The sequence below is a fragment of the Salvia hispanica genome, chromosome 1 (assembly GCF_029641045.1).
Source record: "Salvia hispanica isolate PSC_SH4W2 chromosome 1, Shi_PSC_v1, whole genome shotgun sequence".
NCBI classification, from domain to species: domain Eukaryota; kingdom Viridiplantae; phylum Streptophyta; class Magnoliopsida; order Lamiales; family Lamiaceae; genus Salvia; species Salvia hispanica.
Window position 1 is genome coordinate 14,388,535 of NC_142692.1, and position 56,000 is coordinate 14,444,534.

The 56,000-nt window shown below is 37.6% G+C and overlaps 3 protein-coding genes and 1 pseudogene across 7 annotated transcripts; 2 read left to right on the top strand and 2 right to left on the bottom strand.

Annotated features, from left to right (window-relative positions):
* The first annotated feature begins 6,445 nt into the window (after positions 1-6,445).
* Positions 6,446-12,419, top strand: LOC125224527 (pumilio homolog 1-like). Of its 3 annotated transcripts, none has more exons than XM_048127940.2 (10): positions 6,446-6,576; positions 6,976-7,151; positions 7,504-8,753; positions 8,843-8,984; positions 9,110-9,217; positions 10,487-10,699; positions 10,777-10,887; positions 11,145-11,339; positions 11,572-11,746; positions 11,984-12,419. In XM_048127940.2, the coding sequence occupies exons 2-10, from the start codon at positions 7,029-7,031 to the stop codon at positions 12,019-12,021; spliced, it is 2,355 nt and encodes a 784-aa protein (XP_047983897.1). In that variant the 5' UTR covers positions 6,446-6,576; positions 6,976-7,028; the 3' UTR covers positions 12,022-12,419. The 3 variants fall into 3 exon arrangements, with proteins under 3 accessions (XP_047983897.1, XP_088918732.1, XP_047983896.1); XM_089062606.1 differs by lacking the exon at positions 6,446-6,576 and adding an exon at positions 6,625-6,826; XM_048127939.2 differs by lacking the exon at positions 6,446-6,576 and having other exon boundaries at positions 6,625-7,151.
* Positions 12,420-14,770: 2,351 nt separating this feature from the next.
* LOC125224528 (ribulose bisphosphate carboxylase/oxygenase activase 2, chloroplastic-like) lies at positions 14,771-16,479 on the bottom strand. Its single transcript, XM_048127941.2, has 3 exons — positions 16,322-16,479; positions 15,820-16,230; positions 14,771-15,732 (listed from the first exon to the last, which is right to left on the bottom strand). The coding sequence occupies exons 1-3, from the start codon at positions 16,364-16,366 to the stop codon at positions 14,893-14,895; spliced, it is 1,296 nt and encodes a 431-aa protein (XP_047983898.1). The 5' UTR covers positions 16,367-16,479; the 3' UTR covers positions 14,771-14,892.
* A 3,107-nt stretch (positions 16,480-19,586) lies between these two features.
* LOC125222892 (uncharacterized) lies at positions 19,587-24,337 on the bottom strand. Of its 3 annotated transcripts, none has more exons than XM_048125761.2 (8): positions 24,166-24,335; positions 22,385-23,959; positions 21,639-22,072; positions 21,389-21,550; positions 21,111-21,186; positions 20,562-20,717; positions 20,330-20,435; positions 19,587-19,936 (listed from the first exon to the last, which is right to left on the bottom strand). In XM_048125761.2, exons 2-8 carry the CDS (start codon positions 23,945-23,947, stop codon positions 19,854-19,856), a joined length of 2,580 nt encoding a protein of 859 aa, XP_047981718.1. In that variant the 5' UTR covers positions 23,948-23,959; positions 24,166-24,335; the 3' UTR covers positions 19,587-19,853. The 3 variants fall into 3 exon arrangements, with proteins under 3 accessions (XP_047981718.1, XP_088919239.1, XP_088919240.1); XM_089063113.1 differs by having other exon boundaries at positions 20,289-20,435; positions 24,166-24,334; XM_089063114.1 differs by lacking the exon at positions 19,587-19,936 and having other exon boundaries at positions 20,318-20,435; positions 20,525-20,717; positions 24,166-24,337.
* A 6,855-nt stretch (positions 24,338-31,192) lies between these two features.
* On the top strand, positions 31,193-35,297 carry LOC148933308 (uncharacterized; annotated as a pseudogene).
* The last annotated feature ends 20,703 nt before the right edge of the window (positions 35,298-56,000 follow it).

Here is a 56,000-nt window from a genome sequence, read left to right on the forward strand (position 1 = left end):
GAATAAAGTTGTTGACATTTGATGTGTAGTTGACATGAATTGTATATGTAGTTGAAACAAAAAAATTAAAAAAATAAAAAATGAAAAAAAAATTAAAAAAAAATTAAAAAAAATTTTAAAAAATAAAAAAAATAAAAAAATAAAAAATAAAAAATAAATAAATAAAATTTAATAAAATTACAATTATGCCCCTCCGTTGACATATCACAAATATTCTGGATGAGTGGCTGAGATTGCATCTCAATTCTCAATTAGGTTGATAAATCTCAACCTAACAAGACCATATATATATATATATATAGAGATGTGATCATATCATAACCCCCAAATCAGATAATAACTCTATAACCAAATCTAGACCACACATATTTGATAATCTTGTGGTTGAGATTAAAACTTAGATTTACTTCATAAAAAAGGCGCAGAGGGGTAAAAATGTAATTTCCTCATTTAATTTCTGAATTTTACTCTAAACGCGCGATCCACGCTTTCATTCTGTTTGAACTCAATTCTCTCACCTTCATCTTCATCTTCATCTTCACAATTAACAGATCGATTCTCTCATCTTCATCTTCCATATTTCTCGCCTATTTTATTTCAACATCTCCAGATTTTCTTCGATTTGTTCATTATTCCGTAGTCTCCAGATTTTGTTTCCATATTTCTCGCATAATTGTGATCGGGAAGATGTTTTGAATTTTGCGTTCTTATTTTCATTGATTACCTCTTCAATTGCTGTGAAAATTTGCTTCAATGGAATCTGTAGCAAATAACGAAGGTAACAATCATTATTGATTGTGTTCATATTCATGTATTGAATTTGATTTTAGATTAATATTAGTTGTCGATTGGTTTATGTTTCTGATGTACTGAAATTCTTATTTGATTATATTATGTATTGTCGATTATGTGTTAAAATGATACTTTTGGCTTATAAATATTAGGTTTACTGCATAACATGATAGTTTTGTCGGATAAAATGATACTATGATAAAATGATACTTTGGGCTGATAAAATGATAGTCATAGCTGATAAAATGATACTTTTCAGACGTGTCATAATAGTCCTAGGTGATAAAATGATACTTTTGGATGATAAAATGATAGTCATAGCTGATAAAATAATACTTTTGGCTGATAAAATGATAGTTATATCTGATAAAATGATACTTTTGGCTGATAAAATGATAGTCATAGCTGATAAAATGATACTTTTGGCTGATAAAATGATACTTTTCAGGCGTGTCATAGCTGATAAAATGATAGTCATAGGTGATAAAATGATACTTTTGGCTGATAAAATGATAGTCATAGCTGATAAAATGATAGTCATTGTAGTTGAAAAAATGATACTTCTTACTAATAAAATGATACTTTTGGCTGATAACATGATACTTTTTGGCTGATAAAATGAGCAACCTTGGAACAGAGTTTCTACAACGGTTTACATCTACAAGGAAACTTCTATGACAAGCTATCTTTGAAGAGGGCTTCCAAAATAATTTCAATTGAACAATACAGAAGAGTTCTCTTCACATTGCACAGACCTACAAATGAAAAGTCTAATCTAGTTCAAATTGAACCACAAACAATGGCAAAATAATGTTTAAAGCCTACATAAGTAAATGTCTACCAACAGAATCTATGCTGAAGTATGGTAATTAAAACAAGCGCTGAGTTTCAGTTAGAGATCCTATTATGCTCGCGCTTGGCTTCACCATCTACGCACTTCATGCCTGTTGGGCGACATCTTCCTGGGCGCCATTAACAGCAGGCGCTGGCTGTTCACTGTCAGCGACAACAGCTTCTGTTTTCTTCCGCTTTGTGGCGGACATCTTTCTCGTTTGAGCCGCAGGACTCTTCGAAGGCTGCGGAAGCAATAAGCACCAAAATATTCAGGAAGCAGAAAAATCTAGAAAGAAGAATTCAACATCACGAATGTTCTTACCTAATAAACAAAAGATTTCAGTGTGTTAAACAGTTTATGTAATTATATAAAGTCAAAGTATCATTTTATCCCATGAAACTATCATTTTATCTTCTGAAACTATCATTTTATCAAGGGCAATTATCATTTTATCTTCTGAAACTATCATTTTCTAAATTTCAATGAGTTAAAAAAAGCAGAGAGGGCATAACTTGTCACTTAAGTAGAACAAAACACTATTCACAAAGTATCATTTTATCATTTTCAGAAACTATCATTTTATGCACCCAAAGTATCATTTTATCAAGCAAAAGCACAATTTCTACATTTAAACAGATCATCCAAACACATAGCAACACACACACACACACAAAAACACAAAGACACACACAACAACACACACAAACACAGCAGCAGTAGCCTCAGGACACACATACACACAAACATAAAGTATCATTTTATCCCATGAAACTATCATTTTATAATCTGAAACTATCATTTTATCCCATGAAACTATCATTTTATCTTCTGAAACTATCATTTTATCAAGGGCAATTATCATTTTATCAACTATCATTTTATAATCTGAAACTATCATTTTATCCCATGAAACTATCATTTTATCTTCTGAAACTATCATTTTATCAAGGGCAATTATCATTTTATCAACTATCATTTTATAATCTGAAACTATTATTTTATCCCATGAAACTATCATTTTATCTTCTGAAACTATCATTTTATCAAGGGCAATTATCATTTTATCAACTATCATTTTATAATCTGAAACTATCATTTTATCCCATGAAACCATCATTTTATCAAGGGCAATTATCATTTTATCTTCTGAAACTATCATTTTCTAAATTTCAATGAGTTCAAAAAAGCAGAGATGGCATAACTTGTCACTTAAGTAGAACAAAACACTATTCACAAAGTATCATTTTATTATTTTCAGAAACTATCATTTTATGCACCAAAAGTATCATTTTATCAAGCAAAAACACAATTTCTACATTTAAACAGATCATCCAAACACATAGCAACACACACACAGCAAAACATACATAAACAAAGCAAAACACACACACAAACACAGAAAAACACACACCAGCAGCATATACAGCAAAATGTAAATCTAAATATATAGATTGTTCTCAATATTGTTATGCATGAACGATATTGTCCAAATATAAGAAATATCTACACTAAAAAACTACAGAATCTAAAATAAATCGAGAAAATCTCCAGCAAAATGATAAATCGAGCAAAATCAAAAGTGAAATAAGTAATAAACTTCATCCAACCTTTCTTCGATGATGCTTGAGCGTTTTCCTTCGACATATTCCAGAATCGGATGATTTTTCTTTCGATTCGAAGGCTTTGAAACGCGATTCAGAGGGTTTGATTGTGAGAGAAATTGAATGCAGGGTTTGAGTGTGAGAGAAATTGAATGGAGCGTTTGAGTCTAGTTTCCTTCTTTCCCACCAAATTTTAGAACGAAATGACAATTTTGCCCTTAATATATCCGAAAATGATAGTTTTATTTGATAAAATGATAGTTTTGTTAGATTAAATCTAGACCACATATTTTAAAAATGTGTGGTGGAGATTTAGTTATAGGGTTATCACACAAATTGGGGTTATCATTATAATGCACCCCAATTTTAAAAACCGAACTAGAGACCAAATCTGGGCCATTAGATCTAGTTTTTTTGATGAGATGTGCTGTTGTGAAAAAATTTTCGGCTTCATTACAAGCCCATTTTACTTCATTATATAGGTTTATTACTTCATTTTGTACGTAATACCTTGAAACTACAACATGTTTTTACTTGCTTCCAATAGGTTTTGAAATGATTCAACATATGCTTCATTCAAATTCATTGACGTGGGTTTTTGCTTGATTAACATTTAAAAATGCAATTTATTCAAGTGAGTTTATTACTTCATTCAGAAACGTTATTACTTCATTGGATAAGATTTTTACTTCATTCCTGTAGGACTTCAAATGCTTCTACACATACTTCATTCCAATAATTTATTACATTATTCCATGTGTTTATTAAACCATATTAGCGCCATGGCGTTGGTGATAGATATTGTAGAGAGAAAGAACGACACGCGACGGCGAAACCACATTTACGTACTAGAATGAAGTAAAAACCTACTGGAATGAAGTAAAAACCTACTAGAATGAAGTAATATATTCTGGAATGAAGTTAAATCTTCGTAACATGTTAGTATGATTTATTTACCTTCAGATGAATTAAAATAGGCTCGTGATGAAGGCGAAAATAATTTATAAATTTCTGTATCTTATCTATAAAAAAGTAGATCTAAAAGCCCTAATTTGGTATGGTTCGGTGGTTCGATCTTTAAGAGTGGATTTGTGGATAATGGGACTCTATATAGATATATATAAATGTCAACAGAATTATGTGTTGACATTTATAATACACTGAGTTGATAAATTAACAATTTAAAAAAGTTAGCAATTAATCACATATCTATTAAATATTGATATAAATTCCTATGTATACAAGGAGTATTTCACTAAAGTTTATCCAAAACAAAAAATTTTGATATTTCAAGAAAAGTAAGTGCATAAACCTCTTTGCGTGCAATTATTTTAAGAAAAGCGCATGATCCAAAAGATAAATTTTATCAATTGGATCTTGTTTAATACTAACAGTTAAAGCTAGAGACTTTTTCCTTGCAATTTTATTGTATCTTCTTGAAGAACAATATAATATCTGAATGAGATGCTTTTCTCTCTATTTCATAACTGATTGTTAACGTTGCTATAAAAAACTAATCGTTTAAGGAGACAAGAACTGAGATACATTTTTAACGCTCGATTTTTTTTTTAAACTAATTTTAATTTAGAACACAAAAGAAAGTGTCTCCAGGTTGAAGATAAATTGTTTATTCTTTTGTTTTTTTCTAGGACGTTTTATTTGTATCTCCTAATTTTAATTGAGACTATAACAATAAAGACACTTGACATACAAATTAAAATTATTAATAGCATTAAAAAATGTTCTTAGTCTTTTTTCTTTTTTTTTGGTGAGTACAGTCAAGAATCCGATCAATTAATGACTATTTGATTTTGATGAACTAACGTAGAAAAACGAATCGAATGATCTTCCAAAATTGAGAGATTAATTTAGAAGATCATACTACCATGTTATAATAAGTGTACCAAATTATTGGGTAGATACGATTTTCCCTAATTATATCTTAACACGGTTAGTTTAACTTTGTTTAAAGCAAATTATGAAACTGACACGTGACATTAATACATCCTTATGTAATAGCAGTAGAGGATGAAAAGTGGATACATAAAAGACTATATAATAGAGTATCCAATTCGGCAAGTTCGGCTTATTAATTATTTGATAGTTATTTTAATTCAATTAATTATCTAAATCTACATTGATTAATTAGTATTATCACAGTGTGATACTGTACCAAACAATTTGATTATGTCATAAATATTATACTATATACCTTGTACAAGCAACATTCATGAATACTAGTATTATAGTTTAATTCACATTACCACACATTTATCTTTCATAGTCATTTGATTTGACTTAATATGCACCATAAAAATGTTAAATAATGTCATTAATTCTACAAGTTAAATGACTATCAAAACTCAATTTATACTCTTATTACATAAAAATGATAAGTAATGTTAGGCAAGTTCAATGTTAAAATGAATGATGACAATCTTAATCACGAAACGTGGATATAGTAATCCATATTTGAACACTTATAATTCTTTCACTTGTTAACTTATTTTAGAATTTTAGAAATTTTTGTATTCCTATGTGGATAGTTTATGATAGAACATGGATAAAATGTGTTAAGTAGAATGTGAGATTAGTGAAATAGAAATATTAACATTTTTTATTATTATATTGTTATTTAAATAAAAAATGAAACTTTATATCTCAAAGGAGGGGAATATTATTTAAAAGAGGTCATGCCCTATGGTAGCCATTGCATATCATCCGTATAATATTACTTCCTCCATCCCCGATTAAGAGTCACACTTTTCCATTTCAATTCGTCCTCAATTAAGAGTCACACTTTTCCATTTCAATTCGTCCCCAATTAAGAGTCACACTTTATTTTTACTATAAATAATAAGTAGGTCTTACATTCTACTAACTCAATTCACTCACTCACATTTTATTATAAAACCAATATAAATAATGGTCTTACATTCCACTAACTTTTTCAACCAACTTTTTTTAAAATCCGTGATTAAAGTGTGACTTATATTCGGAGACGGAGAGAGTATAATAGCAATATACATATAAAAGTGTTGAAATAATTGACATTTTTAATATTGTGCACTTCACTTACATACAAAAATTGTACACCTAATATCACAATAAATAAGTGTAATTTCTAAAAGTGGAACTAGAAAGTTCGAAGCTGAGATATTTTCTCGAAAAGGAGTGTATCTTCTTTTTATAGTAAATCAGTAAACCTACCTACCTATATCAATATCAGTGATTTGAAACCCTCGGAAGATTTACCGCAACAAATTACCGCGCAAATTTAGTTCAACCGCAGAAAGAGAGAGAGAGAAAGTAACTTTTACTTTTGATCTTGGCTCAATCCAACGGCTGGTATTGTTTTTGATTCATGCTTATCACTCCATCGCTTCATCCTTTTCTCACCATCCTCCCCTCTCTCTGTAAAAACCCCTATAAATCTCACTCCGATTCTTCCTTACCACTCCGCATAATTTAACATTAATTCCAAGCAAGGACTGTTGATGGAAACAACAGGATTAGTCTATGCTTTGTTATTCTGAAAATGTGCAACTAAAAGTGTATTTATGAGATTTAATAGTTTAATTAAAGTTTATCTGAGATGGTATATGATTGGCGGAATTTGCGTTAATTAATTGAAGAATCTTTTTTTTTTTGTCGTTATTTTCTGTAAATTTTATGCATACGTAGTGCATCCTGAGATGATACCGGAATCGGACGATGATTATAATGAGGAGCTCGTACATGATCCAGCTTACAGGTCTTATTATTACCAGAATGGTGGTGGAGGTGAGTCCCTCTTTGCTATGCAGCCGGGGTTTGGTGGTTTAGAAGAGGAGAAGGTACTGCAGGGGGAATGGGGTGCTCATGGAATCATTGGATATCCAGGCTTGGGTGTGGGGAATAAGCAGAAGAGGATTGCAAATATGGTTAGTTTCTTTGAAGCAGCATTGTCATCGGTGTTGAAATTTTGGGCATTCAAATTTTATTTTTTTGCATCCTTAATTGTTCTTGTTTACTTCAAGTCGAGAGCTGCATTGTGGGATTTAGGTTTTGTGGCTTGATAAGGTTCAGTGGTAAGTTGTGTCTAGGGGTATCTTGGCCTCACATTTTATTTCTTTTTTTTCTGATTGCTTTTCGGTGTATGTAATTTTTGAAAATTGGAACCGCCTCCTTTTTGTTATTGTAATTTCGTCGCTGTTGACACAATTCCTTGCAACAACTTCATTTGCCGTAGATCTTGCAACTGTCTGTTAACTTGTGACGTTTAACTCTGTGCAGGATGGCGTAGGATATCCAACAACTGTTTCTAGACGTCCCTCTCTCGTGGCCAGCCAATCTAATGGAGAATCTGAATCCTCTGAGACACATGTGGTTTTCCATCACGAGTCAGCATCATTGAATGCATTGCATTCTGGCACAAGTATGCAAAGCACATCTCAAAGTTATGCCTCTGCTATGGGTTCTTCACCAAGAAATCTTACTCCTGACCTCGTCAGATCTCCTAGTCCTCGCATTTCTGCTCTAAGCGGTGATAGAATGAGCTCACTGGACCAGAGATATGTAAACATTCATGACTTATATAATGAAATTTCACCTGAGGTGGTGCCATCTGCAGACATCATCACTTCTTTGTCAGGCTTGAGCCTATCATCAGGCACCATGGGGGATGTGAGGAAATATCAAAAACCTCAGATGCAGGATAGAGTTGATGTCCACTCACAAAGGGATGATGTTCCCTTCAAACAATATCCTTATTCAAATGGCATCTTGAAAGAAACATCTATGCCTACTTTGAATTGTCTAGGAAGTTCAGCATCCCACTATCTCAACACTGCTAGTCTAAATTTCTCCTCATCAAACTTTGGTTTAGGTGGATACCCTGCGTCACCGTTAGTCATGGGCAATCAAGTTGGTGACTCAAGAGCTTTAAGCGGCGGCTTACCATTTGAATCAGATTTATTTGTTGCAGCAGCTGAAGAGAACTATGCTAGACTTGGAAATCAAAGCACATTGGACGCTTTTCCAATGGCACATACAGATCCATCATATCTCGATTATCTAATAGCAAATGGGTATTCTTCTGTAGCTCTTGATAATCAACGAATGCATGTGGAATCTCTAGCAAATCCACCAGTAGATTTTCTTGGGAATCGAAATGCTTACTTTGAAGCTTCGCTTAGGAGGTCACAGTATGGATCGGGTTTTGGGAAATCAAGTACTATGAACAATGGTTTCCATGGAAATTATGCATTTGGTCTTGGCATTCCTCATCGTGGAAATCATATTAGGTCTCCAATGTTTCCAAACTGCCCCATTGCATCTGGTGGCTCTGACAGGAACGTGGAACAGATTATGTGTTTCCCATCCACTTTAAGAAGCATGGCTCACAGTTTTGGGGGACCATGGCCTTCTGGACCTGGCTGTAATTTGGAGGAAAGCTTTGCAGCTTCATTGTTGGATGAGTTTAAGGGAAACAAAACCAGGTGTCTTGACCTTGCAGAGATTGCAGGTCATGTTGTTGAGTTCAGGTACACTTATTTATCTAGTTTTAAATGTTTGTTACTGTACCAGTTGAAGTTGGTAATTTACAAGTTCATCACAAAGATTTCCTGGACAGTGCGGACCAGTTTGGAAGTCGTTTTATTCAACAGAAACTTGAAACTGCCAGCGCACTAGAGAAGAACATGATTTTCCTTGAAATTATGCCTCAAGCTCTTCCCCTGATGACAGATGTGTTTGGTAACTATGTAATTCAGAAGGTAGTGATCCATGTACTATGTTTTTTTTTTCTTTCAACTTCTCTCATTCTTAGATCTCACTATTTTCGTTGTAAGAACTATTTTAATAGCACATATTTTGCCTTCTTTCCTTCCTATGGTTTCAGTTTTTGGAACATGGAAGTGCTTCGCAGATTAGGCAACTGGCTGAGCAACTAATTGGGCATGTTCTGACCCTTAGTCTCCAAATGTATGGTTGTCGCGTCATACAGAAGGTAATTTAACCCATTGACTAAATGTCTGATGACTAAATCATCTGAAACTGTTGTTGTCTGGATTTATTTCACTCTCTTTTGGAGCTAAATAGATTTTTCCAGCACCTGTGACCTTAAATCTATATGTCTTGGCGCTTCTAAATCAAGATATACATCTTCCAATCAAATAGCAGTTGGCTAATCTTTCAGTTATGCCAGTAGACTACTAAGCAAGCACAATTCACCTTGTTGTTCTGAGACTTATGTATTTAACCCATTGACTAAATGTCTGATGACTAAATCATCTGAAACTGTTGTTGTCTGGATTTATTTCACTCTCTTTTGGAGCTAACTAGATTTTTCCAGCACCTGTGACCTTAAATCTATATGTCTTGGCACTTCTAAATCAAGATATACATCTTCCAATCAAATAGCAGTTGGCTAATCTTTCAGTTATGCCAGTAGACTACTAAGCAAGCACAATTCACCTTGTTGTTCTGAGACTTATGCATGTTTCTAGAACTAAGCTCTAACTATAGCAATGAGTTCATATGGTCGATTTATTCACATTTCCCGATAACCATTTTGCTATTTCTTGATGTTTACTTGGCTTTTTTAGACTTGGAAACAAGTTATGAATGAGATGGAATCTTGTATTTCCTGCTGATTTTCTTAGTTATATTTTGTTATAATCCTTAGTTATTATTTATTTGTTGTTGATTGGTTTAAAGAGTATTTAGTCATTAGTCTTCTTGGTTTAGATTTACTGTGAAATTGCTGTAAAGAATAAGAGTCTTCATGCAATTGTTATAAATAGGTCTTCATTAGAAGAGCTATGTGTGTGTGTTTGGGGAAATTATAATAGGACAATAATTTATCGCATGACAGTAGTTTAGCTAGCCGTAGGCCTCTTCGGAGGAATTTACCTTTTTTAATTACATTGCTGTTCATTCATGTTATTTCCATTGTATTTTTCTGTCTTCCTGTTCTTCCCTCTTTTCTGTTTAATTAATTAATTAAGTTACCTGAGTAGATATATAACAAAATGGTTGTATAAACAATTGTAAAAGAATCCCTACTTCTGAACAGCCAGATGCTGTGAATTTCTATACCAGGTGGTTCCTCCCTTCAAAGCTAATGCAGACACTGTTTAATTTTCAAAAGTGATGGTATTACAGGGGGAAATTTATTACCATCAAGTACAGAACATTCTTGACCATATAAAAGATGAGGCTGTAAAGCATGCTTAGCTGTCAATGTTTACAAATTGTTTTCTTCTGAATTCTTCAGGCACTGGAGGTCATTGAACTTGACCAGAAGAAAGAGATGGTTGCAGAGCTTGACGGGCATGTATTGCACTGTGTGCGCGATCAGAATGGGAATCATGTCATACAAAAATGTATTGAGTGTGTACCTGAAAATTCCATTGAGTTCATTGTCACTACATTTTATGATCAAGTTGTTACATTGTCTACTCATCCGTATGGTTGTCGAGTAATACAGGTTAGTCATTTTTCTTCCATCTCCTGCAAGTTAAAGTAAGGCCACCTATGATTCTAAAGCTTTGTTTTCTGAAACAGAGAGTCATGGAGCATTGTGATAGTCCCAAAACTCAGGCTGTAGTGATGGAAGAGATTATGAATTCTGTTTGTATGTTAGCTCAGGATCAATATGGAAATTATGTCATTCAGGTTCGTTACAAATTCTTGAGCATCGTGTATGTATGTCAATATGCTTTTTTTTACTAGAGGCCGGGGGCATAGTATTTTCTCCTGGCTTTGTCACTTTGGGTCCATTGCTCACTCTAGCTATAGTTTTGGTAATATAATTTGTAATCGGTAATAGGTCGATATGTTAAATTTTTCCTTTACTTTTTTATATAGGTTGGTGTAGTTCTTTTCCATGTATGTGTTACCATTAGTCGCTAACTCTGCCTCTGTCATGATAGCATGTACTTGGACATGGAAAGCCGTCTGAGAGATCTGCTATTATTCACCAATTAACTGGGAAGATCGTAGAGATGAGCCAGCAGAAGTTTGCTTCCAATGTAATAGAGAAATGCTTATCTTGTGGAACACATGAAGAACGTCAGGCCCTGGTACATGAGATGCTTGGCAGCACTGATGAAAATGAGCCTCTCCAAGTTAGTAGATTCATATGTTAAATTCAGAATTTTTAACAATTTTCTGATTTCATTTTTCTCCTTCAATATCGCTATAAAGTTCACATTTAACCCCTTTGTTGTATCTAATCTACATGTTTAGTTTTATTATTCAATGTATCTCAGTTATGCGAGTTTAAATGGTTTTGGTTTTGTACCAATCTTACAAACACACGATACTTTCAATTTTCTTGACTTTCTATTTCTGTGCCAGGTAATGATGAAAGATCAGTTTGCAAACTACGTTGTTCAGAAAGTGCTGGAGACGTGTGACGACCAGCAACTTGAACTCCTACTTAACCGAATTAAAGTTCATTTAAATGCTCTTAAGAAATATACGTACGGGAAGCATATTGTTGCACGTGTAGAGAAACTTGTGGCTACCGGAGGTATTTGTTTTTGCTCTGGGTACCATTATTTCTCATTTATTTTATTCGATCTGATAATATCCTCATTTGCCTGTTAGGTTAAACAGTTTTATACAGTCTATGTGAGATGCACTATTTGTTATGATTGCAAGCCCACTTTTTTACTATTTTCGCTCCCTGTGTGTATAGAAAGTATTTAATGATGCTTGGTGATGTATGTATCATCATTGATTAACAAAGATCCTGAATCTCTTGCAGAGAGGAGGATCAACGCCCTGTCTTCATATGCTGCTTAAGTGGAATGAGGAAACTTTGTACAGACTGACGGAAGTGTTTGAAATAAATAATGTTGTTTGTACTTCTGCAATTGTACATTCTTAGTTATCAGAATGTACTTAGAGTCAGGAGGCTTAGATGGTAATCTTGCTAGGTTACCTTCCGATGATATAGGTTTTTGGTGCTAGTTGAGGGTGTAAAGACGAGGGGGTAACTGAATGTGTTGTGATCGTGACTGTACAAATGTTGCCTTATGCAGAGTTGTAGTAGTAATAACTTAGGAGAGCCCCGTTTTTCTATATGTATGGATTCACAATGCTTTGTTTTGATTAGAAACTTTGTTCAAAATGTGTTTTTGTACTCAGCTTTCAATTCCATACTAATTTTAATAGAAAATTGTTGTCTGGATTTAATTTTACCTTACATGGAAGTAGTGCCATATCATTCTTCTTCTGTTGACTTGTAGCTCAATGCGGATATTCTTTCCCTTCTGTCTTGTCTTGATATATTGCTTTATTGCTATTTGGTTTTATCATTGTAAGCATTCTAGGCACCTACAGGGCTACATGGATTGAGCATATTATGTGAAATGTTGCAAGGATCTCAACACTTGTAGGTTTCCCAAGTTACTGGTTAGCTCATTGAAGGAGCCTCTAAGAAGAATACGTTAACTGGTCAGCTCTTCAGCTTCAGGTATTTATTTAGGCTGATTTTTCTTCCCTTTTTTTTATCACCATTCTTTGTCTAATGTATTCAGCATATTTAAGTCTGTTCCTGTATATTCTGGGTTGAAGCTCATTGTCCAGCTCTGTCTGAAGTAGATTCCAGATCAACATCCATCTCCTGGAATCACAGATGGCGCGGAAGATGTTCTCGTTTTCTCCTTATTGGTAACAGCTCTGTGCTCTTATATCTCTTATTGCTCCGTGCCTAGTGAACCAAGAAAATCTAGTAATTAACAAGAATCTAACCTAAAAAAAATACGATTTCACTTGATTATGCACTATTTATGTACCTCCATAGCATCTATCACCAACCTTAACTGCTACTCCCTCTCTCCCATTCAAGACGACCACTTTGTTGAATGAAGGGGGGAATTCAGGTGGAGTTGTAATCAAGTAGAGAGAAGAGAGAAATTGTATTCCAAATACGGAAAGAGGATATCTTAGTTGTGACTAACTAAAAAGGGAAGGTTGATATTTCGAAAGAGAAAGAGGAGTATATTGTTTCGAATCAGGCTTCACAGGCATCCATAGTACGCCCCCATGTTTAATTTGCACAAGTGAAGGTGTTCTGTTAGAGTCTGAATTTTCCCTGAATCAATTCAAAGTACTAAATCAGGGCTCGAACAACTCGACAGCAATTCATTCTTACTGTTTGCTTCATATCTCTGTATATCTGTTTAGGAACTCATTTACATGCCCATCAACAACGATATATGGAGATACGGAAGTGTGAAGATCTCATCAGTCACCTTCTTGAAATGTCATGTGGATGGATGTCGCTCTAGTCGAGCTTTTCTGGCATAACATAATTCTTCCTCTATCTTCTGACGGTAGGTCATAAAACTCTGCCAAAGCTCTTATTCTGGCATAATCGGCAGGTTTTCCTGGACCTAACTTTCTTCGCCCATTTTCATCTCATCCAACGAGCAACGAAAAATCAATTTGCTGGCATACGTCTTCTTGCTCATAAGTGGTCAGATGTAGTGTTCAAAATAATCAGGGTCAAGCGGTTTAGGCCTGGAACTGGAATCGTAGTCAACGAACTTTGGTTCTGAACTGTGTCATGCAACTTGCCGGGCTTGTTTGGTTGATCACTTCCCGTCCCCGGAATTTCCAGGCCGAACCGGCTGCTCAAGCTTAATTTTTTTCCTATGCTAAATGTATTTGTACATCGCCACTAAAATGCATGAGATGATTGCAAGTAAATAATAAATGTTGTGTACTGGACTTGCATGGATTTATTTCCAGCTTGTTTTGTCAACATTGAAACAGTGAAAGATTATACTTACCGTTGTAAAATTAAAGGTTCGATAGCTTCATCATATGTTGAGGTATTTTATTAAACAGCCCAGGACAAGTTTTTTTCTTCGATTTTCCAACAAAAATGCATGGTTTACACAAGCAAAATTTTTAACTCAAATTTCATCTATAATACCTACATTCTCAAATACTAACACAATCAACTCTCCAATCTCCATCCTTTTCTCATATCACACACACTCTTCTTCATCTTGTCTCTCAACTCCGTATTAACAAGATATACTCTCTGTTTACTCCAATTTTTCTCAAATTGTGTCCTAAACTCTGCTCAATTTGTGCGAGTTATTATTGTCTCGAGCATACCACAGATGCGGACATCCGGTTGTTGAGTTGCTCTTTTCTGTTGAACTTGCCATGAGGACCGTTGGTCATTTCAACAACATAGCTGAGTGTATGAGAATCCACCTGAAATAAGAATTAAACCAACAGTCCCAATTTGTGGTCTACGATGCAGAAGTCTATAGTTCCTTAACACACTGATTGGTTGACATTTGCAATGGTGAAGGTTGAGGCTCACTTGTGCCTAAAAATGAAGGATGATATCTCATTGTAAAATTGATTTTCTAACATTGTTGGTTCATTTCTCTTTTTGGTCGGATTCTCAACCGATCAACGTGTAAACATGAGAACAACAAGAGCCAATAGCACCATGAGACATTACAAGGTGTGTATAACTACTCCTTCCGTCCCTCATTAATTGACACCGTTTGAGCGTTAAGAGATGTAGAGGCAAGAAGCAAAGTATATATTACTATTAGATTTACAAAAAGTAGAATAACAGAAAATGCAAAGTTGGAAGATAGGGAATTTGTATAATTAAAGAGTGATGGATGGTGTATTAATTCTCTAGAAAGCACCCCTGTCGATAGCATCCTTGTTGGCATCTCCAAGAGCAGCATCCTTCAAATATTTGTCAGCCAACTGCACTCTCTTCACATTGTCCTGCTCTGCCACCAGCATGTTTCCATACTGTAGCAGCTTCTCCAGCGTCATCTTCGGCTGCTCGAACACCGGGGGCCCGTCCCTCGAGTTCACCAGCTTCAGCCCGATGTTCTCGACTCCCACCCCGGTCACCCACTCGCGCACAAGGTCATCATACACCCGCGCCCTCAGAGCCCCGAAGAAATCGATGGACTGCCCGGGGAACGTGTCCACGAGCTTGGTGATGGCCTCATCGGAGACTCCATCGGTACGGAAGATACCCTTGCACACCCCAATACGGTCATCGCGGGTGGGCGCCCAGTAGAACTTCTCCATACGCCCGTCACGGATGAGGGGCGCGTACAGGGTGGAGAAGTCGTTTCCGGTGACAATGATGGGGACACGGGCGTTCTCCTGCTTGTTGTACATCCCCGGGAGCTGCACGTTGGTCGGGTTATCCGCGATGTTCATGAGCGTGGCATTCACCATCTGGTTGTTGACGGTGTACTGGGTGGTGCCACCCATCCGCCCTGCTCCCGCGTCCAGATCATTGATGAAGAGACAGCACATCTTCCCCTTCTTTATGATGTCCGCCGCCTCCCTGTACCTCTGCCTGATCAGCTTCGCGGGCTCTCCTGCGTTCCCACTCTCCAACTCTCCCGCGCTCATCATGATCGGGTTGATCCCCATCTTCCGGAACACCAGCTCGCACTGGAAGGATTTCCCCTGCCCCTTCCCTCCCCATACACCCAAAATCAACGGAATCTGCATGCGCATACATTTTTTTTTATTATTATAAGGCCTTTTAAGGGGTGGGCAGATAATAAGTCAACTCTAAGTCAACCAGCATACCTTAATGTTGGGGAGTGTCATGAAGTTCTTAGACAAATGGACGACCAATTTGTCCATGAATGCTGGGGCGATGTATAACCCGTCCAGCTTGTTGTCCAGGTTGTACTCACGGAGGCCCTGGCTCAGGTACTCGTACGAGCTGAGGACGGGGTCGTGGGTCCCCATCCCGCTCGGGGCTTGGAAAAGGGGGTCCACCATGCCCTTACCCCTCGTGATGTCCTGCTGATCGTCGGACACGTCCTCGATCAGCCCCTTCCACCTGTCTCCATCCGTCTGCTTCACCTCCGCCACCACTTTGAAGCTCCCCTTCCCGCTGCCGCTAGATTTCACGACACTCGCCTTCTTCAGGCTCGACCCCAGGAACGAGGACGTTGGCACCGCGCCTCCTCCGTTGGATCCATTGAAGTTCAACTGCAACATAAATTTTCACATTGCATTATATACACTGAATTAATATAGTTAAGGCTAATTATGTCTATATGATCAAGAGATGAAGGTAAACCGGGACGCGGTTGACGGCTCCGATGGTCGACACGGCGGCGGCCATTTTAGATGCAGAGGGTGATTTAGTGGCTGTACAAGTACAACAGTTGAGGTAGGAGAGGGTTATTATAGCAAGGGGAGTTTGAAGAGAATACAACTTGAGAATTGAGATTGGCCTATCATTACCATTCAGCCACACAATTAGGATTGCTTACATGACACGTGGCAGCTGGGTATTGAGTGGGGTTGGAATTGGAAATTGAGTTTGAGGTCAATATTTTTGGTTAACTCTACTCCACTTACATTAGGTCATCGTTTAGTTACAATGCAACCCTTTGTGGAATTATAGCCTAAAGAATTATCATGTTATTATATATGGTTTACAATTCTGAAAAGTATATTTGTTTGTCTGCCTGTGAATTGTGATGGTTCTGCTGCATTATTTGTTGGGGGATTTATCTTCTTATATTTTTGGTTTGTGTGTGAAATACCTAAGAAAATAATGTCTAGGATGCCTCAATTCAATACATATATTGATATTTTGTGATGGATAGAGACGCTGGAGAATTACAACCTTACATGTCTCTCTTTGGAGTTGGAGTTTTTGTTCTTGAATAGGGATTAGGCTTATCAGAATTGGACTGTTTCTATTAAACTATTTTGGTATACATCATTTTTATTTTCTTGAGAAGATAAAGATGAGCTGAGCTCAGGTCAACATCTGAGAGAACTACAAAGTAATAGTAGTATGTATTTCAGCAAAATATTAATGCGGATAAATGAATGCTTGAGAACAATTGTTACAAATTTTCATGGTTCTGACCTTGCATGTTAAAGTATTGTTTCAATTATTATAGTAGTAGTAGTAGTAGTAGTATTTTTCAACACTTAACCCAATGAGTACGCCTGTGTGCTGATTTCATTGTGATAGTATATATATATAGCACAAGAAGGATTGAGTACATAATCATTTCGGGGCATCTCCGGCCCTTGTTACAGTGGTCTTGCATAACAAATTGGTTAGGAAATTCCACCCAACATGGTGATAGATTTTGTCAAAAATAAAACTAAATTAAGAATTAAAACTATGGAAGAAAAAAGAAAAAGAATGTGAAGGTGGGAAGAGTGAATTGTCGAATGAGAGACTTTATGGAAATAAATTACTTCTTTCGTCCATAAAAAATAGACAAAGTTATAAACGGCACGGGTTGTAAATATGGATTGTGGGGTGAATGATGTGTAGGGTTACTATTGGTTTAAAACTTTCCATTTTTAGACTTAGTCTAATTTTGGTGGATGACCTAAAATGGTAAAACTTGTTTATTTTTTGTGGACGGAATATTTTTTAACTTAAAAAAAATTCAAGTATAGTACTCCCTCCGTCCCGAAATTCCCAAAATCCAATACGCGATACCCGACCCGAATTTGATTTCGGGTACCCAGATACCCGATTCGGGTATCCAGTCAAGAAAAATCGGGTATCCAGTCCCGATTGTAATTTTGATTTTTTTTTATATTTTTTTGAAAATTAACTACAAAGTTTTACAATTTATTTAATAATTATTTAATTCAAATGAATTCAATACAAAGTTGAAGTAGTATTGAAGAGAAAATAACTACAAACTTTTAGACATACAAAATTCTTGTAGTAGTTCGAATTTAAGAGAAAAATAACTACAAACTTTGAGAAATACAAAATTCCTAAATTATAATAGTAACATATAAACATCTTTCATCCATCCATAACAAGAAATTAAATTACATTAAAAAATTAAATTACATATTGATATCTTTCATCCATCCACATGTAATTAAGAAATTAAATTACATTTTTCATCATTCATCCATCCACAATAAAAAATTAAATTAAATTACATATTTCATCCATCCACAATAAGAAATTTGACATATTAACATCTTTCATCCATCCACATGTAATTAAAAAATTATTTACATTTAATTATACTAATAACATAATTTATTAATTTTTTTAAAAAAATCGGATAATTCGGGATATACCCGATTGGGTATCGGGTTACCCGACCCGATACTCGATCATCCAAAATTCTCACTACCCAATCCCGATCTGATACCCAAAAAATCAGGTTTCGGATATCCAAATATCCGACATTTTCAGGTTTGGATATCAGGTATCAAATACCCAGTATCCATTCTGACAGGCCTACATAAGAATATGCACTTTTGGTTAAACACAGGTTTTAATGCACAATTGATAAAGTAAGAGATAAGTAAAAAGAAAAAATAATTAAAGTATAGTTAGTGGAGAACGGATCCTACTTGAGAAAAGTTTTTATTTTAATTTAGAAAGTGCATATTTTTGTGTGATGGACTAAAAAAGAAATAGTGTATATTCTCATGGGACGGAGGAAGTATCATGTTGTACCCTGCGATTGGCTCACAAAATCACATCTTTATTGGCCATGTGTTAAACACATTGCATTGTCGCGTGAGCACAATGGCACTGTCGATGCTCTAATATTCATTGTAATGTTATACACTCTCCTTTCCTCATAGTTGAAGCTACTTTTTGACACAGCGTTTAAGAAATGAATATTTAGTGTGTTAAGTAGATAGATAAAAAATAAAGAGAGAGAGAAAAGTTGAGAGAATAGAGTAGAAAGTGCATAAAGTAAAGAGAATAAAGTAAGAGGGAGAAAAATGTTTATTATTGTTATTTATGGAAATTACTCAACTACGAGGAAACTTCCCAAAATAGAAAAATGACTCAACTATGAGGAAACGGAGGGCGTATATAAGTAATCGGTATTTGTTTATTTATTTGTTGGGTAGAAATTTGAAATTAATATAGCAATATTATAATTATTTTTCTTACAAATAATTATATTACATTAAAAAAATATCATGAAAAGATCAAAATGACATGTTTGGATTATCAAGAGTGGAACAATAGAACCCATGTGGTGCCTGCGGTCTCACATCGCAGTGAGGTGGAGTAAGTTGAAAGTGGTCGGGGATTATTTAGTCAACAGAGGATCTATAAAATCACATAATTTGGTTTTTTTACTATGTTTTTAGGTTAGTTGCACTAATTGCCAGTTAATATCAAGATATCCGTAGTTCACTAGATTGTACAGCCACTCGCAGCAGTACCATATTTGTTTTTGCTTTATGGTACCAAAAAAAGGAACTAAGTATCTTTGTATTTTCCTTCGGCAACTAAGTCATGTTACATATAAATTAATGTTGGGTCTCTCTATATCTTTAATTCTCACTATACAAGAAATTGTGGGGTGCAAGTGAGAGATCAAATGACAGATGAGCAAGATTGAACTGGCAAATCCTTTGAAATAAAAATAACAATCAAATATGCGATCTGATTTGGTAAAGGAAGTAAACCTACGTGGATTTCAAACTATCTTGTGATAATCTTTTATGGAATGAAAGATAATCACAAGTTACCACGTACAAATAAACAACGATAAAGGCCTCGACTGTACGTATAATCAGCAGCAGGTTTCAGGCTGTCCCACAAAATGTTACCAATGACTGCTGCATATTAACTGAAACAATCATTTTCCATTGCAGGCGGACATGTCTGGAAAAGCCCAGAATGACAAGATGAAACGCTTATGCAGACAATAATGGATGGATCCTGGAACAAGCAATGAGATCATCAAGGCGAGGCTACTTGAACAAGCAGATCATTAAACTGCAATCATTGTTGACCAAGTAGGCTACATACAAATGTTAACGGAAATGTATCTTCCTCGGGGTCCAAGTTTCATTTTGTAGTTTCTAGATTTGGTCAAGATTCATGAGTTCAAAACCAACATCTGATTCTAACTTGTTATAAACCTAAACTGGAGGTTTTCAGATTCAGTTTAACAACACTCCTGATACAAAAATATTGGTATGATCCAGGATTATATAATCAAATCAGCTCCAAAATGGAAGTTGTGCCACCATTTATGCACAAGATACAAAAGGCAAGAGAGCACTGATACCATATTAATTCAAAGAGAGGCAGATGGGTATCGCAGTGGACCTAGAAGGAAATCCGGAAATTCAATATGTTTAAATACTGGAGTCATCTTCAATCCAATAAGTTTCACTTGTGGATTTGAGTGCCCATCAACAAAAACATCTGTAACCTGAAAAACAATCACCATTTTCTAATCAATGGATATATAGCAGTTGCAACTCAACATCCTGAGTAAACAGCATAGCATAACTAAAGTACCCTATCAATCTTAATGCTTCTTATTTTGAAACCAGACCTGTGTGCAGCCAAACAATTTCAACACTTCTAGCAATAAGCATGAATCAACAATCAATCCCAGTGCTTCATTGGTTAAATTGCGACACCAGGATAGATCCAAACTACGTAAGTTTTTGCAATTTCTTGCAAGAGATAGAGCAGTAAGCCTTGAAACCTGAAATAAACCACACAGCTGTTTACAAAAAAACATGTATGAATGCCAATCAAAATCATACAGACAGCGGAGCCAACTAAATGAAGCACTACTTTCTTCTGGTCAATGTATTCTTTAACCTTTCTCATTCTCCTTCTCCAATAGGATTTGTATACAAGGCAATAAAACTAAATAAACTTGTCCATGCTTCTGGTATAACAGATATAATAACAGCTACTGAGAATGATTTTTAGGGTGTAGTTACCGGAATGCATTATTTGAGATTGCATTTCGTTACTGGAATGATTTTTAGGGTGTATAACAGATATAATAACAGCTAAATAAACATATATTTGAGATTGTATTTCGTTACCGGAATGATTTTTAGGGTGTAGTTAACCAAACAAATCTTACCTGTATAACATTATTAAGTGACAAGCACTTGAGAAATGCCCCATTAACATCAAGATATGCAGCAATAGCCTCATCACTGTCCAAACATAGAATAGGAGATCTCAGCAATCAGTTTCCAATTCCAACATTTGGTAAGGTAATATCAATAAACAAGCCAAGTGACTTAATGGTGCACTTAAAACCAAGGCACAGACTTTAGAATAGGCCGAGATCAAGCTCTGATACAATAATGTACTCTATAGCCAAACATAATGCAGCTAAAGTGAATAATTTGATACCTGAATGAGTTGCGACATAATTTTAGCATCTGAATTGCCTGGCAACCATTTGCAAGATGACCTATGGAAATATCCGTCAATTTGTCCAAGTTTGTGAGGTCTATTGCTTGTAAGTTAGCACATTTATCACCAATGACTTGCAAAGAAGAATCGGTCAACTCCCTGTAAAAAGTTCACACCATTAATAAAATTTTGAACACTTAAAAGAAGCCTGAAAATATATACATCAATATTATTGGAAGACACCAACTTGCAATCTGCTAAAACAAGCTCCTTCATTCTGGAACCGTGTGTGGAGACAAATTCACTAACAAAATCATCAGAAACTGTTAGAATTCCAGCTACAGATAGAACCTCCAGATTCTCTAGCATTTGCAGAGCTGGGAGAATGAGCATAGCATCTATCCCATGAGAATTATCAATGTATAATTCCCTTAAAACTAATCTCAGTGAGCTGGCCAGAGAACAGATTCCTTCAGAGGTAAGCAGGGGGCACTGACCGATATCAACAGATTTGAGAGAAGGAGCAGCTGAGGCAAGCATATTAAGTCCAGCATCTGAGAGACGATATGCACCTTTCAAGGATATCGCTGTCAAATCAGGAAGACTATTTGGTAAACGAGCCAGGGTAGACTGTAGGACGTAGTCAGGCATACAGGCTCCACCTTGATCAAATTGTAACACCTATTAGATACAGACAGATAACATCAGGTCCTTCAGATGCAAAGTGCATGTAGCCGAAGCTGACTAAGTACATACAGCCCTGTCATGGGGTATCATAATTAGGTGAACAGGAGGTTACATCTTAAAAGCATTACGTCAATGTGGCAAAAACAGTAAATAAAATCATTCAGAAGCAGACAGCTACCTCTTCATATTAATTCACCAGCATGACAAGAAGAGGCATAATACAACTCAAGAGAAAAAACTGTGTCCAAGGTAATGTCAGTTTTATGGGCATGGAAATGCAAAATGTTCATTAGATTAAAATCGCACCGTTAACTTGCTGGTGTTGCAACCCCCAAATATCTTGACAAATTGCTCCTCAGATAACCATGAACAATCTCTCATGCGGATCTCTGTTGGAGTATCATGCACAAGCAATTCAAGAAAATGACCATCCATGCTTCGCTTATCACAAAGAAACCAACAGATCTTGTGCCTCAGTGCATCTGGGACAAAGTCAAGAGAAGTGATAGCATCAGCATTACTGGAAAGAATTGACAAGCATATGTCTTGCAACGAAGGAACATGCTTCTGGTGTCTACAAGACTCATGGTTCTTGGGGATCCACTTCAGTTTAGCCATTTCACTCACATCAGTAGAACCCCCAAGCTTCCCCCCATTCCTATTAGTTTCACGATCCTTAATAATTTTCATGGCAGTAGAAAAAGGACCAGGCCAATCTTCTATTCTATTACTGGTTTCAGGAGGTGCGACATCAGTTCCAGAAGCATCATGAGCACGGTCACCAAATTCATCTCGGGCAGAAAAATGAGCGAATCTAGACGCATTTCTCCTGGCAAAATTTCTGAAACGTGCCCTATGTGCACTTCTTGTATCAATTTCACTCAAATTAGTCCCTCTAACCTGAACTTCATCTGGCAGTACCTCATTGGGTGTTAATTGGTCATCACCTGAGCCACTACTTCCGTTCACATTCTCTATGCTAAGTTTCACTGTCTCAATGCCACTAGAGGGAGATGCCTCAGAGTCCAATTTCATTTTCCCTTTTCCTTCTTTGCTCAGTCTCCCTCTAGTAGTTATATCAGATTTAGCCTCTGATATACTCTTCACAGGTACATCATCACTACAATTTGTACCACTTTTTTTACTACGCTGAATTCCTTGCAATGAATCACCACCAATGCGAATGGCATTTATTTCTCTCTGTGGAACTCTCTTCCCTGACCTCAAGCTCAAGAAACCATTCTCCAGATTATCCTTTCCAGATGATTCAGACCCTAAAGCTTTCGTCTCCATGCTTGATTTCTTCTTGCATTGGCCAATATCCCGAGTTTCCCTCACAGAATAATTAATATCGCAACCAAATTCTAACCTGGCAGCACTCAAACCATCCTCAATCTTCACACTATCTTCTAACAACTCCATGAAATCTCCACCGTCCGAATCCTTTGAAACTTCCGAAACTATATTTGCATCAGTATTCCCATCGGAACCCCCAGCCCCCAATTTCATATCAGAACCACGTCTCTTCAGATTCCTTGTATCAACACAAGCTAGAGAAGCCCCTTCGACTTTCTTCCTCTTCCCACTCCCAACTCCAACACTCTCCCCTCCCTTTTTCGCCAACCGAGCACTGACTCTTCGCACATTTCCACTTTCAGAAACCATAACCAAGCCGGCACCATCGACAAACCCTATCTCCGGACCCAAAACATCTTCCTTCGGAGTGCACACATCCTTCAATGACGGATTCACGAATTCAGATGGTTTTGGCGGCGTCACAGGTTCAGCAACAACATTTCTCGGAGCCGATGCCTGCGAAAGCTCCGATTTCGCAGTAGACGAAATATCCCTAGACCTCAACACCGTCATTTCGACGCAGCCCTATCGAATCAAGTAAGACGAAGCAAATAAGTTGCGCATACCACGGTGCAGAAGAAAATCGACACAACAAAAAAACGCAACGAATAAACTCCACAATTCTCAACCACCGCATTACAGAGACGTTCACAAAAACAATAACACATTCATTATATACACAACAAATGCAAAAAAAAAAGAAAAAAGGAGACAGGGAGAGAGCAACTTACGAGCAATGGATGAGTGTGGAAGCAGCAGAGGACGGCGTGTTTTGAGATTTAAAATTGAGATTAACTCTCAAAGCTTGCAGGAGACGCTTAAGTTGAATTTGCTCTTGAGCCGCTTCGTATTTCCCGCCAAACAAGTACAGTTAACCCTAAAAATAGGATAGTGGCGGTTTATAGCTCCTTTTTCCTTTTATTTCTCTTTTTAATCCAACCGCAATATCTCCTCCACATTTATTGAAAGACAATTCTGATATGGAAATTGATTTTTAATTCTTTCTGCCACAGTATCATAACTAGTGTACCACCTGTGCATTGTCATCCTAGTGTTAACCCACGTGCGATGCACGACGAAATATTTTTTTGTCATACGATTTTAAATTATTAATCAATTAATTAAAATAAGAATAAATATAATTATATAAGATTTAAAATGGAAAAATATACTACTATATAATAAAAATTCAATAAACATATACTCAACTCATTTTACATCTAAAGACGTTAAATTAAACATATTTAAAATGGAATTAAGACATATAATTATTTGGACAATGATAAAGAGACTATACTAAGTGTTGACATTTTTGAAATATATGTTTAGAACAATCCTTCATATTTCTCTACTAAAGATAATAAATTGTGTAAAGATGAAGATAAATACTATGTATGTTTGAGTTAAGGATGCTACAATTCTTCCCTCTCTAAGAACTGTAAAAAATATTGGGATAAAATTCTGGAACCATATACACGCGGTATTGTAATCAAAGAAAAAAAATAATAATAAATGAAATGGAAATTACAATGGAAATTAGTCAAGAAAAACCCTCTTTCCGCAAGACAAAATTACATCACGGTTAGTGCTCTCGGGTCGACGTATTTTCCCCAAAGATGAAACGATTTCCTGCTAGCGTATATAACATCTCAAACCTGCTAGGCTCCTATAAACTTGATGGGACTCCAAAATCAAGCAAAACAATGTTCCTAAAATGTGCAATAAAATGTTGAGAGCTTGAGAGAGAATGAAGAATGTTTTGTTAGTGTATATTTCATCCACAACTCTATGCCTTTTATAGGTATAAAATTAGTACATGAGAGATCATGGAATAAAAACATCATAAATTATAAAATCAAGACAATATAGGTTACAAAATTTATTAAATGCTCCTTATTCTATTTAAATATTTGTAACCACCAATGAGTCATTGTAGTGCTTTAAGAATTAGTTAAATGCTCATTAAAATATCTAATAAATATTAATGAGAGTTACTTAAAATGTTCAAATTGGTCTATAACTTATAAATATTTCATAATAAGGACAAAACATATAAATATTTCAAAAAGGCCAAAACTCGCCTTTTATATATGTATAGATTTACTTTATAATAATCTAATATCTACGCTATACAATACAAAAATGAATATGTATGAAACAACAATTAGATATTAACATAAAAAGGTAGTACTTATTATTATGATAATCAACTACTGGTGACAAAGTGAAAAAGTGAAATAGAAAAACTCTAAAACTTAAGTTCTAACTTTTTTTTTTTTATAATGATACTATTATAATATATTAGGTAAAGTATTGGAAAAGTGTAGCTATAGTTTCGGGAAAAAAATTTAAAAGCACACACCTTTAATGAATTTGTTAAATTTTTTTTTGAATAAATGTTAACGTACCATTCATTATATTTTCTCCAATTTGCATCTATTCTTTCGTCTCCTCCTTGTAGCAAGTTAAAGGTTATGATAGTTGTTCATCTTCTTTGTATTATTCGTAATAATATATAGATTGAATAGGATAAAAATACATAAAACAACAAACAAGTATACGAAACTTAATAGGAAGAGTAAAGGTTAAATATGGTCCATAACATATGGCCGTTTTATCAATTTGGTTTTTAACATTATCATTTTGATTATTTGGTCCCTCACAAATAAACTCGGACCTGAATCGGTCCTCACTTAACAGAACCGTCAAAAAATAGACGGTGATTGCAATTTGACTATATTAAATTACTAATGGTAATTAATTATACCTAATTATAATTCTTAATTCCTATTAAATTACAAATTATTCATTTCATTTTGCAACTGATACTATCTTTTTTCCAATTTTGCTAATAGGAAAAAAATTATAATTAGGTAAAATTAATTACCATTAGTAATTTAATATAGTCAAATTGGAGTTATCGTCTATTTTTTTACGGTTCTGTTAAGTGAGGACCAGATAATCAAAAAGATAATGTTAATGACAAAATTGATAAAACGGTCATATGTTAGAGACCACATTTGACCTTTACTTTAATATGAATATAACACACATAAAAGAAAATTTTTGGGAATTGGTATTCATAGAACACTTTTGTAGTGTATTCCCCTGTAAAACCTCCCACTCACCTTGTAAAAGCTCCACTCACTCCACTCACAATTGAGAGGCCACACAAACGGCGATTAATATTACTACAATTCAGTAAAAAAAAACAATTTTATTTAAATAATAATATCTATTTAAAAGTGCATTTTCCAAAATACCCCCAAATTTAAAAGAGCATTTCCTTAACTACCCCTGAAACTCCCATTTTATATATTGTATAGATATATAGGGATGTCAATTCAACCCGAAACCCGTGGGCCGACCCAAACAACCCGGTAATATGAGCGGGTTAGAGCTGTAATTTTATTACCCGAATACAAAACGGGCTAAACGGGCTGCCCCGAATGGGTTGGCGGGTTAAACGGGTTGGCCCGAACGAGTTGCGGGTCGGCCCGATGGGTTGTGAGTTTTAATTATAAAATATTAAGCTTTAGGGGTTTTTTATATTTTTGAATCTTCAATCTTCATTCTACACAATCATTAGTCTTATTCAATCTTCATTCTACACTTTTCCACTCGATCCCACAATATCAGCTTTCAAGTTCCATCTCAACTCATTATTGCACTGTCCCAGCATCTGCCACTAGTGTCTTACCACCACCAAAGTCAATCAAGACAAAATTAAGAACTAACCCATCAAAATCTTAATATATTTATCATTTTAATAATGATTCATGTAAGATATGATTTTTAATTTTCATAAAGAATTAGTTACGAACAATGCCATACTAATGACACGAACACAAACTTTAATTTATATTGTAGTTGATCAAGATGAAAGGCTTCTTTTCAAGTATTATTGAAGAAAACTATGAAAATTTGAAGATTTTTATATGATTCTAAACTAAAAAGAAAAAAGTATCTAAATTTTAAAATCATTTTATAGAAGAAAATTTTGATACAAGAGATTATTTTCGAAAGCTTTTTAGCCCGAATAGCCCGATGGGTTAGCCCAAAACCCGACGGGTTAGGGTTAGGGTTGAAAATTTATGACCCGAAAAATCCATAACCTGAATGGCCCGCACCCAAATAGCCCAGTGACCCGAGTGGGCTGGCCCGAACCCGAACGGATTAGCCCGATTGACATCCCTAATAATATCTAGCAACAGCCTAGTCCAATAAATATAAAAATGACAAATATGAAATAAAACATTTGAAAAAAAAGGTTTATGATTGAAATAATAAATAAATAAATAAAACAATTAAACCGGCTAGCCGATTTCGTCCATGCCCTAGCTCTAGGGCTTTTTTCGTCCTTCCCGTTAGCCGCACGCAATAATGGACTAGCCGAACGCTTAGCCGCTCACCGACGACTAAGGTGCCGACTAGTCTACCATTGTGGCTGCTCTTAATAAATTTTAGGTCAATGTTAACATGTACTAGTTTTTTTAAAGTTCATTCTAAAATCAATAGATTTTTTAAATCGTGCAATTTAGTTAGCTCGACAAAAATATAAATTTTTCGGTGAAGAGTAAACCAATATTAATTGAGTTTTTTTGGCAAATGGTGGCATAATACAGTCATACCAATCTAATTTACACGATAATTTAATGAATATTTGGTATTTTTAATGAATATTTGGTATTGTATGTGATACATAAAATTGTCAATTTAATGTTAAGTTCGCGAGTGCTATACTTATCGCATATAGCTGTCGTTTGGTTGCATGGGTAGTGATATAATGAAAACCATATATCTAATACAAATTCAAAACTTTAATACTAGCTTTTAAATATTACTAATCAATGATTATAATGTTTCCATTTGAAAATATCAATAACTTCTATAAATCTGCCAATAGAAGGTATAATAGACACTTTCATGATATGGTGAATAATTTAATTATCGAATAATTTTGTAATTCTGATTTCATCGTTCTCTCTCCTTCCACTATTCACGTTTTTAGAATCAGCATAGAATCAACATGATTTCAACACAAAATTTCATCGCAAAAAAAAACAACAGCATAACAAAAGAATCAACGATTCAACACGAAATTCAACATCAACAAAGCTTCAACGCCATTTCAACACAAAATTCGACATCAACAAAGTGTCAAGGATTCAAAACAAAATTCAACATCAACAAAGATTCAATGCCATTTCAACACAAATTCAACATCAACAAGGAATCAACGATGCAGTTGATACGCTCGGATTTTGCACTATTTTAAGGCCATTATTTGGTCCGTTTTTTATGTCAAAGTCACTCTATACGTCCATTATTTGTATATTTTATCTATTTTGGTATTTTGACGTGTTTTGTGAGAAATGTGCATAATTGAGCCGAAAAAGGGAGTCAAAACACAAAGTCTGGAAATCTAAAGTCAGACGGCGACCGCCGCGAAGTTGTACGGCGACCACCGGCGCGTGGCGGTCAGAGCAATGCAGCGGTCTGACTCGGAAAAAAATTACACTTGGAAGAGAGTCTCGCCTGGCGACCGCCGGAAGTTGTGCGGCGGCCCGCCGCTGGAGGAACAGAGACTCTGGACTCCAACGCGGCGACCACCGGCCAAGGTGCGGCGGCCCGCCGGAGAAAGGCGGCGAATCCGAAGTGCCCTAGATCTACTATTTACCATATTTTGAAGATTTTTTCTTTCTACAATGAGGATTGACTTTTCCCTATAAATAGGACCTCAAGCTTCATCAACCAGAGAGCTTCTTTTTGCAAAATAATTCACAGAGATCAAAAGCTAGAGTACTTCAATTGCGCAAGGAGTTGGAGAAGGATTTCAAGAACATCAAGAACGACAAGGATTCAACCTACGAGTTTTCTTTGCTTTAGTTTTATGTTCAAATTGTCTTCTCTTCAATCTATGTGTTTAGCTTATTCCATTATGTGTAACTAAACTCATAGGATTCTAGGGATGTATTAGTAACAACTTTGGTTATACAATTCCATTTTTCTATTTAATATCTGTTTTGATTTTACTTTGTTTCTTCCCTAAGTAATTGTGATGCTGCATGATTGAGTGACACAATCTTGTATGATTAATATAACTTGCTTCATAACTGTGAGAGAGTTCTAGCGAGTTAGATTCACTTAGTAGACGCTACAGTTAGCTTCCTTTACAACGGCACTGTTAATTGAGATTGGGGACCTTTCAAGTGTCTTAGGAGCTTTATGGAGTTACGTGTTAGGATTGACAACCCTAATCTTGTAATCAACGGTTGCATCGCATGAGCATAAGCTAGGCGACTCGTCCTATCAAAGTAATAACTGTGCTAGGGTATTGATAAACTCGTAGTTTAGAATGTGTTTTGGATGTTTGGAAGTGCATAGTTGAGTGTTTTGTAGCATATTATTTGAGTTTTCATCTATGATCCCTTACTTTACTGTTTTGATGAGTTTGTCGAGTTTTTGTAGTCGCAACAGGTGGAAACGGACGAAAATGGTACCAAAACCGGAGGTCGGGCGATTTACTGCAGCCAGTCGGGCATTTTTATACACAAGGCCGGGCGTTTGGCCCCTCAGGCCGGGCGTTTGTGCAATGCCGTCGTTTAAGAAGAACGCCCTGTCGGGCGTTTTGTTACTTAAAAATCGTCCGGCCGGGTGATTTACTCGTAATGCTGATTTTCTTCTTTTTTCGCCCCGGGTATAAATAGGACCTAGGGTTCGACTCCAACATACTTTCCACACGCCCCAGAAGCAGTTTCCACATTTGAGAGCAGATTGAAGCGACAAAGAGTTCGATTCATCAACAAGTTTGAAGACGAAGACGATTTGCCCATTCAATTCACCTGTGGGAGTATCTCTATTAGTTTTCATATGTTCAATTCAATTTCTATGGATTTCTCTTGTGAATTTGCATTGCATATGAGTAGTAAATCTTCTGTAGAGTTTTGGTGAAGACTACAATGAACGCTTTTGATTAATTCAAGGACTTTTGATTACCTATGCTCTTGTGATTTCTTTGTTTCATTCTTGTGCTTTTTCAATTCAATTGCTTAGCTACAAATTGGGTTTCCTGACCTAGTTTTGAGTAATCGAGAGATACCTAATTAGGATTGATAAAAGAATGAACAACACCTAGATAATTTGCATTTGAGAAAATGAATTCTAGAGTGAGGGCTTGAGCCTTTCATTTTAAGGAGTTAATTGTGACGTATTAGAAGGAGACTTCAATATTATTGATTAATCAACGGGTTAAGTGCACTCGAGAGAGGGCTTAGTCTAGAATAGCGGCTTTCCTAGTAATCCTAGAGACATTAATTGGTTAATCGAAGTTGTTGAATTGTTCGCATCGTGTTCGTTGTAGTTGGATCCAAGGCTCTACCGTGTTCTCTTATTTGAAACTTCTTTTTGTTGCATGCTTTTTGCTTGTTTATGTTATTTGTTTTTCAAAATCAAAACCAACCTTTCCGAATTCTCTAGATAGTATTCAAAATCGGTTCGTGGTACTTGAGTTGCACAATTTGTCTCCGTGGATACGATACTCGTACTTGTTTATTGCTACACTAGCCCCGTACACTTGCGGGTAATTCTCGTGTTTAAAATAAATCGAGTCAAGTTTTTGGCACCGTTGCCGGGGACAATTTGTGTTATTTAGCTTAATATCGTGGTAAAGATAGAGATTACTACTCTAGATTTTATTGCTTTAATTTTTATTTTTATTTTTGAGTTCTCAGATCTGTGTTGTCTTTTTCAGGTTGTATGCAAACACGCTCTAAGGGTTTACCTTTAGAGCCTATCGATCTTGAGATCGAAGCATCCAACAAAAGGAGAAACTCTTTGAAGAGGCTAAACCAGCGGATCCGAGTTTCTTCCCCGGTCCATGGACGGTCACCTTCACTAGTTCAAGAACCATCGTCACCTACTCCGTCACCAGCTCACTCTCCTGTTCAGTTTGAGCCACATCATCCTCTTCTGATGGACGGAGGAAACGGGGGGAACAATGGGAATAACCATCCACCACCTCCTCTAACAAATGCTCAACTTCAAGAGCAACTCGCAGCATTGCAGAGGCGGTTAGATCAAGGGCAGAACGAGATACCAGTGCAGAATATGTTTGCCTATAATGGGGTGTCAAATCCAGCAATTGTTAGCAACAACGTGGATGCTAACAACTTTGAGCTCAGGAGGGGGCTCCTTCAGATGGTAGAGAACAATGTTTTTAGAGGCCGATCCACGGAGGATCCTTACAAACATATCACCAAGTTCATCCAGATCTGCAACACGACGAAAATCAATGGTGTCTCAGATGAACATATCAGATTGAGGGCATTTCCTTTCTCTCTAGAGGATGATGCCCGGAATTGGCTGGACAGTCTGGAGCCCAACTCCATCCGTATGTGGGAAGCATTGGTGGCCAAATTCTTATCAAAATACTACCCTCCGAGTGAAGCTTTGAATAGGCAATCAACGATTTTAGCATTTGAGATGACTCCTCAAGAGAGTATCCGAGGAGCTTGGGAAAGGTTCAAGAGCCTTTTGAAGCGGTGTCCTAATCATGGTTTAAGTCCAACCCATCAAGTCCTCGCATTCTACAAGGGGTGTTTGCCTGATGCAAAGAGCAAGCTTAACCGAAGCCCTGGGGGATCACTAATAAAGATCGGTGAGGCGGCAGCAATGGAGGTGATCGAGAGAGTTGCCTCGAATGATGGAGGTTGGACGAATAAGAGGAGCAAGGTGCACAGAATAGCTTCTGCCTCAGAGGTCAGCCCTGACAACAGTTTGACAAAACAATTGGAGCTCATCCACAAGAAGCTAGACCTTATGGGAGTGGGATCATCGGTGCAAGAGAATCTAGAAGGTGTAGAAAATGTCAACTACATACACCAAGGGGGCAACAGATATTACAATAACTCCCGCCCCAATCAAGGGGGTGGAGGTTTCAACCATTTTGGGAAAAAGCCACATCCCAACCTCTCATATGGGAACCCCAACAATGCCTTGCAGCCACCTCCGGGGTTTACAGTTTCTCAAGGAATGATCAATGAGCCGCAGAAGAGGAGTTCAGAGGACATACCGAATGCCTTCATGACACTGTCACAGAAGAATATGAAGCATTCAAACAAGAGGCCCGAGAAGGTAGAGAATGATGTACACAACATGGCAACACATATGAAGAACTTAGAGGTGCAGATGAGTCAGATCGCTCAATCGGTGAGTGGCCAGCATAAGCCAGAGCAATTCCCAGGGCAGCTTACTATAAATCCCAAGGATTGCAAGACGATTCACTTGAGGAGTGTGACGAGTTATGAGGGTCCTTCTATGCCAGAGACACCGCCCAAGCCTGTAGCTGAGCCAGAGAAAGAAGCAGAGGCCGAGGTAGAAAAGGAGGAACTTGAGACATCATCTCATGCAGTTCACCCTGAGGTGAACAGTCAAGCCAGCAGAGGTCAGAGTGCCATTCCCCCAAGTGCTGCAAAGGAAGAAGAAGAATGATCAGTTCGCCAAATTTTGGGAGATCTTCAAGAAGGTGCAGATTAACATTCCGCTGATTGAGGCACTGCAGCAAATGCCCGGATATGTTAAGTTTCTCAAGGAAGCTGTCGCCAAAAAGAAGAAGTGGGAGCAACATGAGACCGTCAATTTGACGGAAAACTATAGTGCGATCTTGCAAAGGAAGCTTTCGGCCAAGATGGAGGATCCAGGAAGCTTCACTATTGAGTGCACTATTGGAGACTATTTTTTGGAGAATGCCTTATGCGACCTTGGAGCGAGCATTAACCTCATGCCTTTGTCTTTCTATAACATAATGAAGATTGACCAGATGAAACCCACATCCATTACGTTGCAGATGGCTGATAGATCGGTATCCCGTCCAGTGGGTGTTGTGGAGGATATATTGGTGAGAGTGAATGAGTTTGTCTTCCCAGCTGACTTCGTGATATTGGATATGGAGGAAGACAAAAAGGTGCCTCTCATTCTAGGAAGACCTTTTCTAGCCACAGGGAAGGCCTTGATCGATGTTGACAATGGAGAGCTCACTTTTCGCTTCAATGGTGAAAGTGTGACATTCTCCATCTATGAAGCCTTGAAGAGGCACGATGTGGAACCAGGAGGAAGCCTGCAACATTGCAATGTAGTGACTATAGTGGATGAGTGTGTCAGAAAGATGGCCTACACCAACTCATCAGAAGATCAACTAGAGGGTGTATCGTTAACTCTATTCACTCTTCTCATCTTATATATATTATGGATGCTAATCATGAGCTAATTGAGTTTGTAGATGCTCTAGATTCAGCGAAGGAGATCCCCAGATCACACTGTCAACAATTCCTACCTCTTAGGAATGAAGAAGAAGACGACAAGGATGAAGAGAAGAACAAGAAAGTGGAGCTGAAGCCTCTTCCATCACATCTGCAGTACGCATTCTTAGGAGAAGATGACACCCTGCCAGTAATTGTATCATCATCCCTCTCTACTTCTGAGTTAGATAAATTGTTGAGAGTCCTTAGAAAATTCAAGGGAGCAATAGGGTGGTCAATCTCAGACTTGAAGGGAATAAGCCCAACACTTTGTATACATAGGATCCATTTAGAGGATGACCATAGGCCTAAGGCCCAAAACCAAAGGCGACTTAATCCTATCATGCAGAATGTGGTAAGAAAGGAGGTGATTAAATTGTTAGATGTCGACATCATATATGCCATTTCTGATAGTGAGTGGGTGAGCCCCACCCAAGTAGTAGCCAAGAAGGGGGGTACGACTGTAGTAAAGGGAGAGAACGATGAGCTGATAGCCACTAGGACGGTCACTGGGTGGAGAGTGTGTATTGACTACCGTGCTTTAAACGCTGCAACTAGGAAAGACCATTTCCGACTACCCTTTATTGACCAAATATTAGATAGGTTGGTTGGGCATGAGTTCTACTGTTTCTTTGATAGGTACTCGGGGTATAAACAAATCCATATAGCACCCAAAGACCAATATAAGTCAGCCTTTATATGTCCTTATGGTGTTTATGCCTATGGAAGAATGTCTTTCGGTTTGTGTAATGCTCCCGCCACGTTCCAAAGATGCATGATGTCCATATTTCACGATTTGATTGAAAATATTATGGAAGTGTTTATGGATGACTTTTTTCTGTATTTGGTGATTCATTTGATAACTGCCTTGACAATTTATCTTAAGTGTTGCAGCGATGTGAGGAGACTAACCTCGTGCTCAATTGGGAGAAATGTCATTTTATGGTTAGAGATGGCATTGTGCTTGGGCACAAAATTTCTGTAGGTGGCTTGGAGGTCGATAGAGCCAAAATCGTTGCTATTGAGCAACTGCCTCCACCCACAAATGAGAAGGCAGTAAGAAGCTTCTTGGGGCATGCCGGTTTCTATAGGAGATTTATCAGGGAATTCTCGAGAATTGCTAAACCTCTTTGCAATTTGTTAGCTAAGGATGTGAAATTTAACTTTTCTCCTGATTGTTTGTAGGCTTTTGAGAAGCTGAAGGAGGCATTGGTGAGCGCTCCTATCCTTATCTCGCCGGATTGGTCTCAACCTTTCGAGATTATGTGAGATGCGAGCGACGTGGCGGTAAGATCGGCTTGGGACAGAAGAGGGATAAGATCTTCCGGGTGATCTACTATGCAAGTCGGACTTTGGACCCTGCCCAAGTCAATTACACCACCACCCAGAAGGAGATACTAGCAGTGGTCTACTCCTTTGATAAGTTCTGCCCATATCTCATCGGGGCCAAGACCATCGTCTTCACCGCTCATGCCACAATCCGGCACCTCTTTGCAAAGCAAGACGCGAAGCCAAGGCTTATTAGGTGGATCTTGCTCCTACAGGAGTTTGACTTGGAGATCTGAGACCGAAGAGGATGTGAAAATGTGGTGGCAGACCACTTGTCAATGATGGAGCATATGAATGAAGAGGAGAAGTTGAAGTTAGCGATCAACGAAGAGTTTCCGAACGAGCATCTATTCTTCGTGGCTAAGGGGAAAGTGGCATGGTATGCCAACATTGTGAAATACCTCGTTGCTAAGGTGATTCCCGAAAGGCTTGAAGATTATCAAAAGAAGAAATTTTTCCATGACTCGAAATTCTACTTTTGGGATGACCCGTGCTTGTTTAGGAGGTGTGCCGACATGGTGATTAGAAGATGTGTCCCTCAAGAGGGGTGAGAATCCTTTATTATGCATTGCCATGCCGCACCTAGCGGAGGGCATTTTGGAGCTAACCGGACTGCCATGAAAGTGCTACAAAGTGGCCTATTTTGGCCAAGCATCACCAAAGATTGTCAAGAGTATGTGAAGAATTGTGATGAATGTCAGAGAATGGGGGCCATTTCTAAGAAGAAGGAGATGCCGATGACGACGATTGTGGAAGTCGAGCTATTTGATGTGTGGGGCATCGACTTCATGGGGCCCTTCCCTCAATCTAATGGCTTCCAATACATTCTCTTAGCCGTGGACTACATATCCAGGTGGGTGGAGGCCATTCCTACCTCAACCAATGATTCGAAGGTGGTGACAAAGTTCATTCAAAAGAACATTTTCACTCGATTTGGCACACCAAAGGCTATCATTAGTGATGGAGGATCCCACTTTCGCAATAGGTGTTTAGAGGCGGTGTTAGCAAGATATGTAGTAAAGCATCGGGTGACAACTCCGTATCACCCTCAAGCTAATGGCCAAACCGAGTTGGCCAACAGAGAGATCAAGCAAGTTCTTCAAAAGAGTGTCAAGGCGAACCGGAAGGATTGGGCGCTCAAGCTTGATGATGCTTTATGGGCGTATAGGACGGCCTACAAGACCCCCATCAGAATTTCACCTTACCAATTGGTGTTTGGGAAGTCGTGCCACCTCCCGGTTGAAATGGAGCACTCATCGTATTGGGCGGTGAGGCAATTGAACATGGACTTCACTAAGGCCGACAAAGAAAGGATACTTCACCTTAACTTACTTGATGAGTTTAGGAATGAAGCCTATGCGAACTCCTCCATTTACAAGGCGAGGATGAAAGCTCACCATGACAAGATGATCGAGAGGCGTGAATTCCACCCGGGCGATGCCGTTCTACTCTTCAATCACAAGTTGAGGTTCTTCCCGGGCAAGCTGAAATCTAAGTGGTCCGGGCCCTTCACTATCAAGTAAGTTATGAGCAATGGAACAATGGAGCTCTTTGGACCCGATGGAAGCATGTTCAAGGCCAATGGTCAAAATTTGAAGAGATTCTATTCCAGGGAGCAACAAGACGAGGTCTTTGTTGTGGGCTTGATCGAGTAGGTGGAGCTTGAAGAGCGTCGAGCATACGATGGCAAAAAGTTGCGCTTTAGGGGAGGCAACCCCTCATAGGTACATTTATTGCTTTAGTGTGTGTTTTGGTTCTCTTTTGGTATGTTTTGGTTCTCTTTTGGTATGTTTGGGTGTTCCCTTTGTTTTTGACTTTGTTTTTCATTCCCTACTCTTGTTTGAGTTGGGTATTTGGTGTTTTAATGTTGGTTTCTGAGTTTTAGTGCAGAAAAAACCAAAAAATAAAAAAGGCGAAAATCTAAACGCCCGGGGTGCAGCACAACCCGACCGGGCATTTTTCGACTGCAATACGCCCGTGCACAGTGAGAACGCCCGGATTAGCTTCAAAACGCCTGGGCTCGGCGCCCGGTCGGGCTATTTGCTCGTGTATAAAAACCAGCGCAGGCAAGGATTTTTGAACCCTAATTTCTCTCACCTTTCTCTCGATTTTCCGGCTAAAAACCTCTCCCCTCTCAAATTTCTTCCACAATCTCCATTCTAGCACACACCCCACTCATTCCATCCTCCTAATTCAACATTTAAACCAAGCAATTTGTGGATTTGCTCAAGTGAAAAGACACAAAGTTGGAATTTTCGAAATTCTCCCTTCCTGAGCTTAAAAGGTACGAACCCACTCTTTTCTTGATTTCACTTGGTATTGTGATTGGTATTGATGATTTGTTGCTTGGGCTAGCTTAATTTTCGAATTTGTGAGGAATTTAGCCCTAAATTACTAGTTCAAGGATGATTTGGTGTAAATGGTTGCTTTGAGCTTGAAATTGGTTGATTTATCTCATGGGCTTGTGGTATTATGTCTTCAATTCTAGCATGCTTTGTGTTGTGATGATTTTTGGTGGTGAATTGCTAGTGCGAATATCAATTTAGGTGAATGGTTGTGTCTTGAGCATGAACTTGGTTGTCTCACATGAATTAAACTGATAAAGGGATTGAGTCTATCTCCCAATTATGATTGCTTGTGGAATTGTTGAGTATGTTGTATAATGGGGGGTGCATGCTTGTTTTGATCATGGTTTTGTGATTTTAGGACTTGAGTCTATCGTCCTAATTGCTCGTTTGTCTGCACACTTTACATGATTTGCGTTGTTAAACATATAGGAATCGAGTCTATCTTCATAATGTAGTGAAATATGTGCAAGACTTTGGTTTCAATAAAGTTTGGGGGAGTTGGGTAGCTTGTGGATATATATGTGGTTTATTGTAGAACGGATTTAATACTTCCAATTTCTAGGTACCACTTGCTTATCATCATGGTTCCGATTCCCGCCGGTGTCAACCTCACCTCCGACCAGAAAAAGAGGTGGAAATCCCTCGCCAAGCTGTCTTACCAAGTAGCTAGGCTCCCATGCCTCTTCACACTCTTTCAGCTCGGGATCGAGCAATCCTTCTTAGAGTTGTGTGAGGTCGGACAACTTTTGGGCTTGTTCCTTGCACAGGGCCGTCCATCATACCATCGTCTCACCCTGGAGTTCCTTTCGACGCTGACGGTGAACAAGACTCGGTACGCAATCGAGTCCATCACTTTTCAGCTGCGGAATACTGTACACAATATGTCGTTAGCACAGATTAATGAGATATTTAAAATCACGGGGGTAGTGTCCAAGATGCCATATGAGTTCAGCCACAGTACAAACAAGTTCTGGCAGGAGATCACAAGCGAAAGGAAGTTTTATGCCAACAGGTCAAAGAGCTCTTCCATCCGGAACCATGTCTTACGCATCCTCCAGAAGGCATGCGTCTGCTTTCCCTTCGCCCGAGTGGAGCATGGGAGCATCACTAGAGACGAGCTGTTTCTGTTGTGGCAGATTTTGTATAGACAACTAGCTCTGAACCTGGGCCACTTTATGATTAAACATCTAGAACGGGCCGCGAAGAAGAAGAACGGGACGCTGTGTGTTGGTGCGTTGGTGAATCGCCGAGCCCGGTATTGGACATCACATTCTTAAAGAGAACGGCTGTGATCGCCTCGGACAAACATGGCCAAATCTACTTAAAGAAAAAGGCTGGCGATCACTTCCCACTCCCCAACTCCGACACCACTCATGTCCACGGGCCACCACCAAATCACATCAGGGAACCCACCCAGATATGTGGCGACCCTGGGGCCAAGCGGGGATGAAGGAGCAGATGGAGATGAGGAAGAAGAGGACGAGGAGCATGAAGAAGCACCGACCCAACATAGAGGAGGAGATGGGGTCGTGACAAGCATCTCACGACGGAGGAACTGTGGGGTGGGGATTGAGGAGGATGTTGATGCCATCAACAACATGCTGGATGATACGCTCGGATTTTGCAATGTTTTAAGGCCATTATTTGGTCCGTTTTTGATGTCAAAGTCACTCTACACGTCCATTATTTGCATATTTTGTCTATTTTGGTACTTTGACGTGTTTTGTGAGAAATGTGCATAATTGAGCCGAAAAAGGGAGCCAAAACGCCAAGTTTGGGAGTCTGGAGTCAGACGGCGACCGGCGACCGCCGGCGCCTGGCGGGCAGATCAATGCAGCGGTCCGTCTCGAAAAAATGTGCTTGGAAGAAAAGTCTCGTCCGGCCACCGTCGGAAGATGTGCGGCGGTCCGCCGCCGAGGGAACGAACTCCCTGTACTCCAACGCGGCGACCGCCGGCCAAGGTGTGGCGGCCCGCCGGAGAAAGGCGGCGAATCCGAGAAGCCCTAGATTTGCGCCCAGTTTTACCATATTTTGGAGATTTTTTCCTTCTACAACAAGGCATTGTTTTTCCCTATAAATAAGGCCTCAAGCTTCATCAAAAAGTGAGAACTTCTAATTGCAAAATACTTCATAGAGATCAAGGCTTAGAGTACTTCACTGGTGCAAGGAGTTGGAGCAGGATTTCAAGAACATCAAGAACGACAAGGATTCAACCTACGAGTTTTATTTGCTTTAGTTTTATGTTCAAATTGTCTTCCCTTCAATCTATGTTTTTAGCTTATTCAATTATGTGTAACTAAACTTATAGGATTCTATGGATGTGTTAGTAACGACTTTGGTTATACAAGTTCCGTTTTCTATTTAATATCCGTTTTGTTTTTACTTTGTTTCTTCCCTAAGTTAATCTTGATGCTTCATGATTGAGTGAGACAATCGTGTATGATTTAATATAACTTGCTTCATAACTGTGACAGAGTTCTAGCGAGATAGGTCCACTTAGTAGATACTACAGTTAGCTTCCTTTAAAACGACACTGTTAATTGAGAGTGAGGACTTTTAAAGGGTCTTGGAGCTTTTTGGCTTACGTGTTAGGATTGACAACCCTAATCTTGTAATCAACGTTTGTTTCGCATGAGCATAATCTAGGTGACTCGTTCTATCAAAGTAATAACTGTGCTAGGGTATTGTAGTTGGAATTTTGTATAACCATAACTGTGAACACACATCCCTGGGATTCCCTTATCTCTATTGTCTTTCTCTTGATTTATTTGCTTTTAGTTGATCTATGCTCTTCTTTGCTTTTAGTTTTTCAAAAGTTTTCAAAACCCAAATGTTTTTCCAAATAGTAATTGAGTCTCAGTAGAGGATAGACACTTTGTGTTCGTCTTTCCCGTGTTCGATATCCGGTACTGACCTTTAGCTCTACTATATATACTCTGTATACTTGCAGGTTTATTTAGTGCTAATAAGAAGTGAAGGGGTTGGCAGCGGAAGCGCTCACATAAATCAATTACATAATAATTCAGATCTATTTAGCGGATTATTTAGACAAATTCTATTCGCGTAATTATCACATGTATCATGCTCATAACTCAAATAAAACATGCTTTAAATTAATTGAAACCTAAAACATGCTTTTCTAGGGTTTAGCCATTATACCTTGAAGATTCTCCAAAGAATCGAAAATAGCTAGCGCCTTCTCCACGTGAAGATCTTTAGTACAAAACCACGGATCTTCTGTCTGGTTCCCGGACTGTAAACTGATATCAGGGTGAGCTGATCTCACCAGTGCACTAGGACTTAAATAGAGAAGACAGAAATCCTTTCCCACAAAGGAGAAAAATTCGACCACTACTAGGAGTGGAGGGGGTCAAAAATTTTGAGTAAGATCAAGTGTATTTTCTGTCTCCTTTATTCTCCTATTTATGATAATTCACATATTGGGCCTAGACAGGGATCTATGGAAGGCTTTGGATATGGGCTCCTCCAATTAGCTTTTTACTAATTAAATTAAACCCAATTTAATATAAGCTTAAAATTGGAATATTATGAGCAGCCATTACAGAAGTAATATTGCACTCCCCATCCAAATCCGAAATTATAAGTACTTCGGGTTTCCAATACTTTATATTTATTTCCCGCGCCTAAGATAGAAACATCCATTAATTAATTATCGTCTGCTATGGACTTAATCAATTAATATCTTATTTATTCCAAGATAGGACTAAGCAAGAAAATCTTATTTATTATTCATAGAGTAATTAAACTCCAACTAGCTAGGTTCCGAATAATAAAACTTTATTTCAAGCTTCTCTTGAGGATGTTATCAAACGAGACTCACCTCGCGCACGATTCAACATAATAGCAATCCTAGCACCGCTAGATATTAATCACCACTACCCAATATACCAGGCTTATTGGGTTGCGAAAAACCCGCACCATTTGGCAAGTCAAAGTAGTGCATAATCAATACCGTATGCTCAATGCTAACGTACATTGATTGAGAAATAATTTACGAGACCTCGTCTTTCAGTAGATAGCATAAAGACTGTCTTGCTGTTAGATCCATTCAGTGCTATACCACACCAATGTCATCTTATTTCAGTAAGGCTTAGAAATAATCAGACTGACATTGCAACCTTTCACGATAGGTAGTCTAAGCCTATCTAGGTTGTGAAATTATTCTTTTTCATTGTTTAGAACTGACCGTGTTACCTTAAAGTGAACGATGCCCACAACCGGTCTACTAAAACAAAGACTTAGACTTTGTTAAGTTACTTATACATTTAAATATGCAATAAACATCCATTAAATGTAAAACATAACAACATTATGACAAAAATAATCTGTTTATTCCTTTGGAAAATAAAATGAGAGTTTTAACAGTATTCAATCACTTGAAAGGTGATTTCTAGTATACAAACTCTAACAAAAAGTGCATCACTGGACATCGTGGAGCTGAGTATGCAGCAACTGCAATAGAACAATGACGCTCAATGGGCTCAGTGGCACCAACAGAGCAATGAACAGTGGGCGAACATCAATGCCCAGTTTGGGAATATCTTCGCCTAGTACGATGAAAGATGGGCCACTTTTGTGCAGCAGCAGCAGGATTTCATGGCCGCCTGGCGACCACCTCATCACCCGCCGAATCAGTAGAGGTCCGCCCCAATTCCACATTCTTTCAAACTTATCCTTGCCTTGCCCTGGAATAAGTTTGGGGGGGGGGAGTGTCTAGTGGAATTGGGCCTTTTTCTCCTTTCCCTACTTTGTGATTCCCCGTGATGTAATTTGTGGTGATTTGAGTGATTCCGGCATGCACCCTAATTTGATATGATGGCATCTTATGTGGTGATAGTAGGACAGTTTCTTTTCTTTTATTTGATTTTTATCTTTTTGGTGTCTAGCTTTTATGTGCTTTTGTGTGTTTTTGTTGGTCCAGTCTTTCCTTGGGTGAAATTGAAATGGGAAATGGATGAGTTGGCAAGATGAACTAAGCATGTTTGTTGGATGAGTTGCCTATGATGATTATGGTTAAAATGTTTGCGAAAACTTGTTAATTTAGCTAAGTGACTTGTGTTTCCTATTTGTGATTTGCCTAAAGTGAATTGCTCGTTGCCTTGTCTATTGCCAAAAATTACCTTGTGAGGATTGAGACCATCTTCTTTTCAAAAAAAAAAAAATATGTGTGATTTTTCATCAACTATGTTATATGTTTCTAGAACTTGCTCGCGGTCTGTTTGAATCTGCAAAGTGGTTATAGTGATAGGAGAGGACGTTAGGCCATCCTTTGGAACTTTATCTTAACCTTGAACCAAATTGCGAATCATAATCCTTTGCTAGCCAATTTTGAGCTTAAGCCTTTTTCTTTGATAGCCAAAAATATGGGTTGAATCTTTGTTGGGTCATAGGAAAAGAGATTTTTGGTGAAAGGATATTGTGTAGCAAGAAAGGATTGAAAAAAAACAGAAAAGAAAAATAAAATGAAATAAAAGACATGCAAAGCATGCAAAAATTTGAAAGAAAAAGAAAGAAAGAAAGCAAGAAAGAAAGAAAAGAGAAAGTATGAGTTCGATAGGGAAGTAGGTTGAGTTGAGATTGAATAAGAGTTGTTAAAGAAAAAAAAATGAGGATTGGGAAGTTGAAAAGAGTTTAGGAAAAGTCTAAGTCTACTGAGATTTGTAATACACATGGGTGAAGTAGTTGTAGTTTCAATTTGGGATTATAAGTCACTTTGGCCAAATGTTCCTCACCTAACTAAAAACCCTTACGTTACAACCTTGAGAAAAGACCTTTCGGATCCTAGATCTATAGTCACAACATAGCAGAGGAGAGTCTAGACTTCGAGCAAGCCTATGGTAAACTATACATTTTTGATTGACTTGAGAGTTACATACTTTACCCATGTGTATTACAAAAAAAATTACACTATATATCCGGTGAGGGTAATTGACAAGGTGGAATACGTGCTAGTAGCTTGAAGCAATGTTCGATATGGTTCTATTTGTTTGCGAAGTTAATGATACTTGATGTCTTGTTTTCTTTTACTGAGGCAATGATGAAAATCCAACACACTTGCTAGAGTTTATGTTTTTTGTTTTCTTCTTGTTTGAGGACAAACAAGTGCTTAAGTTTGGGGGAGTTGATAAATTCGTAATTAGCATGTGTTTTGGATGTTTGGAAGTGAATAGTTGAGTGTTTTGTAGCATATTATTTGAGTTTTCATCTATGATCCCCTACTTTAGTGTTTTGATGAATTTGTCGAGTTTTTGTAGTCACAACAGGTGGAAACGGATGAAAATGGTACCAAAACCGGAGGTCGGGCGATTTACTGCAGCCAGTCGGGCATTTTTATACACAAGGCCGGGCGTTTGGCCCCTCAGGCCGGGCGTTTGTGCAATGCCGTCGTTTAAGAAGAACGCCCTGTCGGGCGTTTTGTTACTTAAAATTCGCCCGGCCGGGCGATTTACTCGTAATGCTGATTCTCTTCTATTTTTCGCCCGGGGTATAAATAGGACCTAGGGTTCGACTTCAGCATACTTTCCACACGCCCCAGAAGCAGTTTCCACATTTGAGAGCAGATTGAAGCGACAAAGAGTTCGATTCATCAACAAGTTTGAAGACGAAGACGATTTGCCCATTCAATTCACCTGTGGGAGTATCTCTATTAGTTTTCATATGTTCAATTCAATTTCTATGGATTTCTCTTGTGAATTTGCATTGCATATGAGTAGTAAATCTTCTGTAGAGTTTTGGTGAAGACTACAATGAACGCTTTTGATTAATTCAAGGACTTTTGATTACCTATGCTCTTGTGATTTCTTTGTTTCATTCTTGTGCTTTTTCAATTCAATTGCTTAGCTACAAATTGGGTTTCCTGACCTAGTTTTGAGTAATCGAGAGATACCTAATTAGGATTGATAAAAGAATGAACAACACCTAGATAATTTGCATTCGAGAGAAGGAATTCTAGAGTGAGGGCTTGAGCCTTTCATTTTAAGGAGTTAATTGTGACGTATTAGAAGGAGACTTCAATATTAATGATTAATCAACGGGTTAAGTGCACTCGAGAGAGCGCTTAGTCTAGACTAGCGGTTTTCCTAGTAATCCTAGAGACATTAATTGGCTAATCGAAGTTGTTGAATTGTTCTCATCGTGTTCGTTGTAGTTGGATCCAAGGCTCTACCGTGTTCTCTTATTTGAAACTTCTTTTTGTTGCGTGCTTTTTGCTTGTTTATGTTATTTGTTTTTCAAAATCAAAACCAACCTTTCCGAATTCTCTAGATAGTATTCAAAATCGGTTCGTGGTACTTGAGTTGCACAATTTGTCTCCGTGGATACGATACTCGTACTTGTTTATTGCTACACTAGCCCCGTACACTTGCGGGTAATTCTCGTGTTTAAAATAAATCGAGTCAGGTATTGTAGTTTGGAATTTGTATAACCATAACTGTGAAAACACATCCCTGGAATTCCCTTATCTCTATTATTTATCTCCGTGTTTATTTGCAATTGGTTGTTATTTGCTTTCTATTGTTTTCTGTTTTCAAAATTTCCCAAAAACCTTCGATTTTCCAAATAGTAATCGAGTTCAAGTAGAGAATAGACACTTTGTGTTTGCCTTCCCCGTGTTCTATATCCGGTACTGACCTTTAGCTATACTATATATACTCTGTATACTTGCAGGTTTATTTAGTGCTAAAAAATAGTGCATCAAGTTTTTGGCGCCGTTGCCGGGGAAAACAATTCACTTTGGAGTGATATCTTCAAACAAATAATTTTACTACTTTAGATTTTAATTGCTTTCTGTTTTTATTTTTAGTTTTAATTTGTATTTATTTTTTATTCTTGCAGGTTTTGTATGCGAACGCGCTCTGGGAAGGACAGCCTAGAACCGCTCGATTTAGAACTTGAAAGAACTCGTAGGAGAATAAGGAGTGAAAAAGGATCAGGATCAATGGGTGACAAAACGGACCTCGAAAAGCTGCAGGAGATGGTCCAGATGTTGATAGACGAGAGAGATGCGGAAAGGGCAGCCCGAGAGGCGTTGGAAAAGAAGAACAAAGAAATACTACCCGTGATGAACATGTTCAATCATGGGAATATGATTACTTTTCCCGAAGGTCCTCGTATTGATGCTAACAATTTCGAGTTACGCATGACCCTTATACAAAGGGTCGAGCAAACTCCTTTTGCAGGTAGAGCCACATAGGACGCCAACCGCCATCTCTCCAAATTTGTGGAAATCGCAAACACACTCAAGTTAAATGGTGTCGACGACGATGCCATAAGGGTAAGACTCTTTCCCTTTTCATTAACTGATTCCGCTAAAGAGTGGTTTGAGTGTATGCCACCAGAGAAGGTTTCCACATGGAAGGACATTGTAGATGCCTTCCTCGACAAGTATTATCCGCCAGGCACTATCTTGAAGTTAAAGAGCGAAATCTTCCAGTTCATTCAAGGCAATGACGAGCCCCTTTACGAGGCGTTTGCTCGTTTCAAAGCCCTTCTCCGAAAATTCCCTAACCACGGTTTTACCATGGACCACCAGGTAGGAATCCTTTATAACGGATTTAACAAAAATATTTGTGCTATGTTGGATTCAGGGGCAAACAGAGGCTTTTTGAGAAGGTCAGGGGAAGATGCCATGGCGGTAATCGAGGAATTCACCACCAACAGCATGAAGTGGTCGAAAGAAAGGCACAACATGAAGAGGATAGCTGCAATCGAAGAGGCTGATGAGAGCTCTTTTGCGAAGGAATTGGCCGAGTTCAAGGTTAGGGTAGACCAAATGGACACATCGAGGAAGGAGGATCCGATTCCACCAACCTCCATCATAACGGTCTCTAAACCCAAAGTCCCTGCCCCGTTAGTGGAGGAAATCAACTACATGCAAGGAGGAGTTTCCAACAGAAATTACAACAACAATTATCGCCCTAATCAGGGGACGGTAATTTCAATAATTACAATAGAAACCTACCTCATCCAAACCTTTCCTATTCTAACAATAATTTCTTGCAACCCCCTGCAGGATTTAACGTTAGCAAGGGAGGATTAGTTGAACCAAGCAAAAAGGAGGAGAAGTATGATCAAGGAATCACAAGGATCTTGGAAGTAATTACACAAGACAGAAAAGTTAATGATACCAAGATCGGAGTGGTTGACGCTAGAATAAACAACCTCGAGCAAGGAATGAACACGATCCCAACTGTCATAGCAAACATCAACACTCAAATGGAGCAAATCCAAAAGAAGTTAGATGAAGACAAGGCGAAGGCAGCCGCACGAGTGGACGACATAAACAAGAAGTGAGTAGCGAAACAGAAATCTGGGGACTGCCCAGTCGCCAATGGACCACCGCAACCACAGCGCAACCCACCGCTGACCCACCGAATGGAGTATGCTAGACCGCTGACGGACCGCCACACACCTCGCGGCAGACCACCACAGAGACGGCAGAACCATCTACTCAGCAGGGACTCGTGCGGCACAATGGGATTGTGCTCCCTTTACAGCCGAAGAGGAAGTTTAAGCTCGAAGAGCAGTTCAAACACTTCTTGAACATGTTTTATAAGGTTCATACTAACATTCCTTTGGTCGAATCGTTGCAGGAAATCCCCAAATATGCAAAGCTTCTAAGGGAGGCGGTGATGAGGAAGAAAAATCCGACCTTAAACTACCGCATTATTATAGCGAGATCATCCAAAAGGAGAGGGCAGTGAAGCAGAGAGACCCAGGCCATTTCATTATCAGATGCTGGATTGGAGAAGGGAAAGTTGACAAGGCCCTATGCGAACTAGGGTCATCCATCAATCTCATGCCACTGAAGTACTATGAAAAGCTCAACATCAGGCCGCTCAAAACTTCAGACGTGACACTAAGGTTGGCCGATAATTCGTCCATCAAAACAGTAGGTATCATTGAGGATGTCTTAGTGAAGGTTGACGACTTCATTTTCCCTGCCGATTTTATTGTGTTTGACATGAAAGTAGACAAGAATGTCCCTCTAATCTTAGGGAGAGATTTTCTAGCCACTTGCAAAGCTTTGATTGATGTAGGTCGTGGTGAGATCACAATTAGTGACAACTATAATCGCTCCACCTATAAGATCGAAAGCGAGATGCTCAAGTTTGAGAAGGCAAAGCGGGTGAAAATGGAACGGCAGTGCAGGGCAATCATGGCCATGGACTTAACCAAGCCCCAAGACCCATTTGAAGTGGAGGATCCTTCTACCTCCACTATTTACATTGTCAATGAGGTAAAGCGTTCTCCCAAAAAGGACGACCCTAACCAAGACAAAGAAAGGGAAAAGCCCAATTCCTGTATCCAAAACGCATGACCCCGATCCGACCTCTTATTCAAAAGCCAGTGTGAAGAAGAGGAAGACAAGTCATTGAAAGAGAGCAGAGGTACGAGAGGAAAGGAAGACTCTTACCATCGATTCTCCTCTACATCTGTTCCACAAAAAAAGAAGCAAAAGAAGAAGGCACCCAAGGAGGACCCCGAGATATATGTTATCAAAACCAATAAGGGGAAATACAAGTGGTGGAAGAAGCTAGGAACCAAGTTGCTCCCGGTGCCGATTTTCAACACTCGGGTCGCTGATCCGCCCAATTAATGGGCCACTTCAAGTTGAGCTAACGACTAAAAACAAAAGCGCTTGTTGGGAGGCAACCCAATTTCTTTTTCGATTTTGTTCTTTTCTTTAGTTTCGTTTATATATATATATATATATGTATATATATATGGTTATATTAAGATGAAAACACTTATTATAATGACACCATACCACCATTTTGAACCTTTAGATCTAAAAATTGGATGGTGCTCAAGCTGCCACATAACAGCTATTTTTAATTAATTTTTTTAAAAAAAATACAGTAAGGGTAATATTGGTAATCACTTTGCATCGGTTATATTCATCCCAGTAATCACGTTATTTCCATGTTCATTCTTCAACCAAATTCATTCTAGATTTCCTCCAAATTGAGATTCTAATCACACGATTCTCATCAATAATCCGATATGAATGATTTTCCAATGATATTCACCAAATCTGCTGCTCATATTGCAGAATTCAACCATTAATTTTCACTAACTTATTCTCGAGAAGCTCAACTGTTGATAATTGGTGCTTGCTTTTTCAATCCCAAATCTGGTAATGTTAATGTTATTCTATAGTTTTATCGATTCCGTCTTTAGTTGTAGACAATTTTGATCTCAATTGCATCAAATTTGTATTCAGTTTCAGCATTTTTAGTTCCATAATTTTAGTCCAATTTGTTTTCAGTTTCAGCATTGATCGAAGAAGTTTCAGCTACATAATTGTCGTGCGATTTGGAATGGCAAATGACATGGCATGTGATTCGATTCTCAATTTCGATTTGGATGTATTTCCAGAAGGTGAGCAATTTCATGCTTGGATGAGTAGTTACTGACACATTGTTGTTTTATAATTTAATTTCGTTGGTCTATGTATTGATATTTGCATTATATTGCATCTGAATCTATTTAATTGACCAAACTTATATGTTTCTGGCAATCAACTATGCGAAAGGATCGTCTATAAATAATGTGTTTTTATGTTTGTATGTGATTTTTGTTTTTTACCGCATTGATGTATTATGTTTCAACTGACAAGCATAAAAGAGTTGAAGATTTCTATTTGGTAGATAAGCCGGATGTTGTTGAAGTTGAGACACCATCAGTGGTGAGGACCAAAGGCTGTGCAAGTGATGCTAAGAGTCGTTTGATGTCCATAAAGGAGAAGGTCGTGATATTGAGCAGCAAACCGAATCGTCAGTGTAAAAAATGTGGTGAACTCGGTCACCATGACTCTAGGAATTGTGGCAGATAGAAGGAAAAATAGAAGAATCAGTTCAGATTGTTGTTTTACCTTTCCAGATTGTTGTTCTACTTTAGTCCAGGAATTTTGCTGTTTTAATCTATGAATATTGTTGTTCAGTGAGATTGCTTTTTTACTCTATGAATATTGTCTTGATACCGCTTTGAATTTGCAGGTCTATATTTGTGGACGTTCATTGTTTATGATGCAGTACGTACCAGATTGCTATTATGCCTCACCACAGTAATATTGTTGTTTTAATCTAAGAATATTGATGTAGTGTATTGATTTCTTTGTCTATGGGTATTGCGTTGATACCGCATTGTTGTTCTAATATTACTTTAACTTCTGTGTTTATTATACAATATAGTTGGTTACCAGATATATTGGTTTTAAAACATACCAGATTGTTGTGTTAGTCCACAAATATTGTTGTATTATTCGAAGAATATTGCTGTGCATCAAGATTTCATTCCCATTCCTTAAAATACAACCCCTTAATGCAGTGCAAAGCTTCAACTAAAAATTGACGTAACTGCAGTATAAATCATCACATATTGCATCACAACAGAAAGTCTTGCTTAAATTTTATGCAGCATTTAAAGATTTACCGGGAATCAAACTACTATGTAGTAAAGAATATTTCAATTATGTCACTAGCATTGTCTTCACCAAAATAAGACCATCTTGTCACCCAGCAAAACCAACATTCAAGGCAAAAGAAAAAACTGGATCAAGACCAACACAGATTTTTCCTTGTGCCTGACATTACAAAGCTATATCCAATATATTATACATCAATTCGGACTTTAACTCAAAAAATCACACTTACAAAGAAATATCCCTAATATTACACAACAATATTAGATTTCAGTGCTGTCAAAATTTTTATCAAGCAATTAGCTATGTTTTATCTGGGCCATTAGTTGCCATTGTTGTCCCGCTGTCCTCCGCATAATAATTTTCCTCATGCTCTCTTCCACCTCCTACAGTTTCTTCATCTTCAGAGTGCACTTGGTATTCCTCCTCATCAACTTCATCTTCAGAGTGCACTTGGTATTCCTCCTCCTCATCAACAGCATGTGTTGTTGCCTTCCTTTTCCTTGCCATTAATAGTTTTTTTGTTGTGCTTGACAATTCAAAATTCCTTTAGGTAATGATATTCAAGATCCTTATGCATATTAACATATTGTTAAACATATTTCATAAAGTAACCAAGCCAAGTAGTAGATTAACCATTGCATATGCTAACAAATACAAATCAAATCGGCGTAATCATGTAAAAAACGCAGTAGATTAACAAATACAAATCAAATCGGCGTAACCAAGCAGTAGATTAACCAATAAGTAGATTAACGAAGCAGTAGATTAACCAAAGTTGTTGATGATCTTGGGTAATCATCAACACCGCTTAATACATCTAAAAAACGCATCTGATTGCCTCCCAACATAACAATTAGAGAGAGATTAACACAATAAAAATCGATACAAATATGAACGCAATCAAAATCGATGAAAATATGAACGCAATTTGACCATACCTCAACCGTTACTGTAAATCAAAAACTTCAAAACATCACAGCATGTTTAGAATTCGATTTCCAAAAATTAAAATCAAAACCATACCGTCGCCTAAACTGCACAATATCGCCGTCGACTTTGCTTCGAACTCGCCTAAACTGAAACGGTGCTTCTAGTTCAGAGTCGAAGAAAAGAGTGAATCGCTTGCTAGGGTTTCATTTTGGGGAAGAGAAATCGACGAGAACATCAATCGCCTATAGGATTTCGATTTGAATTGATTTATTTTGGTGGAAGAAAGATTAATGGTGTTGGGAAGAGAGAGTGACGCGTTTTCACGCTCATTTACACCGCGCCTAAATCACGGGATATATCAAATCTGTTCATATTTCAAAATAATGAATTGACCAAATTGCCCTTACACAGCAATATCACATACATTCAACAGCAATCTGGATTCTAGTTCAACAAATTCATCTCACACGTCCATTTATAAGATCCAACGGATGAAATTAGTGGTAGGGAGTCACCCTAACTATGATGGCACCCTAACAATCCCATATATATATATATATATATATAGGGATGTATTCATATCCTTTTTCCATCTTTTGTTCTTTTTCCTTTTCAATCTCAGGCATCCATTTTCAAGATCTGATGGCTTAAAATAAGGCTGCCTCTATTTAATTAAAATGATTAAAAAATCGAAAAGGTCAAATTTGGGATGCACAAATTAATTTGTTATGGTAATTTCCTAGATTATCTCTATCAAATATTGCAACGGTTTTTTTCCATGATTACACGCTGCAATCTTTCTTCTCTCCCTAAACTTTCAACGTTAGTTCTCCATTGAAGACATTCTCAGTTCTAAATTGTTGTCTTTTTTTATAAATCGAAGAAGACATGATTGAGAGAGCGAGGAGAGTGGTGGATAGATTCAATCACGACGTCGATTTCCAATTCCTCCACAATTGCGTTTTGCATCTCTTCGCGCAGCGATTGAGATCGGACATGGAGATGTTGAAATTGGGGGAATTGAACAATTTTTCTTCTCTCCTTCATCGTTTTTTCTCCATTGAAGACCTTATCAAGAAATTGTTGTCGTCTTTTTTCAATGGAAGACATCTGTGTTTTTTTTTATTGATAGATTTTGGTAGAAAGTTATTGTATTAGTCGTGTAATTGACATCTATGGTTTTCTGTATTAGTTTGTGATTAGTTCGTTCTTGTATTTAGTTTTATTTTGCATCAGTTGTCGTTTTATATTCGTGAAATCATCAATTGTTTACAGATTTTCGTGTTTTCTTTTCGTAAGTTACAGCTTATAAATTTTCGACAAGTAATGTACTATATTCAGTGTATAATGTACATTGTAATAATGTAAGATTATAGCTATATAATGTATATGACGTATTTGAATAATGTATATTACAATGAGTTTAATGTGTGACAGAAGTTAAATCCATTCCCAAAGGGTTTAGCAATCCACGGGGCTAGGGTATAGTACCGACTCATTAACAAAACCTTGACTACGGGAAGGGAGTTAGAGCCATTCCCATAGGGTTTAGCAATCCATAGGGCTAGGGCATATTACTAACTCATACATCAAAAATTAATTTTTGAATTATGTACGTATTTCATGGAATAATGTTTAAGCTAAGTAGAACTAAATAATGTACGCCAAGTGGCCTTTAATGTACATGTGTAATACTAAATGATGTACATGTGTAAGTATTTAATGTTTGGCGAGAGTTGAATCCATATCCTTTGGGTTTAGCAATCCATAGGGCTAGGTTGTAGTACCCACTCACAAACGAAATCATCACCAAACGCAGACAGTTTGAATCATTCCCCTTGGGTTTAGCAACTCATATGGCTAGGTTATAGCACCACCACATGAATTAAATTTCATTTTTAATGCGTTTAAGATTTGGTACAATAAATAATGTACCAATAGTATCTAATAATGTACATTCGGATCAGTGAATAATGTACGGATTGAAGGGAATAATGTTGAAAGGAAATTGACTAATGTATAGATTGAAGAGAATAATGTTGAAAGGAAATTGAATTCAAACCATCCCAATTGCTATACATCGTCATAAATCTAGACAAAATACCCTACAAATCTATTTCAAATCAGTTGGACACCTCCTAAACAAGAAAGAAAAGCTCCAAAACCCAGTTCATGGACGACTTCCTTCTGCCGTGGAGTTAGGCTTTTTAAACAGTTCAGGAACTCGGTTGGGGTTCGCCGACAGTAGAGATGGTCGACTTTCTTCCCCCTCGGCCTTTTCTCTGCGTCTTCATCAGAGGTACTCGTCTCGCCCTTTGCTCAACCAATCTCCCGGAACTTCAAAAATCAATAATGTATTGCATTAATATTATATAATGCACACTACTTGTTGTATAATGTACACAAGGAATAAAATAATGCACAATTGAATATAACATTCAATCAACATTCGATCGATTTTTTTTTAAAAAAAAACACAAAACATAATGTATACCACTGTCTACAGTAATGTACCAATAGCAGCAAATAATGCACATATGAATACGAATTTCACTCATTTTCAGGTATTTTATCACAGCGTACAATAATGAACAACAGAGTGCTATATAATGTACAAAAACCAACAAATAATGCGCAATTCAAGGGAACCAATCGTTGTAACTGAACACAAACTCATCGTATACACCATATTCTACTATAATGAACAACTTCTCGACACTAACAAAAGGCAAGTGCAACAGATTGCTATATGATGTACAAAAACCAACAAATAATGCACAACTTCAAGGGACACAATTCCAAGTAGCTTAACACACAAAATTCATATAAACAACTGGCTTGAATAAGGTAGAACTTCTTGAAGACTACAAATGAAAAAGACATGAGATTGCTCACCTGCATTTTGGTGTTTTGGGTATTAGATTGTCTACCTCTTTTCTTCATGGTTGTTCTGTCAGACAAACCAACAATCAATTAAAAATAATAAGATGTAGTCTGCAAAATCCACCATTACACAATTATAAAGCAGTAATTAACTATAAACTTCAATAATGGACAAACCCTGACAAAAATGACAGCGATTTCATGATTTACGAAAAAATAAACAGACGATTTGTGAAAATCGTGAAAAATCAACCCAAGGTTTGTGAAAATCGAAGATTCAAAGTGTCCATTAACCAAAAAATGGAACTTTTAACACCTACCTTGTTGTCGACTGGAAATTGACGGCGACCTCAACAATGGAGCCTTTGATTTTGGGGATGACCGATGATTCTACCACGGTTTTACGGCGAAAGACGATGGCAAAAGTTTCTTCTCGACATCAATTTGGGGCGGCTAGGGTTTTTTGTGGAGAGAAGAATTGAGAGAACGTGGTTGATGAGAGAGAGTAGAATGATGGAGTGAGAATGGCATGTCAATTGGTTATCCCAAAAAATCCCGTTATTATTGTCATCCAATTCCTTTTTACTCTTATACCCTCATAATGCACAAAATGTAAACAATAATGTAACACGGGATTAATTATCGAAATTTAATCTGGGCAGTCCATTTATCTAATCTAAGGGATGATATTAAGAAGGAAATAGACACTAAGGATGGAAAAGGACCCTAATGCTCCCCTATATATATATATATATAGAGTAGTGATATGGGGAAAGTGCCCCTTAAGTATATAACTAGAGAACAAATCACAGCCACAAACAAGAAAATCAAGGGCTAGTTTTAACACATGAGATTTTCGAATTTGAAGGAGAAATCAGTTCACTCTATCACAGATTTACTTCACTATACAAGGCGGGGGTATAATGGACATTTCACTAATAAAATTAGGGTTAACAATTGAATTAATTTCTCATTTGCAGAATTCATCTCCCGCCATCACTGTTCTTCCCGTCACCTCCATCCATCGTCGCCGTCGCTTCCATCCACCGTCGTCGTCGCTTCCATCCATCGTCGCCGTCGCTTCCATCCATTGTCGCTGCAATCGCTGTCGCCTCCATCCATAGTCGAACAATGAATCGAAATGAGAAAGATTTTTCAAAATGTAAGTTGTTCTACTAGTTTCTGATTTAGATTTCTCATTCTTATTTAGATTTAGTTTTGAGAATTCTGCAAATTCAAACGCCGAGAGTTTTTAATAAGTGAGATATGCAGTAGTTTATTATGGAATCCAAATTGAATAGAACAGACGTTAGCTTACAGTTAATTACTACAGTTAACTACTTCTATGTTTTCTGTAGGTTTTGATCGACAGAAAAAAAAAAGAAAAACAACAACCGTAGACTCTGATCGTGAGTAACAACTACCTGCTCTGTTTTTCATTTAGTGAAGTATTACATTATTAGAGTGAAGTGTTTGTGATCTATGCTTATTCTGCTGTATTTTTTCATTGGTTTGAAGTAAAACAGTGTTAAAGTGAAGTGTCTGTCATCTATGCTTGTAGTGCTTTGTTTTTCCAATTCAGTGAAGTAAAACATGCTTACAGTGAAGTATTACAGTGTTAGAGTGAAGTGTCTGTCATCTATGCTTGTAGTTCTTTGCTTTTCCATTTCAGTGAAGTAAAACATGCCTACAGTGAAGTATTCCAGTGTTATAGTGAAGTGTCTGTGATCTATGCTTGTAGTGCTTTGTTTTTCCATTTCAGTGAAGTAAAACATGGTTAGAGTGAAGTATTCCAGTGTTAGAGTGAAGTGTCTGTGATCTATGCTTGTAGTGCTTTGTTTTTCCATTTCAGTGAAGTAAAACATGGTTAGAGTGAAGTATTCCAATGTTAGAGTGAAGTGTTTGTGATCTATGCTTGTAGTGCTTTGTTTTTCCATTTCAGTGAAGTAAAACAGTGTTAGAGTGAAGTATTCCAGTGTTAGAGTGAAGTGTCTGTGATCTATGGTTGTAGTGCTTTGTTTTTCCATTTCAGTGAAATAAAACATGGTTAGAGTGAAGTATTTCAGTGTTAGAGTGAAGTGTCTGTGATCTATTCTTGTAGTGCTTTGTTTTTCCAATTCAGTGAAGTAAAACATGTTTAGAGTGAAGTATTCCAGTGTTAGAGTGAAGTGTCTGTCATCTATTCATGTAGTGCTTTGTTTTTCCATTTCAGTGAAGTAAAACAATGTTAGAGTGAAGTATTCCAGTGTTAGAGTGAAGTGTCTATCATCTATGCTTGTAGTGCTTTGTTTTTCCATTTCAGTGAAGTAAAACAGTGTTAGAGTGAAGTA

Coding starts and splice junctions, on each gene's coding strand:
- LOC125222892 (XM_048125761.2), bottom strand. CDS start 23,947: ATGACGGTGTTGAGGTCTAGGGATATTTCGTCTACTGCGAAATCGGAG. Junction 21,187..21,388: donor TTATGTCGCAACTCATTCAG/GTATCAAATTAT, acceptor ATGTTTGGACAG/TGATGAGGCTATTGCTGCAT. Junction 20,718..21,110: donor CACTTAATAATGTTATACAG/GTAAGATTTGTT, acceptor GGTTTATTTCAG/GTTTCAAGGCTTACTGCTCT.
- LOC125224527 (XM_048127939.2), top strand. CDS start 6,924: ATGATACCGGAATCGGACGATGATTATAATGAGGAGCTCGTACATGAT. Junction 7,152..7,503: donor AGAAGAGGATTGCAAATATG/GTTAGTTTCTTT, acceptor AACTCTGTGCAG/GATGGCGTAGGATATCCAAC. Junction 11,747..11,983: donor GAAACTTGTGGCTACCGGAG/GTATTTGTTTTT, acceptor AATCTCTTGCAG/AGAGGAGGATCAACGCCCTG.
- LOC125224528 (XM_048127941.2), bottom strand. CDS start 16,366: ATGGCCGCCGCCGTGTCGACCATCGGAGCCGTCAACCGCGTCCCG. Junction 16,231..16,321: donor GAGCCGTCAACCGCGTCCCG/GTTTACCTTCAT, acceptor TTTATGTTGCAG/TTGAACTTCAATGGATCCAA. Junction 15,733..15,819: donor TGACACTCCCCAACATTAAG/GTATGCTGGTTG, acceptor ATGCGCATGCAG/ATTCCGTTGATTTTGGGTGT.